Source organism: Stomoxys calcitrans, chromosome 4 (genome assembly GCF_963082655.1).
Source record: "Stomoxys calcitrans chromosome 4, idStoCalc2.1, whole genome shotgun sequence".
Taxonomy (NCBI): Eukaryota; Metazoa; Arthropoda; class Insecta; order Diptera; family Muscidae; genus Stomoxys; species Stomoxys calcitrans.
In genome coordinates, this window is record NC_081555.1 from 58,509,602 (window position 1) to 58,581,690 (window position 72,089).

The following is a 72,089-nucleotide window of genomic DNA, read 5'->3' on the forward strand; positions in this document are numbered from 1 at the left end:
TCTCGGAAACGATTTAAGCGATTTGCAATCGGATTGATTCATTCGAAAGCCAATAATAATATCTACAATTCCATACTGGTTTTATCTACCTAGCACTCACAGTTTCCGAGATATAGAATAATTTTATGTTGGTTCACTCTGGAAGTGACTTATGCGGATGGAATATCTAATTTTCGTTTTTCTCGGAAACGACTTAAGCGATTTGCAATCAGATTGATTCATTTGAAAGCCAATAATAATATCTACAATTCCATACTGGTTTTGTCTATCTAGCACTCACAGTTTCCGAGATATAGAATAATTTTATGTGGGGTGATTCTGGATGTGACTTGTGCGGATGGTATATGTAATTTTCGTTTTTCTCGGAAACAACTTAAGCGATTTGCAATCGGATCGATTCATTTGAAAGCCAATAATAATATCTACAATACCATACTGGTTTTGTCTACCTAGCACTTACCGTTTCCGAGATATAGATTATTTTTAGGTTGGTACACTCTGGAAGTGACTTGTGCGGATGGAATATGTAATTTTCGTTTTTTTCGGAAACGACTTAAGCGATTTGCAAACGGATTGATACGTTTGAAAGCCAATAATAATATCTACAATTCCATACTGCTTTTGTCTACCTACTACTCACAGTTTCCGAGATATAGAATAATTTTCTGTTGGTTCATTCTGGAAGTGACTTGTGCGGATGGAATATGTAATTTTCGTTTTTCTCGGAAACGACTTAAGCGATTTGCAATCGGATTGATTCGTTTGAAAGCCAATAAAAATAATATCTACAATTCCACACTGGTTTTGTCTACCTAGCTCCTACCATTTCCGAGATATAGATTATTTTTAGGTTGTGTCATTCTGGAAGTGACTTGTGCGGATGGAATATATAATTTTCGATTTTGTCGGAAACGACTTAAACGATTTGCAATCGGATTGATTCATTTGAAGGCCAATAATAATATCTACAATTCCATACTGGTTTTGTCTACCAGCACTCACAGTTTCCGAGATATAGAATAATTTTATGTCGGTTCATTCTGGAAGTGACTTGTGCGGATGGAATATGTAATTTTCGTTTTTCTCGGAAACGACTTAAGCGATTTGCAATCGGGTTGATTGGTTTCAAAGCCAATCATAATATCTACAATTCCATACTGGCTTTGTCTACCTAGCACTCACAGTTTCCGAGATATAGATTATTTTTATGTTGGTTTATTCTCGAAGTGACTTGTGCGGATGGAATATGTAATTTTCGTTTTTCTCGGAAACGACTTAAGCGATTTGCAATCGGATTAATTCGTTTGAAAGCCAATAATAATATCTACAATTCCATACTGGTTTTGTCCACCTAGCACTCACAGTTTCCGAGATATAGAATAATTTTATGTTGGTTCATTCTGGAAGTGACTTGTGCGGATGGAATATGTAATTTTCGTTTTTCTCGGAAACGACTTAAGCGATTTGCAATCGGATTGATTCATTTGAAAGCCAATAATAATATCTACAATTCCATGCTGGTTTTGTCTACCTAGCACTCACAGTTTCCGAGATATAGAATAATTTTATGCTGGTTCATTCTGGAAGTGACTTGTGCGGATGGAATATGTAATTTTCGTTTTTCTCGGAAACGACTTAAGCGATTTGTAATCGGCTTGATTCATTTGAAAGCCAATAATAATATCTACAATTCCATACTGGTTTTGTCTACCTAGCTGTTACCGTTTCCGAGATATAGATTATTTTTAGGCTGGTTCATTCTGGAAGTGACGTGTTCGGATGGAATATGTAATTTTCGTTTTTCTCGGAAACGACTTAAGCGATTTGCAATCGGATTGCTTCGTTTGAAAGCCAATAATAATATCTAGAATACTATACTGGTTTTGTCTACATAGCTGTTACCGTTTCCGAGATATAGATTATTTTTAGGCTGGTTCATTCTGGAAGTGACGTGTTCGGATGGAATATGTAATTTTCGTTTTTCTCGGAAACGACTTAAGCGATTTGCAATCGGATTGCTTCGTTTGAAAGCCAATAATAATATCTAGAATACTATACTGGTTTTGTCTACCTAGCTGTTACCGTTTCCGAGATATAGATTATTTTTAGGCTGGTTCATTCTGGAAGTGACGTGTTCGGATGGAATATGTAATTTTCGTTTTTCTCGGAAACGACTTAAGCGATTTGCAATCGGATTGCTTCGTTTGAAAGCCAATAATAATATCTAGAATACTATACTAACTTTGTCTACCTAGCACTCACAGTTTCCGAGATATAGAATAATTTTATGTCGGTTCATTCTGGAAGTGACTTGTGCGGATGGAATATGTAATTTTCGTTTTTCTCGGAAACGACTTAAGCGATTTGCAATCGGATTGATTCGTTTGAAAGCCAATAATAATATCTACAATTCCATACTGGTTTTGTCTACCTAGCACTCACAGTTTCCGAGATATAGAATAATTTTATGTGGGGTGATTCTGGAAGTGACTTGTGCGGATGGAATATGTAATTTTCGATTTTCTCGGAAACTACTTGAAAGCCAATAATAATATCTACCATTCCATACTGGTTTTGTCTACCTAGTACCTACCGTTTCCGAGATATAGATTATCTTTTGGTTGGGTCATTCTGAAAGTGACTTGTGCGGATGGAATATGTAATATTAGTTTTTCTCGGAAACGACTTAAGCGATTTGCAATCGGATTGATTCGTTTGAAAGCCAATAATAATATCTACAACTCCATACTGGTTTTGTCTACCTAGCTCTTACCGTTTCCGAGATATAGATTATTTTTAGGTTGGGTCATTCTGGAAGTGACTTGTGCGGATGGAATATATAATTTTCGATTTTGTCGGAAACGACTTAAGCGATTTGCAATCGGATTGATTCATTTGAAAGCCAATAATAATATCTACAATTCCATACTGGTTTTGTCTACTTAGCACTCACAGTTTCCGAGATATAGAATAATTTTATGTTGGTTCATTCTGGAAGTGACTTGTGCGGATGGAATATGTAATTTTCGTTTTTCTCGGAAACGACTTAAGCGCTTTGCAATCGGATTGATTGGTTTAAAAGCCAATAATAATATCTACAATTCCATACTGGTTTTGTCTACCTAGCACTCACAGTTTCCGAGATATAGATTATTTTTATGTTGGTTTATTCTGGAAGTGACTTGTGCGGATGGAATATGTAATTTTCGTTTTTCTCGGAAACGACTTAAGCGATTTGAAATCGGATTGATTCGTTTGAAAGCCAATAATAATATCTACAATTCCATACTGGTTTTGTCTACCTAGCACTCACAGTTTCCGAGATATAGAATAATTTATGTTGGTTCATTCTGGAAGTGACTTGTGCGGATGGAATATGTAATTTTCGTTTTTCTCGGAAACGATTTAAGCGATTTGCAATCGGATTGATTCATTCGAAAGCCAATAATAATATCTACAATTCCATACTGGTTTTATCTACCTAGCACTCACAGTTTCCGAGATATAGAATAATTTTATGTTGGTTCACTCTGGAAGTGACTTATGCGGATGGAATATCTAATTTTCGTTTTTCTCGGAAACGACTTAAGCGATTTGCAATCAGATTGATTCATTTGAAAGCCAATAATAATATCTACAATTCCATACTGGTTTTGTCTATCTAGCACTCACAGTTTCCGAGATATAGAATAATTTTATGTGGGGTGATTCTGGATGTGACTTGTGCGGATGGTATATGTAATTTTCGTTTTTCTCGGAAACAACTTAAGCGATTTGCAATCGGATCGATTCATTTGAAAGCCAATAATAATATCTACAATACCATACTGGTTTTGTCTACCTAGCACTTACCGTTTCCGAGATATAGATTATTTTTAGGTTGGTACACTCTGGAAGTGACTTGTGCGGATGGAATATGTAATTTTCGTTTTTTTCGGAAACGACTTAAGCGATTTGCAAACGGATTGATACGTTTGAAAGCCAATAATAATATCTACAATTCCATACTGCTTTTGTCTACCTACTACTCACAGTTTCCGAGATATAGAATAATTTTCTGTTGGTTCATTCTGGAAGTGACTTGTGCGGATGGAATATGTAATTTTCGTTTTTCTCGGAAACGACTTAAGCGATTTGCAATCGGATTGATTCGTTTGAAAGCCAATAAAAATAATATCTACAATTCCACACTGGTTTTGTCTACCTAGCTCCTACCATTTCCGAGATATAGATTATTTTTAGGTTGTGTCATTCTGGAAGTGACTTGTGCGGATGGAATATATAATTTTCGATTTTGTCGGAAACGACTTAAACGATTTGCAATCGGATTGATTCATTTGAAGGCCAATAATAATATCTACAATTCCATACTGGTTTTGTCTACCTAGCACTTACCGTTTCTGAGATATAGATTATTTTTAGGTTGGTACACTCTGGAAGTGACTTGTGCGGATGGAATATGTAATTTTCGTTTTTTTCGGAAACGACTTAAGCAATTTGCAATCGGATTGATTCTTTGAAAGCCAATAATAATATCTACAATTCCATACTGGTTTTGTCTACCTAGCACTCACAGTTTCCGAGATATAGATTATTTTTAGGCTGGTTCATTCTGGAAGTGACTTGTGCGGATGGAATATGTAATTTTCGTTTTTCTCGGAAACGACTTAAGCGATTTGCAATCGGGTTGATTGGTTTCAAAGCCAATCATAATATCTACAATTCCATACTGGCTTTGTCTACCTAGCACTCACAGTTTCCGAGATATAGATTATTTTTATGTTGGTTTATTCTCGAAGTGACTTGTGCGGATGGAATATGTAATTTTCGTTTTTCTCGGAAACGACTTAAGCGATTTGCAATCGGATTGATTCGTTTGAAAGCCAATAATAATATCTACAATTCCATACTGGTTTTGTCTACCTAGCACTCACAGTTTCCGAGATATAGAATAATTTTTTGTTGGTTCATTCTGGAAGTGACTTGTGCGGATGGAATATGTAATTTTCGTTTTTCTCGGAAACGACTTAAGCGATTTGCAATCGGAATGATTCATTCGAAAGCCAATAATAATATCTACAATTCCATACTGGTTTTGTCTACCTAGCACTCACAGTTTCCGAGATATAGAATAATTTTATGTTGGTTCATTCTGGAAGTGACTTGTGCGGATGGAATATGTAATTCTCGTTTTTCTCGGAAACGACTTAAGCGATTTGCAATCGGATTGATTCATTCGAAAGCCAATAATAATATCTACAATACCATACTGGTTTTATCTACCTAGCACTCACAGTTTCCGAGATATGGATTATTTTTATGTTGGTTTATTCTGGAAGTGACTTGTGCGGATGGAATATGTAATTTTCGTTTTTCTCGGAAACGACTTAAGCGATTTGCAATCGGATTGATTCGTTTGAAAGCCAATAAAAATAATATCTACAATTCCACACTGGTTTTGTCTACCTAGCTCCTACCATTTCCGAGATATAGATTATTTTTAGGTTGTGTCATTCTGGAAGTGACTTGTGCTGATGGAATATATAATTTTCGATTTTGTCGGAAACGACTTAAACGATTTGCAATCGGATTGATTCATTTGAAGGCCAATAATAATATCTACAATTCCATACTGGTTTTGTCTACCAGCACTCACAGTTTCCGAGATATAGAATAATTTTATGTTTGTTCATTCTGGAAGTGACTTGTGCGGATGGAATATGTAATTTTCGTTTTTCTCGGAAACGACTTAAGCGATTTGCAATCGGGTTGATTGGTTTCAAAGCCAATCATAATATCTACAATTCCATACTGGCTTTGTCTACCTAGCACTCACAGTTTCCGAGATATAGAATAATTTTATTTTGGTTCATTCTGGAAGTGACTTGTGCGGATGGAATATGTAATTTTCGTTTTTCTCGGAAACGACTTAAGCGATTTGCAATCGGATTGATTCATTTGAAAGCCAATAATAATATCTACAATTCCATGCTGGTTTTGTCTACCTAGCACTCACAGTTTCCGAGATATAGAATAATTTTATGCTGGTTCATTCTGGAAGTGACTTGTGCGGATGGAATATGTAATTTTCGTTTTTCTCGGAAACGACTTAAGCGATTTGTAATCGGCTTGATTCATTTGAAAGCCAATAATAATATCTACAATTCCATATTGGTTTTGTCTACCTAGCTGTTACCGTTTCCGAGATATAGATTATTTTTAGGCTGGTTCATTCTGGAAGTGACGTGTTCGGATGGAATATGTAATTTTCGTTTTTCTCGGAAACGACTTAAGCGATTTGCAATCGGATTGATTTGTTTGAAAGCCAAGAATAATATCTAGAATACTATACTGGTTTTGTCTACCTAGCTCTTACCGTTTCCGAGATATGGATTATTTTTAGGTTGGGTCATTCTGGAAGTGACTTGTGCGGATGGAATATGTAATTTTCGTTTTTCTCGGAAACGATTTAAGCGATTTGCAATCGGATTGAGTCGTTTGAAAGCCAATAATAAGATCTACAATTCCATACTGGCTTTGTCTACCTAGCACTCACAGTTTCCGAGATATAGAATAATTTTATGTCGGTTCATTCTGGAAGTGACTTGTGCGGATGGAATATGTAATTTTGGTTTTTCTCGGAAACGACTTAAGCGATTTGCAATCGGATTGATTCGTTTGAAAGCCAATAATAATATCTACAATTCCATACTGGTTTTGTCTACCTAGCACTCACAGTTTCCGAGATATAGATAATTTTTATGTTGGTTCATTCTGGAAGTGACTTGTGCGGATGGAATATGTAATTTTCGTTTTTCTCGGAAACTACTTGAAAGCCAATAATAATATCTACAATTCCATACTGGTTTTGTCTACCTAGTACCTACCGTTTCCGAGATATAGATTATCTTTTGGTTGGGTCATTCTGGAAGTGACTTGTGCGGATGGAATATGTAATTTTAGTTTTTCTCGGAAACGACTTAAGCGATTTGCAATCGGATTGATTCGTTTGAAAGCCAATAATAATATCTAGAATACTATACTGGTTTTGTCTACCTAGCTCTTACCGTTTCCGAGATATAGATTATTTTTAGGTTGGGTCATTCTGGAAGTGACTTATGCGGATGGAATACATAATTTTCGATTTTGTCGGAAACGACTTAACCGATTTGCAATCGGATTGATTCATTTGAAAGCCAATAATAATATCTACAATTCCATACTGGTTTTGTCTACTTAGCACTCACAGTTTCCGAGATATAGAATAATTTTATGTTGGTTCATTCTGGAAGTGACTTGTGCGGATGGAATATGTAATTTTCGTTTTTCTCGGAAACGACTTAAGCGATTTGCAATCGTATTGATTCATTTGAAAGCCAATAATAATATCTACAATTCCATACTGGTTTTGTCTACCTAGCACTCACAGTTTCCGAGATATAGATTATTTTTATGTTGGTTTATTCTGGAAGTGACTTGTGCGGATGGAATATGTAATTTTCGTTTTTCTCGGAAACGACTTAAGCGATTTGAAATCGGATTGATTCGTTTGAAAGCCAATAATAATATCTACAATTCCGTACTGGTTTTGTCTACCTAGCACTCACAGTTTCCGAGATATAGAATAATTTTATGTTGGTTCATTCTGGAAGTGACGTGTGCGGATGGAATATGTAATTTTCGTTTTTCTCGGAAACGACTTAAGCGATTTGCAATCGGATTGATTCATTCGAAAGCCAATAATAATATCTACAATACCATACTGGTTTTATCTAACTAGCACTCACAGTTTCCGAGATATAGAATAATTTTATGTTGGTTCACTCTGGAAGTGACTTGTGCGGATGGAATATCTAATTTTCGTGTTTCTCGGAAACGACTTAAGCGATTTGCAGTCGGATTGATTCATTTGAAAGCCAATAATAATATCTACAATTCCATACTGGTTTTGTCTGCCTAGCACTCACAGTTTCCGAGATATAGAATAATTTTATGTGGGGTGATTCTGGAAGTGACTTGTGCGGATGGAATATGTAATTTTCGTTTTTCTCGGAAACAACTTAAGCAATTTGCAATCGGATCGATTCATTTGAAAGCCAATAATAATATCTACAATACCATACTGGTTTTGTCTACCTAGCACTGACAGTTTCCGAGATATAGAATAATTTTATGTGGTGTCATTCTGGAAGTGACAATTCCATACTGGTTTTGTCTACCTAGCACTCACAGTTTCCGAGATATAGAATAATTTTATGTGGGGTGATTCTGGAAGTGACTTGTGCGGATGGAATATGTAATTTTCGTTTTTCTTGGAAACAACTTAAGCGATTTGCAATCGGATTGATTCATTTGAAAGCCAATAATAATATCTACAATTCCAAACTGGTTTTTTCTACCTAGCACTCACAATTTCCGGAATATGTAATTTTCGTTTTTCTCGGAAACGACTTAAGCGATTTGCAATCGGATTGATTCATTTGAAAGCCAATAATAATATCTACAATTCCATACTGGTTTTGTCTACCTAGCGCTCACAGTTTCCGAGATATAGAATAATTTTATGTGGTGTCATTCTTGAAGTGACAATTCCATGCTGGTTTTGTCTACCTAGCACTCACAGTTTCCGAGATATAGATTATTTTTATGTTGGTTCATTCTGGAAGTGACAATTCCATACTGGTTTTGTCTACCTAGCACTCACAGTTTCCGAGATATAGAATAATTTTATGTGTGGTGATTCTGGAAGTGACTTGTGCGGATGGAATATGTAATTTTCGTTTTTCTTGGAAACAACTTAAGCGATTTGCAATCGGATTGATTCATTTGAAAGCCAATAATAATATCTACAATTCCAAACTGGTTTTTTCTACCTAGCACTCACAATTTCCGGAATATGTAATTTTCGTTTTTCTCGGAAACGACTTAAGCGATTTGCAATCGGATTGATTCATTTGAAAGCCAATAATAATATCTACAATTCCATACTGGTTTTGTCTACCTAGCGCTCACAGTTTCCGAGATATAGAATAATTTTATGTGGTGTCATTCTTGAAGTGACAATTCCATGCTGGTTTTGTCTACCTAGCACTCACAGTTTCCGAGATATAGATTATTTTTATGTTGGTTCATTCTGGAAGTGACTTGTGCAAATGGAATATGTAATTTTCGTTTTTCTCGGAAACGACTTAAGCGATTTGCAATCGGATTGATTCATTTGAAAGCTAATAATAATATCTACAATTCCATACTGGCTTTGTCTACCGAGCTCTTACCGTTTCCGAGAAATAGATTATTTTTAGGTTGGGTCGTTCGGGAAGTGACTTGTGCGGATGGAATATGTAATTTCCGATTTTGTCGGAAACGACTTAAGCGATTTGCAATCGGATTGATTCAGTTGAAAGCCAATAATAATATTTACAATTCCATACTGGTTTTGTCTACCTAGCACTAACAGTTTCCGAGATATAGTATAATTTTTTGTTGGTTCATTCTGGAAGTGACTTGTGCGGATGGAATATGTAATTTTCGTTTTTTTCGGAAACGACTTAAGCGATTTGCAATCGGATTGATTCGTTTGAAAGCCAATAATAATATCTACAATTCCATACTGGTTTTGTCTACCTAGCACTCACAGTTTCCGAGATATAGATTATTTTTATGTTGGTTCATTCTGGAAGTGACTTGTGTGGATGGAATATGTAATTTTCGTTTTTCTCGGAAACGACTTAAGCGATATGCAATCGGATTGATTCAGTTGAAAGCCAATAATAATATCTACAATTCCATACTGGTTTCGTCTACCTAGCACTCACAGTTTCCGAGATATAGATTATTTTTATGTTGGTTTATTCTGGAAGTGACTTGTGCGGATGGAATATGTAATTTTCGTTTTTCTCGGAAACGACTTAAGCGATTTGAAATCGGATTGATTCGTTTGAAAGCCAATAATAATATCTACAATTCCATACTGGTTTTGTCTACCTAGCACTCACAGTTTCCGAGATATAGAATAATTTTATGTTGGTTCATTCTGGAAGTGACTTGTGCGGATGGAATATGTAATTCTCGTTTTTCTCGGAAACGACTTAAGCGATTTGAAATCGGATTGATTCGTTTGAAAGCCAATAATAATATCTACAATTCCATACTGGTTTTGTCTACCTAGCACTCACAGTTTCCGAGATATAGAATAATTTATGTTGGTTCATTCTGGAAGTGACTTGTGCGGATGGAATATGTAATTTTCGTTTTTCTCGGAAACGATTTAAGCGATTTGCAATCGGATTGATTCATTCGAAAGCCAATAATAATATCTACAATTCCATACTGGTTTTATCTACCTAGCACTCACAGTTTCCGAGATATAGAATAATTTTATGTTGGTTCACTCTGGAAGTGACTTATGCGGATGGAATATCTAATTTTCGATTTTCTCGGAAACGACTTAAGCGATTTGTAGTCGGATTGATTCATTTGAAAGCCAATAATAATATCTACAATTCCATACTGGTTTTGTCTATCTAGCACTCACAGTTTCCGAGATATAGAATAATTTTATGTGGGGTGATTCTGGATGTGACTTGTGCGGATGGTATATGTAATTTTCGTTTTTCTCGGAAACAACTTAAGCGATTTGCAATCGGATCGATTCATTTGAAAGCCAATAATAATATCTACAATACCATACTGGTTTTGTCTACCTAGCACTTACCGTTTCCGAGATATAGATTATTTTTAGGTTGGTACACTCTGGAAGTGACTTGTGCGGATGGAATATGTAATTTTCGTTTTTTTCGGAAACGACTTAAGCGATTTGCAATCGGATTGATACGTTTGAAAGCCAATAATAATATCTACAATTCCATACTGCTTTTGTCTACCTACTACTCACAGTTTCCGAGATATAGAATAATTTTCTGTTGGTTCATTCTGGAAGTGACTTGTGCGGATGGAATATGTAATTTTCGTTTTTCTCGGAAACGACTTAAGCGATTTGCAATCGGATTGATTCGTTTGAAAGCCAATAAAAATAATATCTACAATTCCACACTGGTTTTGTCTACCTAGCTCCTACCATTTCCGAGATATAGATTATTTTTAGGTTGTGTCATTCTGGAAGTGACTTGTGCTGATGGAATATATAATTTTCGATTTTGTCGGAAACGACTTAAACGATTTGCAATCGGATTGATTCATTTGAAGGCCAATAATAATATCTACAATTCCATACTGGTTTTGTCTACCAGCACTCACAGTTTCCGAGATATAGAATAATTTTATGTCGGTTCATTCTGGAAGTGACTTGTGCGGATGGAATATGTAATTTTCGTTTTTCTCGGAAACGACTTAAGCGATTTGCAATCGGATTGATTCATTCGAAAGCCAATAATAATATCTACAATACCATACTGGTTTTATCTACCTAGCACTCACAGTTTCCGAGATATGGATTATTTTTATGTTGGTTTATTCTGGAAGTGACTTGTGCGGATGGAATATGTAATTTTCGTTTTTCTCGGAAACGACTTAAGCGATTTGCAATCGGATTGATTCGTTTGAAAGCCAATAAAAATAATATCTACAATTCCACACTGGTTTTGTCTACCTAGCTCCTACCATTTCCGAGATATAGATTATTTTTAGGTTGTGTCATTCTGGAAGTGACTTGTGCTGATGGAATATATAATTTTCGATTTTGTCGGAAACGACTTAAACGATTTGCAATCGGATTGATTCATTTGAAGGCCAATAATAATATCTACAATTCCATACTGGTTTTGTCTACCAGCACTCACAGTTTCCGAGATATAGAATAATTTTATGTCGGTTCATTCTGGAAGTGACTTGTGCGGATGGAATATGTAATTTTCGTTTTTCTCGGAAACGACTTAAGCGATTTGCAATCGGGTTGATTGGTTTCAAAGCCAATCATAATATCTACAATTCCATACTGGCTTTGTCTACCTAGCACTCACAGTTTCCGAGATATAGAATAATTTTATTTTGGTTCATTCTGGAAGTGACTTGTGCGGATGGAATATGTAATTTTCGTTTTTCTCGGAAACGACTTAACCGATTTGCAATCGGATTGATTCATTTGAAAGCCAATAATAATATCTACAATTCCATGCTGGTTTTGTCTACCTAGCACACAGTTTCCTAGATATAGAATAATTTTATGCTGGTTCATTCTGGAAGTGACTTGTGCGGATGGAATATGTAATTTTCGTTTTTCTCGGAAACGACTTAAGCGATTTGAAATCGGATTGATTCGTTTGAAAGCCAATAATAATATCTACAATTCCGTACTGGTTTTGTCTACCTAGCACTCACAGTTTCCGAGATATAGAATAATTTTATGTTGGTTCATTCTGGAAGTGACGTGTGCGGATGGAATATGTAATTTTCGTTTTTCTCGGAAACGACTTAAGCGATTTGAAATCGGATTGATTCGTTTGAAAGCCAATAATAATATCTACAATTCCATACTGGTTTTGTCTACCTAGCACTCACAGTTTCCGAGATATAGATTATTTTTATGTTGGTTTATTCTGGAAGTGACTTGTGCGGATGGAATATGTAATTTTCGTTTTTCTCGGAAACGACTTAAGCGATTTGAAATCGGATTGATTCGTTTGAAAGCCAATAATAATATCTACAATTCCGTACTGGTTTTGTCTACCTAGCACTCACAGTTTCCGAGATATAGAATAATTTTATGTTGGTTCATTCTGGAAGTGACGTGTGCGGATGGAATATGTAATTTTCGTTTTTCTCGGAAACGACTTAAGCGATTTGCAATCGGATTGATTCATTCGAAAGCCAATAATAATATCTACAATACCATACTGGTTTTATCTAACTAGCACTCACAGTTTCCGAGATATAGAATAATTTTATGTTGGTTCACTCTGGAAGTGACTTGTGCGGATGGAATATCTAATTTTCGTGTTTCTCGGAAACGACTTAAGCGATTTGCAGTCGGATTGATTCATTTGAAAGCCAATAATAATATCTACAATTCCATACTGGTTTTGTCTACCTAGCACTCACAGTTTCCGAGATATAGAATAATTTTATGTGGGGTGATTCTGGAAGTGACTTGTGCGGATGGAATATGTAATTTTCGTTTTTCTCGGAAACAACTTAAGCAATTTGCAATCGGATCGATTCATTTGAAAGCCAATAATAATATCTACAATACCATACTGGTTTTGTCTACCTAGCACTGACAGTTTCCGAGATATAGAATAATTTTATGTGGTGTCATTCTGGAAGTGACAATTCCATACTGGTTTTGTCTACCTAGCACTCACAGTTTCCGAGATATAGAATAATTTTATGTGGGGTGATTCTGGAAGTGACTTGTGCGGATGGAATATGTAATTTTCGTTTTTCTTGGAAACAACTTAAGCGATTTGCAATCGGATTGATTCATTTGAAAGCCAATAATAATATCTACAATTCCAAACTGGTTTTTTCTACCTAGCACTCACAATTTCCGGAATATGTAATTTTCGTTTTTCTCGGAAACGACTTAAGCGATTTGCAATCGGATTGATTCATTTGAAAGCCAATAATAATATCTACAATTCCATACTGGTTTTGTCTACCTAGCGCTCACAGTTTCCGAGATATAGAATAATTTTATGTGGTGTCATTCTTGAAGTGACAATTCCATGCTGGTTTTGTCTACCTAGCACTCACAGTTTCCGAGATATAGATTATTTTTATGTTGGTTCATTCTGGAAGTGACAATTCCATACTGGTTTTGTCTACCTAGCACTCACAGTTTCCGAGATATAGAATAATTTTATGTGTGGTGATTCTGGAAGTGACTTGTGCGGATGGAATATGTAATTTTCGTTTTTCTTGGAAACAACTTAAGCGATTTGCAATCGGATTGATTCATTTGAAAGCCAATAATAATATCTACAATTCCAAACTGGTTTTTTCTACCTAGCACTCACAATTTCCGGAATATGTAATTTTCGTTTTTCTCGGAAACGACTTAAGCGATTTGCAATCGGATTGATTCATTTGAAAGCCAATAATAATATCTACAATTCCATACTGGTTTTGTCTACCTAGCGCTCACAGTTTCCGAGATATAGAATAATTTTATGTGGTGTCATTCTTGAAGTGACAATTCCATGCTGGTTTTGTCTACCTAGCACTCACAGTTTCCGAGATATAGATTATTTTTATGTTGGTTCATTCTGGAAGTGACTTGTGCGAATGGAATATGTAATTTTCGTTTTTCTCGGAAACGACTTAAGCGATTTGCAATCGGATTGATTCATTTGAAAGCTAATAATAATATCTACAATTCCATACTGGCTTTGTCTACCGAGCTCTTACCGTTTCCGAGAAATAGATTATTTTTAGGTTGGGTCGTTCGGGAAGTGACTTGTGCGGATGGAATATGTAATTTCCGATTTTGTCGGAAACGACTTAAGCGATTTGCAATCGGATTGATTCAGTTGAAAGCCAATAATAATATTTACAATTCCATACTGGTTTTGTCTACCTAGCACTAACAGTTTCCGAGATATAGTATAATTTTTTGTTGGTTCATTCTGGAAGTGACTTGTGCGGATGGAATATGTAATTTTCGTTTTTTTCGGAAACGACTTAAGCGATTTGCAATCGGATTGATTCGTTTGAAAGCCAATAATAATATCTACAATTCCATACTGGTTTTGTCTACCTAGCACTCACAGTTTCCGAGATATAGATTATTTTTATGTTGGTTCATTCTGGAAGTGACTTGTGTGGATGGAATATGTAATTTTCGTTTTTCTCGGAAACGACTTAAGCGATATGCAATCGGATTGATTCAGTTGAAAGCCAATAATAATATCTACAATTCCATACTGGTTTCGTCTACCTAGCACTCACAGTTTCCGAGATATAGATTATTTTTATGTTGGTTTATTCTGGAAGTGACTTGTGCGGATGGAATATGTAATTTTCGTTTTTCTCGGAAACGACTTAAGCGATTTGAAATCGGATTGATTCGTTTGAAAGCCAATAATAATATCTACAATTCCATACTGGTTTTGTCTACCTAGCACTCACAGTTTCCGAGATATAGAATAATTTTATGTTGGTTCATTCTGGAAGTGACTTGTGCGGATGGAATATGTAATTCTCGTTTTTCTCGGAAACGACTTAAGCGATTTGAAATCGGATTGATTCGTTTGAAAGCCAATAATAATATCTACAATTCCATACTGGTTTTGTCTACCTAGCACTCACAGTTTCCGAGATATAGAATAATTTATGTTGGTTCATTCTGGAAGTGACTTGTGCGGATGGAATATGTAATTTTCGTTTTTCTCGGAAACGATTTAAGCGATTTGCAATCGGATTGATTCATTCGAAAGCCAATAATAATATCTACAATTCCATACTGGTTTTATCTACCTAGCACTCACAGTTTCCGAGATATAGAATAATTTTTTGTTGGTTCACTCTGGAAGTGACTTATGCGGATGGAATATCTAATTTTCGATTTTCTCGGAAACGACTTAAGCGATTTGTAGTCGGATTGATTCATTTGAAAGCCAATAATAATATCTACAATTCCATACTGGTTTTGTCTATCTAGCACTCACAGTTTCCGAGATATAGAATAATTTTATGTGGGGTGATTCTGGATGTGACTTGTGCGGATGGTATATGTAATTTTCGTTTTTCTCGGAAACAACTTAAGCGATTTGCAATCGGATCGATTCATTTGAAAGCCAATAATAATATCTACAATACCATACTGGTTTTGTCTACCTAGCACTTACCGTTTCCGAGATATAGATTATTTTTAGGTTGGTACACTCTGGAAGTGACTTGTGCGGATGGAATATGTAATTTTCGTTTTTTTCGGAAACGACTTAAGCGATTTGCAATCGGATTGATACGTTTGAAAGCCAATAATAATATCTACAATTCCATACTGCTTTTGTCTACCTACTACTCACAGTTTCCGAGATATAGAATAATTTTCTGTTGGTTCATTCTGGAAGTGACTTGTGCGGATGGAATATGTAATTTTCGTTTTTCTCGGAAACGACTTAAGCGATTTGCAATCGGATTGATTCGTTTGAAAGCCAATAAAAATAATATCTACAATTCCACACTGGTTTTGTCTACCTAGCTCCTACCATTTCCGAGATATAGATTATTTTTAGGTTGTGTCATTCTGGAAGTGACTTGTGCTGATGGAATATATAATTTTCGATTTTGTCGGAAACGACTTAAACGATTTGCAATCGGATTGATTCATTTGAAGGCCAATAATAATATCTACAATTCCATACTGGTTTTGTCTACCAGCACTCACAGTTTCCGAGATATAGAATAATTTTATGTCGGTTCATTCTGGAAGTGACTTGTGCGGATGGAATATGTAATTTTCGTTTTTCTCGGAAACGACTTAAGCGATTTGCAATCGGATTGATTCATTCGAAAGCCAATAATAATATCTACAATACCATACTGGTTTTATCTACCTAGCACTCACAGTTTCCGAGATATGGATTATTTTTATGTTGGTTTATTCTGGAAGTGACTTGTGCGGATGGAATATGTAATTTTCGTTTTTCTCGGAAACGACTTAAGCGATTTGCAATCGGATTGATTCGTTTGAAAGCCAATAAAAATAATATCTACAATTCCACACTGGTTTTGTCTACCTAGCTCCTACCATTTCCGAGATATAGATTATTTTTAGGTTGTGTCATTCTGGAAGTGACTTGTGCTGATGGAATATATAATTTTCGATTTTGTCGGAAACGACTTAAACGATTTGCAATCGGATTGATTCATTTGAAGGCCAATAATAATATCTACAATTCCATACTGGTTTTGTCTACCAGCACTCACAGTTTCCGAGATATAGAATAATTTTATGTCGGTTCATTCTGGAAGTGACTTGTGCGGATGGAATATGTAATTTTCGTTTTTCTCGGAAACGACTTAAGCGATTTGCAATCGGGTTGATTGGTTTCAAAGCCAATCATAATATCTACAATTCCATACTGGCTTTGTCTACCTAGCACTCACAGTTTCCGAGATATAGAATAATTTTATTTTGGTTCATTCTGGAAGTGACTTGTGCGGATGGAATATGTAATTTTCGTTTTTCTCGGAAACGACTTAACCGATTTGCAATCGGGTTGATTCATTTGAAAGCCAATAATAATATCTACAATTCCATGCTGGTTTTGTCTACCTAGCACACAGTTTCCGAGATATAGAATAATTTTATGCTGGTTCATTCTGGAAGTGACTTGTGCGGATGGAATATGTAATTTTCGTTTTTCTCGGAAACGACTTAAGCGATTTGTAATCGGCTTGATTCATTTGAAAGCCAATAATAATATCTACAATTCCATATTGGTTTTGTCTACCTAGCTGTTACCGTTTCCGAGATATAGATTATTTTTAGGCTGGTTCATTCTGGAAGTGACGTGTTCGGATGGAATATGTAATTTTCGTTTTTCTCGGAAACGACTTAAGCGATTTGCAATCGGATTGATTTGTTTGAAAGCCAAGAATAATATCTAGAATACTATACTGGTTTTGTCTACCTAGCTCTTACCGTTTCCGAGATATGGATTATTTTTAGGTTGGGTCATTCTGGAAGTGACTTGTGCGGATGGAATATGTAATTTTCGTTTTTCTCGGAAACGACTTAAGCGATTTGCAATCGGATTGAGTCGTTTGAAAGCCAATAATAAGATCTACAATTCCATACTGGCTTTGTCTACCTAGCACTCACAGTTTCCGAGATATAGAATAATTTTATGTCGGTTCATTCTGGAAGTGACTTGTGCGGATGGAATATGTAATTTTCGTTTTTCTCGGAAACGACTTAAGCGATTTGCAATCGGATTGATTCGTTTGAAAGCCAATAATAATATCTACAATTCCATACTGGTTTTGTCTACCTAGCACTCACAGTTTCCGAGATATAGATAATTTTTATGTTGGTTCATTCTGGAAGTGACTTGTGCGGATGGAATATGTAATTTTCGTTTTTCTCGGAAACTACTTGAAAGCCAATAATAATATCTACAATTCCATACTGGTTTTGTCTACCTAGTACCTACCGTTTCCGAGATATAGATTATCTTTTGGTTGGGTCATTCTGGAAGTGACTTGTGCGGATGGAATATGTAATTTTAGTTTTTCTCGGAAACGACTTAAGCGATTTGCAATCGGATTGATTCGTTTGAAAGCCAATAATAATATCTAGAATACTATACTGGTTTTGTCTACCTAGCTCTTACCGTTTCCGAGATATAGATTATTTTTAGGTTGGGTCATTCTGGAAGTGACTTATGCGGATGGAATACATAATTTTCGATTTTGTCGGAAACGACTTAACCGATTTGCAATCGGATTGATTCATTTGAAAGCCAATAATAATATCTACAATTCCATACTGGTTTTGTCTACTTAGCACTCACAGTTTCCGAGATATAGAATAATTTTATGTTGGTTCATTCTGGAAGTGACTTGTGCGGATGGAATATGTAATTTTCGTTTTTCTCGGAAACGACTTAAGCGATTTGCAATCGGATTGATTCATTTGAAAGCCAATAATAATATCTACAATTCCATACTGGTTTTGTCTACCTAGCACTCACAGTTTCCGAGATATAGATTATTTTTATGTTGGTTTATTCTGGAAGTGACTTGTGCGGATGGAATATGTAATTTTCGTTTTTCTCGGAAACGACTTAAGCGATTTGAAATCGGATTGATTCGTTTGAAAGCCAATAATAATATCTACAATTCCATACTGGTTTTGTCTACCTAGCACTCACAGTTTCCGAGATATAGAATAATTTTATGTTGGTTCATTCTGGAAGTGACGTGTGCGGATGGAATATGTAATTTTCGTTTTTCTCGGAAACGACTTAAGCGATTTGCAATCGGATTGATTCATTCGAAAGCCAATAATAATATCTACAATACCATACTGGTTTTATCTAACTAGCACCCACAGTTTCCGAGATATAGAATAATTTTATGTTGGTTCACTCTGGAAGTGACTTGTGCGGATGGAATATCTAATTTTCGTTTTTCTCGGAAACGACTTAAGCGATTTGCAGTCGGATTGATTCATTTGAAAGCCAATAATAATATCTACAATTCCATACTGGTTTTGTCTACCTAGCACTCACAGTTTCCGAGATATAGAATAATTTTATGTGGGGTGATTCTGGAAGTGACTTGTGCGGATGGAATATGTAATTTTCGTTTTTCTCGGAAACAACTTAAGCAATTTGCAATCGGATCGATTCATTTGAAAGCCAATAATAATATCTACAATACCATACTGGTTTTGTCTACCTAGCACTGACAGTTTCCGAGATATAGAATAATTTTATGTGGTGTCATTCTGGAAGTGACAATTCCATACTGGTTTTTTCTACCTAGCACTCACAGTTTCCGAGATATAGAATAATTTTATGTGGGGTGTATATATAGAATAATTTTATGTTGGTTCATTCTGGAAGTGACGTGTGCGGATGGAATATGTAATTTTCGTTTTTCTCGGAAACGACTTAAGCGATTTGCAATCGGATTGATTCATTCGAAAGCCAATAATAATATCTACAATACCATACTGGTTTTATCTAACTAGCACCCACAGTTTCCGAGATATAGAATAATTTTTTGTTGGTTCACTCTGGAAGTGACTTGTGCGGATGGAATATCTAATTTTCGTTTTTCTCGGAAACGACTTAAGCGATTTGCAGTCGGATTGATTCATTTGAAAGCCAATAATAATATCTACAATTCCATACTGGTTTTGTCTACCTAGCACTCACAGTTTCCGAGATATAGAATAATTTTATGTGGGGTGATTCTGGAAGTGACTTGTGCGGATGGAATATGTAATTTTCGTTTTTCTCGGAAACAACTTAAGCAATTTGCAATCGGATCGATTCATTTGAAAGCCAATAATAATATCTACAATACCATACTGGTTTTGTCTACCTAGCACTGACAGTTTCCGAGATATAGAATAATTTTATGTGGTGTCATTCTGGAAGTGACAATTCCATACTGGTTTTGTCTACCTAGCACTCACAGTTTCCGAGATATAGATTATTTTTATGTTGGTTCATTCTGGAAGTGACTTGTGCGAATGGAATATGTAATTTTCGTTTTTCTCGGAAACGACTTAAGCGATTTGCAATCGGATTGATTCATTTGAAAGCTAATAATAATATCTACAATTCCATACTGGCTTTGTCTACCGAGCTCTTACCGTTTCCGAGAAATAGATTATTTTTAGGTTGGGTCGTTCGGGAAGTGACTTGTGCGGATGGAATATGTAATTTCCGATTTTGTCGGAAACGACTTAAGCGATTTGCAATCGGATTGATTCAGTTGAAAGCCAATAATAATATTTACAATTCCATACTGGTTTCGTCTACCTAGCACTGACAGTTTCCGAGATATAGTATAATTTTTTGTTGGTTCATTCTGGAAGTGACTTGTGCGGATGGAATATGTAATTTTCATTTTTTTCGGAAACGACTTAAGCGATTTGCAATCGGATTGATTCGTTTGAAAGCCAATAATAATATCTACAATTCCATACTGGTTTTGTCTACCTAGCACTCACAGTTTCCGAGATATAGATTATTTTTATGTTGGTTCATTCTGGAAGTGACTTGTGTGGATGGAATATGTAATTTTCGTTTTTCTCGGAAACGACTTAAGCGATATGCAATCGGATTGATTCGTTTGATAGCCAATAATAATATCTACAACTCCATACTGGTTTTGGGTACCTAGCTCTTACCGTTTCCGAGATATAGATTAGTTTTAGGTTGGGTCATTCTGGAAGTGACTTGTGCGGATGGAATATGTAATTTTCGAAAGCCAATAATAATATTTACAATTCCATACTGGTTTTGTCTACCTAGCACTGACAGTTTCCGAGATATAGTATAATTTTTTGTTGGTTCATTCTGGAAGTGACTTGTGCGGATGGAATATGTAATTTTCGTTTTTTTCGGAAACGACTTAAGCGATTTGCAATCGGATTGATTCGTTTGAAAGCCAATAATAATATCTACAATTCCATACTGGTTTTGTCTACCTAGCACTCACAGTTTCCGAGATATAGATTATTTTTATGTTGGTTCATTCTGGAAGTGACTTGTGTGGATGGAATATGTAATTTTCGTTTTTCTCGGAAACGACTTAAGCGATATGCAATCGGATTGATTCGTTTGATAGCCAATAATAATATCTACAACTCCATACTGGTTTTGGGTACCTAGCTCTTACCGTTTCCGAGATATAGATTAGTTTTAGGTTGGGTCATTCTGGAAGTGACTTGTGCGGATGGAATATGTAATTTTCGATTTTGTCGGAAACGACATAAGCGATTTGCAATCGGATCGATTCAGTTGAAAGCCAATAATAATATCTACAATTCCATATTGGTTTTGTCTACCTAGCACTCACAGTTTCCGAGATATAGATTATTTTTAGGTTGGTTCATTCTGGAAGTGACTTGTGCGGATGGAATATGTAATTTTCGTTTTTCTCGGAAACGACTTAAGCGATTTGCAATCGGATTGATTTGTTTGATAACCAGTAATAATATCTACAACTCCATACTGGTTTTGTGTACCTAGCTCTTACCGTTTCCGAGATATAGATTATTTTTAAATTGGGTCACTCTGGAAGTGACTTGTGCGGATGGAATATGTAATTTTCGTTTTTCTCGGAAACGACTTAAGCGATTTGCAATCGGATTGATTCGTTTGAAAGCCAATAATCATATCTAGAATACTATACTGGTTTTGCCTACCTAGCACTCACAGTTTCCGAGATATAGAATAATTTTATGTGGGGTCATTCTGGAAGTGACTTGTGCGGATGGAATATGTAATTTTCGTTATTCTCGGAAACGACTTAAGCGATTCGCAATCGGATTGATTCATTTGAAAGCCAATAATAATATCTACAATTCCATACTGGTTTTTTCTACCTAGCACTCACAGTTTCCGGAATATGTAATTTTCGATTTTCTCGGAAACGACTTAAGCGATTTGCAATCGGATCGATTCAGTTGAAAGCCAATAATAATATCTACAATTCCATACTGGTTTTGTCTACCTATCACTCACAGTTTCCGAGATATAGATTATTTTTAGGTTGGTTCATTCTGGAAGTGACTTGTGCGGATGGAATATGTAATTTTCGTTTTTCTCGGAAACGACTTAAGCGATATGCAATCGGATTGATTCATTTGAAAGCCAATAATAATATCTACAATTCCATACTGGTTTTGTCTACCTAGCACTCACAGTTTCCGAGATATAGAATAATTTTATGTGGGGTCATTCTGTAAGTGACTTGTGCGGATGGAATATGTAATTTTCGTTTTTCTCGGAAACGACTTAAGCGATTTGCAATCGGATTGATTCGTTTGAAAGCCAATAATAATATCTAGAATACTATACTGGTTTTGTCTACCTAGCACTCACAGTTTCCGAGATATAGATTAGTTTTAGGTTGGGTCATTCTGGAAGTGACTTGTGCGAATGGAATATGTAATTTTCGTTTTTCTCGGAAACGACTTAAGCGATTTGCAGTCGGATTGATTCGTTTGATTGCCAATAATAATATCTACAATTCCATACTGGTTTTGCCTACCTAGCATTCACAGCTTCCGAGATATAGAATAATTTTATGTGGGGTCATTCTGGAAGTGACTTGTGCGGATGGAATATGTAATTTTCGTTATTCTCGGAAACGACTTAAGCGATTCGCAATCGGATTGATTCATTTGAAAGCCAATAATAATATCTACAATTCCAAACTGGTTTTTTCTACCTAGCACTCACAGTTTCTGGAATATGTAATTTTCGTTTTTCTCGGAAACGACTTAAGCGATTTGCAATCGGATTGATTCATTTGAAAGCCAATAATAATATCTACAATTCCATACTGGTTTTGTCTACCTAGCGCTCACAGTTTCCGAGATATAGAATAATTTTATGTGGTGTCATTCTGCAAGTGACAATTCCATACTGGTTTTGTCTACCTAGCACTCACAGTTTCCGAGATATAGATTATTTTTATGTTGGGTCATTCTGGAAGTGACTTGTGCGGATGGAATATGTAATTTTCGATTTTGTCGGAAACGACATAAGCGATTTGCAATCGGATCGATTCAGTTGAAAGCCAATAATAATATCTACAATTCCATACTGGTTTTGTCTACCTAGCACTCACAGTTTCCGAGATATAGATTATTTTTAGGTTGGTTCATTCTGGAAGTGACTTGTGCGGATGGAATATGTAATTTTCGTTTTTCTCGGAAACGACTTAAGCGATTTGCAATCGGATTGATTCGTTTGATAACCAGTAATAATATCTACAACTCCATACTGGTTTTGTGTACCTAGCTCTTACCGTTTCCGAGATATAGATTATTTTTAAATTGGGTCATTCTGGAAGTGACTTGTGCGGATGGAATATGTAATTTTCGTTTTTCTCGGAAACGACTTAAGCGATTTGCAATCGGATTGATTCGTTTGATAGCCAATAATAATATCTACAACTCCATACTGGTTTTGTGTACCTAGCTCTTACCGTTTCCGAGATATAGATTATTTTTAGGTTGGTTCATTCTGGAAGTGACTTGTGCGGATGGAATATGTAATTTTCGTTTTTCTCGGAAACGACTTAAGCGATTTGCAATCGGATTGATTCATTTGACAGCCAATAATAATATCTAGAATATCTAGAATGGTTTTGTCTACCTAGCACTCACAGTTTCCGAGATATAGATTATTTTTAGGTAGGGTCATTCTGGAAGTGACTTGTGCGGATGGAATATGTAATTTTCGTTTTTCTCGGAAACGACTTAAGCGATTTGCAATCGGATTGATTCGTTTGAAAGCCAATAATCATATCTAGAATACTATACTAGTTTAGCCTACCTAGCACTCACAGTTTCCGAGATATAGAATAATTTTATGTGGGGTCATTCTGGAAGTGACTTGTGCGGATGGAATATGTAATTTTCGTTATTCTCGGAAACGACTTAAGCGATTCGCAATCGGATTGATTCATTTGAAAGCCAATAATAATATCTACAATTCCATACTGGTTTTTTCTACCTAGCACTCACAGTTTCCGGAATATGTAATTTTCGATTTTCTCGGAAACGACTTAAGCGATTTGCAATCGGATCGATTCAGTTGAAAGCCAATAATAATATCTACAATTCCATACTGGTTTTGTCTACCTGTCACTCACAGTTTCCGAGATATAGATTATTTTTAGGTTGGTTCATTCTGGAAGTGACTTGTGCGGATGGAATATGTAATTTTCGTTTTTCTCGGAAACGACTTAAGCGATATGCAATCGGATTGATTCATTTGAAAGCCAATAATAATATCTACAATTCCATATAGGTTTTGTCTACCTAGCACTCACAGTTTCCGAGATATAGAATAATTTTATGTGGGGTCATTCTGGAAGTGACTTGTGCGGATGGAATATGTAATTTTCGTTTTTCTCGGAAACGACTTAAGCGATTTGCAATCGGATTGATTCGTTTGAAAGCCAATAATAATATCTAGAATACTATACTGGTTTTGTCTACCTAGCACTCACAGTTTCCGAGATATAGATTAGTTTTAGGTTGGGTCATTCTGGAAGTGACTTGTGCGGATGGAATATGTAATTTTCGTTTTTCTCGGAAACGACTTAATCGATTTGCAATCGGATTGATTCGTTTGAATGCCAATAATAATATCTACAATTCCATACTGGTTTTGCCTACCTAGCATTCACAGCTTCCGAGATATAGAATAATTTTATGTGGGGTCATTCTGGAAGTGACTTGTGCGGATGGAATATGTAATTTTCGTTATTCTCGGAAACGACTTAAGCGATTCGCAATCGGATTGATTCATTTGAAAGCCAATAATAATATCTACAATTCCAAACTGGTTTTTTCTACCTAGCACTCACAGTTTCTGGAATATGTAATTTTCGTTTTTCTCGGAAACGACTTAAGCGATTTGCAATCGGATTGATTCATTTGAAAGCCAATAATAATATCTACAATTCCATACTGGTTTTGTCTACCTAGCGCTCACAGTTTCCGAGATATAAAATAATTTTATGTGGTGTCATTCTGGAAGTGACAATTCCATACTGGTTTTGTCTACCTAGCACTCGCAGTTTCCGAGATATAGATTATTTTTATGTTGGTTCATTCTGGAAGTGACTTGTGTGGATGGAATATGTAATTTTCGTTTTTCTCGGAAACGACTTAAGCGATATGCAATCGGATTGATTCGTTTGATAGCCAATAATAATATCTACAACTCCATACTGGTTTTGTGTACCTAGCTCTTACCGTTTCCGAGATATAGATTATTTTTAAATTGGGTCATACTGGAAGTGACTTGTGCGGATGGAATATGTAATTTTCGTTTTTCTCGGAAACGACTTAAGCGATTTGCAATCGGATTGATTCGTTTGATAGCCAATAATAATATCTACAACTCCATACTGGTTTTGTGTACCTAGCTCTTACCGTTTCCGAGATATAGATTATTTTTAGGTTGGTTCATTCTGGAAGTGACTTGTGCGGATGGAATATGTAATTTTCTTTTTCTCGGAAACGACTTAAGCGATTTGCAATCGGATTGATTCATTTGACAGCCAATAATAATATCTAGAATATCTAGAATGGTTTTGTCTACCTAGCACTCACAGTTTCCGAGATATAGATTATTTTTAGGTAGGGTCATTCTGGAAGTGACTTGTGCGAATGGAATATGTAATTTTCGTTTTTCTCGGAAACGACTTAAGCGATTTGCAATCGGATTGATTCGTTTGAAAGCCAATAATCATATCTAGAATACTATACTAGTTTTGCCTACCTAGCACTCACAGTTTCCGAGATATAGAATAATTTTATGTGGGGTCATTCTGGAAGTGACTTGTGCGGATGGAATATGTAATTTTCGTTATTCTCGGAAACGACTTAAGCGATTCGCAATCGGATTGATTCATTTGAAAGCCAATAATAATATCTACAATTCCATACTGGTTTTTTCTACCTAGCACTCACAGTTTCCGGAATATGTAATTTTCGATTTTCTCGGAAACGACTTAAGCGATTTGCAATCGGATCGATTCAGTTGAAAGCCAATAATAATATCTACAATTCCATACTGGTTTTGTCTACCTGTCACTCACAGTTTCCGAGATATAGATTATTTTTAGGTTGGTTCATTCTGGAAGTGACTTGTGCGGATGGAATATGTAATTTTCGTTTTTCTCGGAAACGACTTAAGCGATATGCAATCGGATTGATTCATTTGAAAGCCAATAATAATATCTACAATTCCATATAGGTTTTGTCTACCTAGCACTCACAGTTTCCGAGATATAGAATAATTTTATGTGGGGTCATTCTGAAAGTGACTTGTGCGGATGGAATATGTAATTTTCGTTTTTCTCGGAAACGACTTAAGCGATTTGCAATCGGATTGATTCGTTTGAAAGCCAATAATAATATCTAGAATACTATACTGGTTTTGTCTACCTAGCACTCACAGTTTCCGAGATATAGATTAGTTTTAGGTTGGGTCATTCTGGAAGTGACTTGTGCGAATGGAATATGTAATTTTCGTTTTTCTCGGAAACGACTTAAGCGATTTGCAATCGGATTGATTCGTTTGAATGCCAATAATAATATCTACAATTCCATACTGGTTTTGCCTACCTAGCATTCACAGCTTACGAGATATAGAATAATTTTATGTGGGGTCATTCTGGAAGTGACTTGTGCGGATGGAATATGTAATTTTCGTTATTCTCGGAAACGACTTAAGCGATTCGCAATCGGATTGATTCATTTGAAAGCCAATAATAATATCTACAATTCCAAACTGGTTTTTTCTACCTAGCACTCACAGTTTCTGGAATATGTAATTTTCGTTTTTCTCGGAAACGACTTAAGCGATTTGCAATCGGATTGATTCATTTGAAAGCCAATAATAATATCTACAATTCCATACTGGTTTTGTCTACCTAGCGCTCACAGTTTCCGAGATATAAAATAATTTTATGTGGTGTCATTCTGGAAGTGACAATTCCATACTGGTTTTGTCTACCTAGCACTCGCAGTTTCCGAGATATAGATTATTTTTATGTTGGTTCATTCTGGAAGTGACTTGTGCGAATGGAATATGTAATTTTCGTTTTTCTCGGAAACGACTTAAGCGATTTGCAATCGGATTGATTCATTTGAAAGCTAATAATAATATCTACAATTCCATACTGGTTTTGTCTACCTAGCTCTTACCGTTTCCGAGAAATAGATTATTTTTAGGTTGGGTCGTTCTGGAAGTGACTTGTGCGGATGGAATATGTAATTTCCGATTTTGTCGGAAACGACTTAAGCGATTTGCAATCGGATTGATTCTTTTGAAAGCCAATAATAATATCTACAATTCCATGCTGGTTTTGTCTACCTAGCACTGACAGTTTCCGAGATATAGTATAATTTTTTGTTGGTTTATTCTGGAAGTGACTTGTGCGGATGGAATATGTAATTTTCGTTTTTTTCGGAAACGACTTAAACGAATTGCAATCGGATTGATTCGTTTGAAAGCCAATAATAATATCTACAATTCCATACTGGTTTTGTCTACCTAGCACTCACAGTTTCCGAGACATAGTATAATTTTATGTAGGTTCATTCTGGAAGTGACTTGTGTGGATGGAATATGTAATTTTCGTTTTTCTCGGAAACGACTTAAGCGATATGCAATCGGATTGATTCGTTTGATAGCCAATAATAATATCTACAACTCCATACTGGTTTTGTGTACCTAGCTCTTACCGTTTCCGAGATATAGATTATTTTTAGGTTGGGTCATTCTGGAAGTGACTTGTGCGGATGGAATATGTTATTTTCGATTTTGTCGGAAACGACATAAGCGATTTGCAATCGGATCGATTCAGTTGAAAGCCAATAATAATATCTACAATTCCATACTGGTTGTGTCTACCTAGCACTCACAGTTTCCGAGATATAGATTATTTTTAGGTTGGTTCATTCTGGAAGTGACTTGTGCGGATGGAATATGTAATTTTCGTTTTTCTCGGAAACGAATTAAGCGATTTGCAATCGGATTGATTCGTTTGATAACCAGTAATAATATCTACAACTCCATACTGGTTTTGTGTACCTAGCTCTTACCGTTTCCGAGATATAGATTATTTTTAGGTTGGGTCATTCTGGAAGTGACTTGTGCGGATGGAATATGTTATTTTCGATTTTGTCGGAAACGACATAAGCGATTTGCAATCGGATCGATTCAGTTGAAAGCCAATAATAATATCTACAATTCCATACTGGTTGTGTCTACCTAGCACTCACAGTTTCCGAGATATAGATTATTTTTAGGTTGGGTCATTCTGGAAGTGACTTGTGCGGATGGAATATGTAATTTTCGTTTTTCTCGGAAACGACTTAAGCGATTTGCAATCGGATTGATTCATTTGACAGCCAATAATAATATCTAGAATACTATACTGGTTTTGTCTACCTAGCACTCACAGTTTCCGAGATATAGATTATTTTTAGGTTGGGTCATTCTGGAAGTGACTTGTGCGAATGGAATATGTAATTTTCGTTTTTCTCGGAAACGACTTAAGCGATTTGCAATCGGATTGATTCGTTTGAAAGCCAATAATCATATCTAGAATACTATACTGGTTTTGTCTACCTAGCACTCACAGTTTCCGAGATATAGAATAATTTTATGTGGGGTCATTCTGGAAGTGACTTGTGCGGATGGAATATGTAATTTTCGTTATTCTCGGAAACGACTTAAGCGATTTGCAATCGGATTGATTCATTTGAAAGCCAATAATAATATCTACAATTCCATACTGGTTTTGTCTACCTAGCGCTCACAGTTTCCGAGATATAGAATAATTTTATGTGGGGTCATTCTGGAAGTGACTTGTGCGGATGGAATATGTAATTTTCGTTTTTCTCGGAAACAACTTAAGCGATTCGCAATCGGATTGATTAATTTGAAAGCCAATAATAATATCTACAATTCCATACTGGTTTTGTCTACCTATCTCTTACCGTTTCCCAGATATAGATTATTTTTAGGTTGGGTCATTCTGGAAGTGACTTGTGCGGATGGAATATGTAATTTTCGTTTTTCTCGGAAACGACTTAAGCGATTTGCAATCGGATTGATTCGTTTGAAAGCCAATAATCATATCTAGAATACTATACTGGTTTTGCCTACCTAGCACTCACAGTTTCCGAGATATAGATTGTTTTTAGGTTGGGTCATTCTGGAAGTGACTTGTGCGAATGGAATATGTAATTTTCGTTTTTCTCGGAAACGACTTAAGCGATTTGCAATCGGATTGATTCATTTGAAAGCCAATAATAATATCTACAATTCCATACTGGTTTTGTCTACCTAGCACCTACCGTTTCCAAGATATAGATTATTTTTAGGTGGGGTCATTCTGGAAGTGACTTGTGCGGATGGAATATGTAATTTTCGTTTTTCTCGGAAACGACTTAAGCGATTTGCAATCGGATTGATTCGCTTGAAAGCCAATCTACAATTCCATACTGGTTTTGTCTACCTATCTCTTACCGTTTCCCAGATATAGATTATTTTTAGGTTGGGTCATTCTGGAAGTGACTTGTGCGGATGGAATATGTAATTTTCGATTTTGTCGGAAACGACTTAAGCGATTTGCAATCGGATTGATTCAGTTGAAAGCCAATAATAATATCTACAATTCCATGCTGGTTTTGTCTACCTAGCACTCACAGTTTCCGAGACATAGTATAATTTTATGTTGGTTCATTCTGGAAGTGACTTGTGCGGATGGAATATGTAATTTTCGTTTTTCTCGGAAACGACTTAAGCGATTTGCAATCGGATCGATTCATTTAAAAGTCAATAACAATATCTACAATTCCATACTGGTTTTGTCTACCTAGCACTCACAGTTTCCGAGATATAGAATAATTTTTTGTTGGTTCATTCTGGAAGTGACTTTTGCGGATGGAATATGTAATTTTCGTTTTTCTCGGAAACGACTTAAGCGATATGCAATCGGATTGATTCATTCGAAAGATATAGAATAATTTTATGTTGGTTCATTCTGGAAGTGACTTGTGCGGATGGAATATGTAATTTTCGTTTTTCTCGGAAACGACTTAAGCGATTTGCAATCGGATCGATTCATTTAAAAGTCAATAACAATATCTACAATTCCATACTGGTTTTGTCTACCTAGCACTCACAGTTTCCGAGATATAGAATAATTTTTTGTTGGTTCATTCTGGAAGTGACTTGTGCGGATGGAATATGTAATTTTCGTTTTTCTCGGAAACGACTTAAGCGATTTGCAATCGGATTGATTCGCTTGAAAGCCAATCTACAATTCCATACTGGTTTTGTCTACCTATCTCTTACCGTTTCCCAGATATAGATTATTTTTAGGTTGGGTCATTCTGGAAGTGACTTGTGCGGATGGAATATGTAATTTTCGTTTTTCTCGGAAACGACTTAAGCGATTTGCAATCGGATTGATTCGTTTGAAAGCCAATAATCATATTTAGAATACTATACTGGTTTTGCCTACCTAGCACTCACAGTTTCCGAGATATAGATTATTTTTAGGTTGGGTCATTCTGGAAGTGACTTGTGCGAATGGAATATGTAATTTTCGTTTTTCTCGGAAACGACTTAAGCGATTTGCAATCGGATTGATTCATTTGAAAGCCAATAATAATATCTACAATTCCATACTGGTTTTGTCTACCTAGCACCTACCGTTTCCAAGATATAGATTATTTTTAGGTGGGGTCATTCTGGAAGTGACTTGTGCGGATGGAATATGTAATTTTCGTTTTTCTCGGAAACGACTTAAGCGATTTGCAATCGGATTGATTCGCTTGAAAGCCAATCTACAATTCCATACTGGTTTTGTCTACCTATCTCTTACCGTTTCCCAGATATAGATTATTTTTAGGTTGGTTCATTCTGGAAGTGACTTGTGCGGATGGAATATGTAATTTTCGTTTTTCTCGGTAACGACTTAAGCGATTTGCAATCGGATTGATTCATTTGAAAGCCAGTAATAATTTCTACAATTCCATACTGGTTTTGTGTACCTAGCACTCACAGTTTCCGAGATATAGAATAATTTTATGTGGGGTCATTCTGGAAGTGACTTGTGCGGATGGAATATGTAGTTTTCGTTTTTCTCGGAAACGACTTAAGCGATTTGCAATCGGATTGATTCGTTTGAAAGCCAATAATAATATCTAGAATACTATACTGGTTTTGTCTACCTAGCTCTTACCGTTTGCGAGATATAGATTATTTTTAGGTTGGGTCATTCTGGAAGTGACTTGTGCGGATGGAATATGTAATTTTCGATTTTGTCGGAAACGACTTAAGCGATTTGCAATCGGATTGATTCAGTTGAAAGCCAATAATAATATCTACAATTCCATACTGGTTTTGTATACCTAGCGCTGACAGTTCCCGAGATATAGTATAATTTTTTGTTGGTTCATTCTGGAAGTGACTTGTGCGGATGGAATATATTTACAATTCCATACTATAATAATAATATTTACAATTCCATACTGGTTTTGTCTACCTAGCACACACAGTTTCCGAGATATAGATTATTTTTAGGTTGGTTCATTCTGGAAGTGACTTGTTCGGATAGAATATGTAATTTTCGTTTTTCTCGGAAACGACTTAAGCGATTTGCAATCGGATTGATTCGTTTGATAGCCAATAATAATATCGACAACTCCATACTGGTTTTGTGTACCTAGCTCTTACCGTTTCCGAGATATAGATTATTTTTAGGTTGGGTCATTCTGGAAGTGACTTGTGCGGATGGAATATGTAATTTTCGTTTTTCTCGGAAACGACTTAAGCAATTTGCAATAGGATTGATTCGTTTGAAAGCTAATAATAATATCTACAATTCCATACTGGTTTTGTCTACCTAGCTCTTACCGTTTCCGAGAAATAGATTATTTTTAGGTTGGGTCGTTCTGAAAGTGACTTGTGCGAATGGAATATGTAATTTTCGCTTTTCTCGGAAACGACTTAAGCGATTTGCAATCGGATTGATTCGTTTGAAAGCCAATAATAATATCTACAATTCCATACTGGTTTTGTCTACCTAGCTCTTACCGTTTCCGAGAAATAGATTATTTTTAGGTTGGGTCGTTCTGGAAGTGACTTGTGCGGATGGAATATGTAATTTTCGATTTTGTCGGAAACGACTTAAGCGATTTGCAATTGGATTGATTCAGTTGAAAGCCAATAATAATATCTACAATTCCATACTGGTTTTGTCTACCTAGCACTCACAGTTTCCGAGATATAGTATAATTTTTTGTTGGTTCATTCTGGAAGTGACTTGTGCGGATGGAATATGTAATTTTCGTTTTTCTCGGAAACGACTTAAGCGATTTGCAATCGGATTGATTCATTTGAAAGCCAATAATAATATCTACAATTCCATACTGGTTTTGTCTACCTAGCGCTCACAGTTTCCGAGATATAGAATAATTTTATGTGGGGTCATTCTGGAAGTGACTTGTGCGGATGGAATATGTCATTTTCGTTTTTCTCGGAAACGACTTAAGCGATCTGCAATCGGCTTGATTCGTTTGAAAGCCAATAATAATATCTACAATTCCATACTGGTTTTGTCTACCTAGCACTCACAGTTTCCGAGATATATATTATTTTTATGTTTGTTCATTCTGGAAGTGACTTGTGCGGATGGAATGTGTAATTTTCGTTTTTCTCGGAAACGACTGAAGCGATTTGCAATCGGATTGATTCATTTGTAAGCCTATAATAATATCTAAAATTCCATACTGGTTTTGTCTACCTAGCACTCACAGTTTCCGAGATATAGAATAATGTTATCTGGGGTCATTCTGGAAGTGACTTGTGCGGATGGAATATGTAATTTTCGTTTTTCTCGGAAACGACTTAAGCGATTTGCAATCGGATTGATTCATTTGAAAGCCAATAATAATATCTAGAATACTATACTGGTTTAGTCTACCTAGCTCTTACCGTTTGCGAGAAAAAGATTTTTTTTAGGTTGGGTCGTTCTGGAAGTGACTTGTGCGGATGGAATATGTAATTTTCGATTTTGTCGGAAACGACTTAAGCGATTTGCAATCGGATTGATTCAGTTGAAAGCCAATAATAATATCTACAATTCCATACTGGTTTTGTCTACCTAGCACTGACAGTTTCCGAGATATAGTATATTTTTGTGTTGGTTCATTCTGGAAGTGACTTGTGCGGATGGAATATATAATTTTCGATTTTGTCAGAAACGGCTTAAGCGATTTGCAATCGGATTGATTCAGTTGAAAGCCAATAATAATATCTACAATTCCATACTGGTTTTGTCTACCTAGCACTCACAGTTTCCGAGATATAGTATAATTTTTTGTTGGTTCATTCTGGAAGTGACTTGTGCGGATGGAATATGTAATTTTCGTTTTTTTCGGAAACGACTTAAGCGATTTGCAATCGGATTGATTCGTTTGAAAGCCAATAATAATATCTACAATTCCATACTGGTTTTGTCTACCTAGCACTCACAGTTTCCGAGATATAGATTATTTTTATGTTGGTTCATTCTGGAAGTGACTTGTGCGGATGGAATATGTAATTTTCGTTTTTCTCGGAAACGACTTAAGCGATTTGCAATCGGATTGATTCATTTGATAGTTAATAATAATATCTACAACTCCATACTGGTTTTGTGTACCTAGCTCTTACGGTTTCCGAGATATAGATTATTTTTAAATTGGGTCATTCTGGAAGTGACTTGTGCGGATGGAATATGTAATTTTCGTTTTTCTCGGAACCGACTTAAGCGATTTGCAATCGGATTGATTCGTTTGAAAGCCAATAATAATATTCACAATTCCATACTGGTTTTGTCTACCTAGCACCTACCGTTTCCAAGATATAATTTATTTTTAGGTTGGGTCGTTCTGGAAGTGACTTGTGCGGATGGAATATGTAATTTTCGTTTTTCTCGGAAACGACTTAAGCGATTTGCAATCGGATTGATTCAGTTGAAAGCCAATAATAATATCTACAATTCCATACTGGTGTTGTCTACCTAGCACTGACAGTTTCCGAGATATAGATTATTTTTATGTTGGTTCATTCTGGAAGTGACTTGTGCGGATGGAATATGTAATTTTCGTTTTTCTCGGAAACGACTTAAGCGATTTGCAATCGGATTGATTCGTTTGAAAGCCAATAATAATATCTACAATTCCATACTGGTTTTGTCTACCTAGCACTCACAGTTTCCGAGATATAGATTATTTTTATGTTGGTTCATTCTGGAAGTGACTTGTGCGGATGGAATATGTAATTTTCGTTTTTCTCGGAAACGACTTAAGCGATTTGCAATCGGATTGATTCGTTTGAAAGCCAATAATAATATCTACAATTCCATACTGGTTTTATCTACCTAGCTCTTACCGTTTCCGAGAAATAGATTATTTTTAGGTTGGGTCATTCTGGAAGTGACTTGTGCGAATGGAATATGTAATTTTCGATTTTGTCGGAAACGACTTAAGCGATTTGCAATCGGATTGATTCAGTTGAAAGCCAATAATAATATCTACAATTCCATACTGGTGTTGTCTACCTAGCACTGACAGTTTCCGAGATATAGTATAATTTTTTGTTGGTTCATTCTGGAAGTGACTTGTGCGGATGGAATATGTAATTTTCGTTTTTCTCCGAAACGATTTAAGCGATTTGCAATCGGATTGATTCATTTGAAAGCCAATAATAATATCTACAATTCCATACTGGTTTTGTCTACCTAGCGCTCACAGTTTCCGAGATATAGAATTATTTTATGTGGGGTCATTCTGGAAGTGACTTGTGCGGATGGAATATGTCATTTTCGTTTTTCTCGGAAACGACTTAAGCGATTTGCAATCGGATTGATTCGTTTGAAAGCCAATAATAATATCTACAATTCCATACTGGTTTTGTCTACCTAGCTCTTACCGTTTCCGAAAAATATATTATTTTTAGGTTGGGTCGTTTTGGAAGTGACTTGTGCGAATGGAATATGTAATTTTCGCTTTTCTCGGAAACGTCTTAAGCGATTTGCAATCGGATTGATTCGTTTGAAAGCCAATAATAATATCTACAATTCCATACTGGTTTTGTCTACCTAGCACTCACAGTTTCCGAGATATATATTATTTTTATGTTGGTTCATTCTGGAAGTGACTTGTGCGGATGGAATGTGTAATTTTCGTTTTTCTCGGAAACGACTTAAGCGATATGCAATCGGATTGATTCATTTGTAAGCCTATAATAATATCTACAATTCCATACTGGTTTAGTCTACCTAGCACTCACAGTTTCCGAGATATAGAATAATTTTATCTGGGGTCATTCTGGAAGTGACTTGTGCGGATGGAATATGTAATTTTCGTTTTTCTCGGAAACGACTTAAGCGATTTGCAATCGGATTGATTCGTTTGAAAGCTAATAATAATATCTACAATTCCATACTGGTTTTGTCTACCTAGCTCTTACCGTTTCCGAGAAATAGATTATTTTTAGGTTGGGTCATTCTGGAAGTGACTTGTGCGGATGGAATATGTAATTTTCGATTTTGTCAGAAACGACTTAAGCGATTTGCAATCGGATTGATTTAGTTGAAAGCCAATAATAGTATCTACAATTCCATACTGGTGTTGTCTACCAAGCACTGACAGTTTCCGAGATATAGATTATTTTTATGTTGGTTCATTCTGGAAGTGACTTGTGCGGATGGAATATGTAATTTTCGTTTTTCTCGGAAACGACTTAAGCGATTTGCAATCGGATTGATTCGTTTGATAGCCAATAATAATATCTACAACTCCATACTGGTTTTGTCTACCTAGCTCTTAGCGTTTCCGAGATATAGATTATTTTTAGGTTGGGTCATTCTGGAAGTGACTTGTGCGGATGGAATATGTAATTTTCGATTTTGTCGGAAACGACTTAAGCGATTTGCAATCGGATCGATTCAGTTGAAAGCCAATAATAATATCTACAATTCCATACTGGTTTTGTCTACCTAGCACTCACAGTTTCCGAGATATAGATTATTTTTATGTTGGTTCATTCTGGAAGTGACTTGTGCGGATGGAATATGTAATTTTCGTTTTTCTCGGAAACGACTTAAGTGATTTGCAATCGGATTGATTCATTTGATAGCCAATAATAATATCTACAACTCCATACTGGTTTTGTGTACCTAGTTCTTACAGTTTCCGAGATATAGATTATTTTTAGGTTGGGTCATTCTGGAAGTGACTTGTGCGAATGGAATATGTAATTTTCGTTTTTCTCGGAAACGACTTAAGCGATTTGCAATCGGATTGATTCGTTTGAAAGCCAATAATAAGATCTACAATTCCATACTGGTTTTGTCTACCTAGCACCTACCGTTTCCAAGATATAGTTTATTTTTAGGTTGGGTCGTTCTGGAAGTGACTTGTGCTGATGGAATATGTAATTTTCGTTTTTCTCGGAAACGACTTAAGCGATTTGCAATCGGATTGATTCGTTTGAAAGCCAATAATAATATCTACAATTCCATACTGGTTTTGTCTCTTACTCTTACCGTTTTCGAGAAATATATTATTTTTAGGTTGGGTCGTTCTGGAAGTGACTTGTGCGGATGGAATATGTAATTTTCGATTTTGTCGGAAACGACTTAAGCGATTTGCAATCGGATTGATTCAGTTGAAAGCCAATAATAATATCTACAATTCCATACTGGTTTTGTCTACCTAGCACTCACAGTTTCCGAGATATAGTATAATTTTTTGTTGGTTCATTCTGGAAGTGACTTGTGCGGATGGAATATGTAATTTTCGTTTTTCTCGGAAACGACTTAAGCGATTTGCAATCGGATTGATTCATTTGAAAGCCAATAATAATATCTACAATTCCATACTGGTTTTGTCTACCTAGCGCTCACAGTTTCCGAGATATAGAATAATTTTATGTGGGGTCATTCTGGAAGTGACTTGTGCGGATGGAATATGTAATTTTCGTTTTTCTCGGAAACGACTTAAGCGATTTGCAATCGGATTGATTCGATTGAAAGCCAATAATAATATCTACAATTCCATACTGATTTTGTCTACCTAGCACCTACCGTTTCCAAGATATAGTTTATTTTTAGGTTGGGTCATTCTGGAAGTGACTTGTGCGGATGGAATATGTAATTTTCGTTTTTCTCGGAAACGACTGAAGCCAATAATAATATCTACAACTCCATACTGGTTTTGTCTACCTAGCTCTTACCGTTTCCGAGATATAGATTATTTTTAGGTTGGGTCATTCTGGAAGTGACTTGTGCGGATGGAATATGTAATTTTCGATTTTCTCGGAAACGTCTTAAGCGATTTGCAATCGGATGGATTCAGTTGAAAGCCAATAATAATATCTACAATTCCATACTGGTTTTGTCTACCTAGCACTCACAGTTTCCGAGATATAGATTATTTTTAGGTTGGTTTATTCTGGAATTGACTTGTGCGGATGGAATATGTAATTTTCGATTTTCTCGGAAACGTCTTAAGCGTTTGCAATCGGATGGATTCAGTTGAAAGCCAATAATAATATCTACAATTCCATACTGGTTTTGTCTACCTAGCACTCACAGTTTCCGAGATATAGATTATTTTTAGGTTGGTTTATTCTGGAATTGACTTGTGCGGATGGAATATGTAATTTTCGATTTTCTCGGAAACGTCTTAAGCGATTTGCAATCGGATGGATTCAGTTGAAAGCCAATAATAATATCTACAATTCCATACTGGTTTTGTCTACCTAGCTCTTAGCGTTTCCGAGATATAGATTATTTTTAGGTTGGTTTATTCTGGAATTGACTTGTGCGGATGGAATATGTAATTTTCGATTTTGTCGGAAACGACTTAAGCGATTTGCAATCGGATTGATTCAGTTGAAAGCCAATAATAATATCTACAACTCCATACTGGTTTTGTCTAGCTAGCTCTTACCGTTTTCGAGATATAGATTATTTTTAGGTTGGGTCATTCTGGAAGTGACTTGTGCGGATGGAATATGTAATTTTCGATTTTGTCGGAAACGACTTAAGCGATTTGCAATCGGATCGATTCAGTTGAAAGCCAATAATAATATCTACAATTCCATACTGGTTTTGTCTACCTAGCACTCACAGTTTCCGAGATATAGATTATTTTTATGTTGGTTCATTCTGGAAGTGACTTGTGCGGATGGAATATGTAATTTTCGTTTTTCTCGGAAACGACTTAAGTGATTTGCAATCGGATTGATTCATTTGATAGCCAATAATAATATCTACAACTCCATACTGGTTTTGTGTACCTAGTTCTTACAGTTTCCGAGATATAGATTATTTTTAGGTTGGGTCATTCTGGAAGTGACTTGTGCGAATGGAATATGTAATTTTCGTTTTTCTCGGAAACGACTTAAGCGATTTGCAATCGGATTGATTCGTTTGAAAGCCAATAATAAGATCTACAATTCCATACTGGTTTTGTCTACCTAGCACCTACCGTTTTCAAGATATAGTTTATTTTTAGGTTGGGTCGTTCTGGAAGTGACTTGTGCTGATGGAATATGTAATTTTCGTTTTTCTCGGAAACGACTTAAGCGATTTGCAATCGGATTGATTCATTTGAAAGCCAATAATAATATCTACAATTCCATACTGGTTTTGTCTCTTACTCTTACCGTTTTCGAGAAATATATTATTTTTAGGTTGGGTCGTTCTGGAAGTGACTTGTGCGGATGGAATATGTAATTTTCGATTTTGTCGGAAACGACTTAAGCGATTTGCAATCGGATTGATTCAGTTGAAAGCCAATAATAATATCTACAATTCCATACTGGTTTTGTCTACCTAGCACTCACAGTTTCCGAGATATAGTATAATTTTTTGTTGGTTCATTCTGGAAGTGACTTGTGCGGATGGAATATGTAATTTTCGTTTTTCTCGGAAACGACTTAAGCGATTTGCAATCGGATTGATTCATTTGAAAGCCAATAATAATATCTACAATTCCATACTGGTTTTGTCTACCTAGCGCTTACAGTTTCCGAGATATAGAATAATTTTATGTGGGGTCATTCTGGAAGTGACTTGTGCGGATGGAATATGTAATTTTCGTTTTTCTCGGAAACGACTTAAACGATTTGCAATCGGATTGATTCGATTGAAAGCCAATAATAATATCTACAATTCCATACTGGTTTTGTCTACCTAGCACCTACCGTTTCCAAGATATAGTTTATTTTTAGGTTGGGTCATTCTGGAAGTGACTTGTGCGGATGGAATATGTAATTTTCGTTTTTCTCGGAAACGACTGAAGCCAATAATAATATCTACAACTCCATACTGGTTTTGTCTACCTAGCTCTTACCGTTTCCGAGATATAGATTATTTTTAGGTTGGGTCATTCTGGAAGTGACTTGTGCGGATGGAATATGTAATTTTCGATTTTCTCGGAAACGTCTTAAGCGATTTGCAATCGGATGGATTCAGTTGAAAGCCAATAATAATATCTACAATTCCATACTGGTTTTGTCTACCTAGCACTCACAGTTTCCGAGATATAGATTATTTTTAGGTTGGTTTATTCTGGAATTGACTTGTGCGGATGGAATATGTAATTTTCGATTTTCTCGGAAACGTCTTAAGCGATTTGCAATCGGATGGATTCAGTTGAAAGCCAATAATAATATCTACAATTCCATACTGGTTTTGTCTACCTAGCACTCACAGTTTCCGAGATATAGATTATTTTTAGGTTGGTTTATTCTGGAATTGACTTGTGCGGATGGAATATGTAATTTTTGATTTTCTCGGAAAGGACTTAAGCGATTTGCAATCGGATTGATTCAGTTGAAAGCCAATAATAATATCTACAACTCCATACTGGTTTTGTCTAGCTAGCTCTTACCGTTTTCGAGAAATATATTATTTTTAGGTTGGGTCGTTCTGGAAGTGACTTGTGCGGATGGAATATGTAATTTTCGATTTTGTCGGAAACGACTTAAGCGATTTGCAATCGGATTGATTCAGTTGAAAGCCAATAATAATATCTACAACTCCATACTGGTTTTGTCTACCTAGCTCTTACCGTTTCCGAGATATAGATTATTTTTAGGTTGGGTCATTCTGGAAGTGACTTGTGCGGATGGAATATGTAATTTTCGATTTTCTCGGAAACGACTTAAGCGATATGCAATCGGATTGATTCATTTGAAAGCCAATAATAATATCTACAATTCCATGTAGGTTTTGTCTACCTAGCACTCACAGTTTCCGAGATATAGAATAATTTTATGTGGGGTCATTCTGGAAGTGACTTGTGCAGATGGAATATGTAATTTTCGTTTTTCTCGGAAACGACTTAAGCGATTTGCAATCGGATTGATTCGTTTGAAAGCCAATAATAATATCTGGAATACTATACTGGTTTTGTCTACCTAGCACTCACAGTTTCCGAGATATAGATTATTTTTAGGTTGGTTCATTCTGGAAGTGACTTGTGCGAATGGAATGTGTAATTTTCGTTTTTCTCGGAAACGACTGAAGCCAATAATAATATCTACAACTCCATGCTGGTTTTGTCTACCTAGCACTCACAGTTTCCGAGACATAGTATAATTTTATGTTGGTTCATTCTGGAAGTGACTTGTGCGGATGGAATATGTAATTTTCGTTTTTCTCGAAAACGACTTAAGCGATTTGCAACCGGATTGACTCGTTTGAAAGCCAATAATAATATCTACAATTCCATACTAGTTTTGTCTACCTAGCACTCACAGTTTCCGAGATATAGAATAATTTTGTGTTGGTTCATTCTGGAAGTGACTTTTGCGGATGGAATATGTAATTTTCGTTTTTCTCGGAAACGACTTAAGCGATTTGCAATCGGATTGATTCATTTGAAAGATATAGAATAATTTTATGTGGGGTCATTCTGGAAGTGACTTGTGCGGATGGAATATGTAGTTTTCGTTTTTCCCGGAAACGACTTAAGCGATTTGCAATCGGATTGATTCGTTTGAAAGCCAATAATAATATCTAGAATACTATACTGGTTTTGTCTACCTAGCTCTTACCGTTTCCGAGATATAGATTATTTTTAGGTTGGGTCATTCTGGAAGTGACTTGTGCGGATGGAATATGTAATTTTCGATTTTGTCGGAAAGGACTTAAGCGATTTGCAATCGGATTGATTCAGTTGAAAGCCAATAATAATATCTACAACTCCATACTGGTTTTGTCTAGCTAGCTCTTACCGTTTTCGAGATATAGATTATTTTTAGGTTGGGTCATTCTGGAAGTGACTTGTGCGGATGGAATATGTAATTTTCGATTTTGTCGGAAACGACTTAAGCGATTTGCAATCGGATCGATTCAGTTGAAAGCCAATAATAATATCTACAATTCCATACTGGTTTTGTCTACCTAGCACTCACAGTTTCCGAGATATAGATTATTTTTATGTTGGTTCATTCTGGAAGTGACTTGTGCGGATGGAATATGTAATTTTCGTTTTTCTCGGAAACGACTTAAGTGATTTGCAATCGGATTGATTCATTTGATAGCCAATAATAATATCTACAACTCCATACTGGTTTTGTGTACCTAGTTCTTACAGTTTCCGAGATATAGATTATTTTTAGGTTGGGTCATTCTGGAAGTGACTTGTGCGAATGGAATATGTAATTTTCGTTTTTCTCGGAAACGACTTAAGCGATTTGCAATCGGATTGATTCGTTTGAAAGCCAATAATAAGATCTACAATTCCATACTGGTTTTGTCTACCTAGCACCTACCGTTTCCAAGATATAGTTTATTTTTAGGTTGGGTCGTTCTGGAAGTGACTTGTGCTGATGGAATATGTAATTTTCGTTTTTCTCGGAAACGACTTAAGCGATTTGCAATCGGATTGATTCATTTGAAAGCCAATAATAATATCTACAATTCCATACTGGTTTTGTCTCTTACTCTTACCGTTTTCGAGAAATATATTATTTTTAGGTTGGGTCGTTCTGGAAGTGACTTGTGCGGATGGAATATGTAATTTTCGATTTTGTCGGAAACGACTTAAGCGATTTGCAATCGGATTGATTCAGTTGAAAGCCAATAATAATATCTACAATTCCATACTGGTTTTGTCTACCTAGCACTCACAGTTTCCGAGATATAGTATAATTTTTTGTTGGTTCATTCTGGAAGTGACTTGTGCGGATGGAATATGTAATTTTCGTTTTTCTCGGAAACGACTTAAGCGATTTGCAATCGGATTGATTCATTTGAAAGCCAATAATAATATCTACAATTCCATACTGGTTTTGTCTACCTAGCGCTCACAGTTTCCGAGATATAGAATAATTTTATGTGGGGTCATTCTGGAAGTGACTTGTGCGGATGGAATATGTAATTTTCGTTTTTCTCGGAAACGACTTAAGCGATTTGCAATCGGATTGATTCGATTGAAAGCCAATAATAATATCTACAATTCCATACTGGTTTTGTCTACCTAGCACCTACCGTTTCCAAGATATAGTTTATTTTTAGGTTGGGTCATTCTGGAAGTGACTTGTGCGGATGGAATATGTAATTTTCGTTTTTCTCGGAAACGACTGAAGCCAATAATAATATCTACAACTCCATACTGGTTTTGTCTACCTAGCTCTTACCGTTTCCGAGATATAGATTATTTTTAGGTTGGGTCATTCTGGAAGTGACTTGTGCGGATGGAATATGTAATTTTCGATTTTCTCGGAAACGTCTTAAGCGATTTGCAATCGGATGGATTCAGTTGAAAGCCAATAATAATATCTACAATTCCATACTGGTTTTGTCTACCTAGCACTCACAGTTTCCGAGATATAGATTATTTTTAGGTTGGTTTATTCTGGAATTGACTTGTGCGGATGGAATATGTAATTTTCGATTTTCTCGGAAACGTCTTAAGCGATTTGCAATCGGATGGATTCAGTTGAAAGCCAATAATAATATCTACAATTCCATACTGGTTTTGTCTACCTAGCACTCACAGTTTCCGAGATATAGATTATTTTTAGGTTGGTTTATTCTGGAATTGACTTGTGCGGATGGAATATGTAATTTTCGATTTTCTCGGAAAGGACTTAAGCGATTTGCAATCGGATTGATTCAGTTGAAAGCCAATAATAATATCTACAACTCCATACTGGTTTTGTCTAGCTAGCTCTTACCGTTTTCGAGAAATATATTATTTTTAGGTTGGGTCGTTCTGGAAGTGACTTGTGCGGATGGAATATGTAATTTTCGATTTTGTCGGAAACGACTTAAGCGATTTGCAATCGGATTGATTCAGTTGAAAGCCAATAATAATATCTACAACTCCATACTGGTTTTGTCTACCTAGCTCTTACCGTTTCCGAGATATAGATTATTTTTAGGTTGGGTCATTCTGGAAGTGACTTGTGCGGATGGAATATGTAATTTTCGATTTTCTCGGAAACGACTTAAGCGATATGCAATCGGATTGATTCATTTGAAAGCCAATAATAATATCTACAATTCCATGTAGGTTTTGTCTACCTAGCACTCACAGTTTCCGAGATATAGAATAATTTTATGTGGGGTCATTCTGGAAGTGACTTGTGCGGATGGAATATGTAATTTTCGTTTTTCTCGGAAACGACTTAAGCGATTTGCAATCGGATTGATTCGTTTGAAAGCCAATAATAATATCTGGAATACTATACTGGTTTTGTCTACCTAGCACTCACAGTTTCCGAGATATAGATTATTTTTAGGTTGGTTCATTCTGGAAGTGACTTGTGCGAATGGAATGTGTAATTTTCGTTTTTCTCGGAAACGACTGAAGCCAATAATAATATCTACAACTCCATGCTGGTTTTGTCTACCTAGCACTCACAGTTTCCGAGACATAGTATAATTTTATGTTGGTTCATTCTGGAAGTGACTTGTGCGGATGGAATATGTAATTTTCGTTTTTCTCGAAAACGACTTAAGCGATTTGCAACCGGATTGACTCGTTTGAAAGCCAATAATAATATCTACAATTCCATACTAGTTTTGTCTACCTAGCACTCACAGTTTCCGAGATATAGAATAATTTTGTGTTGGTTCATTCTGGAAGTGACTTTTGCGGATGGAATATGTAATTTTCGTTTTTCTCGGAAACGACTTAAGCGATTTGCAATCGGATTGATTCATTTGAAAGATATAGAATAATTTTATGTGGGGTCATTCTGGAAGTGACTTGTGCGGATGGAATATGTAATTTTCGTTTTTCTCGGAAACGACTTAAGCGATTTGCAATCGGATTGATTCATTTGAAAGCCAATAATAATTTCTACAATTCCATACTGGTTTTGTCTACCTAGCACTCACAGTTTCCGAGATATAGAATAATTTTATGTGGGGTCATTCTGGAAGTGACTTGTGCAGATGGAATATGTAGTTTTCGTTTTTCCCGGAAACGACTTAAGCGATTTGCAATCGGATTGATTCGTTTGAAAGCCAATAATAATATCTAGAATACTATACTGGTTTTGTCTACCTAGCTCTTACCGTTTCCGAGATATAGATTATTTTTAGGTTGGGTCATTCTGGAAGTGACTTGTGCGGATGGAATATGTAATTTTCGATTTTGTCGGAAACGACTTAAGCGATTTCCAATCGGATTGATTCAGTTGAAAGCCAATAATAATATCTACAATTCCATACTGGTTTTGTATACCTAGCACTGACAGTTCCCGAGATATAGTATAATTTTTTGTTGGTTCATTCTGGAAGTGACTTGTGCGGATGGAATATGTAATTTTCGTTTTTTCCAATAATAATATTTACAATTCCATACTGGTTTTGTCTACCTAGCACTCACAGTTTCCGAGATATAGATTATTTTTAGGTTGGTTCATTCTGGAAGTGACTTGTGCGGATGGAATATGTAATTTTCGTTTTTCTCGGAAACGACTTAAGCGATTTGCAATCGGATTGATTCGTTTGATAGCCAATAATAATATCTACAACTCCATACTGGTTTTGTGTACCTAGCTCTTACCGTTTCCGAGATATAGATTATTTTTAGGTTGGGTCATTCTGGAAGTGACTTGTGCGGATGGAATATGTAATTTTCGTTTTTCTCGGAAACGACTTAAGCGATTTGCAATCGGATTGATTCGTTTGAAAGCTAATAATAATATCTACAATTCCATACTGGGTTTGTCTACCTAGCTCTTACCGTTTCCGAGAAATAGATTATTTTTAGGTTGGTTCGTTCTGGAAGTGACTTGTGCGAATGGAATATGTAATTTTCGCTTTTCTCGGAAAGGACTTAAGCGATTTGCAATCGGATTGATTCGTTTGAAAGCCAATAATAATATCTACAATTCCATACTGGTTTTGTCTACCTAGCTCTTACCGTTTCCGAGAAATAGATTATTTTTAGGTTGGGTCGTTCTGGAAGTGACTTGTGCGGATATAATATGTAATTTTCGATTTTGTCGGAAACGACTTAAGCGATTTGCAATTGGATTGATTCAGTTGAAAGCCAATAATAATATCTACAATTCCATACTGGTTTTGTCTACCTAGCACTGACAGTTTCCGAGATATAGTAAAATTTTTTGTTGGTTCATTCTGGAAGTGACTTGTGCGGATGGAATATGTAATTTTCGTTTTTCTCCGAAACGACTTAAGCGATTTGCAATCGGATTGATTCATTTGAAAGCCAATAATAATATCTACAATTCCATACTGGTTTTGTCTACCTAGCGCTCACAGTTTCCGAGATATAGAATAATTTTATGTGGGGTCATTCTGGAAGTGACTTGTGCGGATGGAATATGTCATTTTCGTTTTTCTCGGAAACGACTTAAGCGATTTGCAATCGGCTTGATTCGTTTGAAAGCCAATAATAATATCTACAATTCCATACTGGTTTTGTCTACCTAGCACTCACAGTTTCCGAGATATATATTATTTTTATGTTGGTTCAATCTGGAAGTGACTTGTGCGGATGGAATGTGTAATTTTCGTTTTTCTCGGAAACGACTGAAGCGATATGCAATCGGATTGATTCATTTGTAAGCCTATAATAATATCTAAAATTCCATACTGGTTTTGTCTACCTAGCACTCGCAGTTTCCGAGATATAGAATAATGTTATCTGGGGTCATTCTGGAAGTGACTTGTGCGGATGGAATATGTAATTTTCGTTTTTCTCGGAAACGACTTAAGCGATTTGCAATCGGATTGATTCATTTGAAAGCCAATAATAATATCTAAAATACTATACTGGTTTTGTCTACCTAGCTCTTACCGTTTGCGAGATATAGATTATTTTTAGGTTGGGTCATTCTGGAAGTGACTTGTGCGAATGGAATATGTAATTTTCGTTTTTCTCGGAAACGACTTAAGCGATTTGCAATCGGATTGATTCGTTCGAAAGCTAATAATAATATCTACAATTCCATACTGGTTTTGTCTACCTAGCTCTTACCGTTTCCGAGAAATAGATTATTTTTAGGTTGGGTCATTCTGGAAGTGACTTGTGCGAATGGAATATGTAATTTTCGTTTTTCTCGGAAACGACTTAAGCGATTTGCAATCGGATTGATTCGTTCGAAAGCCAATAATAATATCTACAATTCCATACTGGTTTTGTCTACCTAGCACTCACAGTTTCCGAGATATAGTATATTTTTTTGTTGGTTCATTCTGGAAGTGACTTGTGCGGATGGAATATGTAATTTTCGATTTTGTCAGAAACGACTTAAGCGATTTGCAATCGGATTGATTCAGTTGAAAGCCAATAATAATATCTACAATTCCATACTGGTTTTGTCTACCTAGCACTGACAGTTTCCGAGATATAGTATAATTTTTTGTTGGTTCATTCTGGAAGTGACTTGTGCGGATGGAATATGTAATTTTCGTTTTTTTCGGAAACGACTTAAGCGATTTGCAATCGGATTGATTCGTTTGAAAGCCAATAATAATATCTACAATTCCATACTGGTTTTGTCTACCTAGCACTCACAGTTTCCGAGATATAGATTATTTTTATGTTGGTTCATTCTGGAAGTGACTTGTGCGGATGGAATATGTAATTTTCGTTTTTCTCGGAAACGACTTAAGCGATTTGCAATCGGATTGATTCATTTGATAGCCAATAATAATATCTACAACTCCATACTGGTTTTGTGTACCTAGCTCTTACGGTTTCCGAGATATAGATTATTTTTAAATTGGGTCATTCTGGAAGTGACTTGTGCGGATGGAACATGTAATTTTCGTTTTTCTCGGAAACGACTTAAGCGATTTGCAATCGGATTGATTCGTTTGAAAGCCAATAATAATATTCACAATTCCATACTGGTTTTGTCTACCTAGCACCTACCGTTTCCAAGATATAATTTATTTTTAGGTTGGGTCGTTCTGGAAGTGACTTGTGCGGATGAAATATGTAATTTTCGCTTTTCTCGGAAACGACTTAAGCGATTTGCAATCGGATTGATTCGTTTGAAAGCCAATAATAATATCTAGAATACTAAACTGGTTTTGTCTACCTAGCTCTTACCGTTTGGGAGATATAGATTATTTTTAGGTTGGGTCATTCTGGAAGTGACTTGTGCGAATGGAATATGTAATTTTCGCTTTTCTCGGAAACGACTTAAGCGATTTGCAATCGGATTGATTCGTTTGAAAGCCAATAAAAATATCTACAATTCCATACTGGTTTTGTCTACCTAGCTCTTACCGTTTCCAAGAAATAGATTATTTTTAGGTTGGGTCATTCTGGAAGTGACTTGTGCGAATGGAATATGTAATTTTCGATTTTGTCGGAAACGACTTAAGCGATTTGCAATCGGATTGATTCAGTTGAAAGCCAATAATAATATCTACAATTCCATACTGGTGTTGTCTATCTAGCACTGACAGTTTCCGAGATATAGTATAATTTTTTGTTGGTTCATTCTGGAAGTGACTTGTGCGGATGGAATATGTAATTTTCGTTTTTCTCCGAAACGACTTAAGCGATTTGCAATCGGATTGATTCATTTGAAAGCCAATAATAATATCTACAATTCCATACTGGTTTGGTCTACCTAGCGCTCACAGTTTCCGAGATATAGAATTATTTTATGTGGGGTCATTCTGGAAGTGACTTGTGCGGATGGAATATGTCATTTTCGTTTTTCTCGGAAACGACTTAAGCGATTTGCAATCGGCTTGATTCGTTTGAAAGCCAATAATAATATCTACAATTCCATACTGGTTTTGTCTACCTAGCACTCACAGTTTCCGAGATATATATTATTTTTATGTTGGTTCATTCTGGAAGTGACTTGTGCGGATGGAATGTGTAATTTTCGTTTTTCTCGGAAACGACTTAAGCGATATGCAATCGGATTGATTCATTTGTAAGCCTATAATAATATCTACAATTCCATACTGGTTTAGTCTACCTAGCACTCACAGTTTCCGAGATATAGAATAATTTTATCTGGGGTCATTCTGGAAGTGACTTGTGCGGATGGAATATGTAATTTTCGTTTCTCTCGGAAACGACTTAAGCGATTTCCAATCGGATTGATTCATTTGAAAGCCAATAATAATATCTAGAATACTATACTGGTTTTGTCTACCTAGCTCTTACCGTTTGCGAGATATAGATTATTTTAAGGTTGGGTCATTCTGGAAGTGACTTGTGCGAATGGAATATGTTATTTTCGTTTTTCTCGGAAACGACTTAAGCGATTTGCAATCGGATTGATTCGTTTGAAAGCTAATAATAATATCTACAATTCCATACTGGTTTTGTCTACCTAGCTCTTACCGTTTTCGAGATATAGATTATTTTTAGGTTGGGTCGTTCTGGAAGTGACTTGTGCGGATGGAATATGTAATTTTCGATTTTGTCAGAAACGACTTAAGCGATTTGCAATCGGATTGGATCAGTTGAAAGCCAATAATAATATCTACAATTCCATACTGGTGTTGTCTACCAAGCACTGACAGTTTCCGAGATATAGTATAATTTTTTGTTGGTTCATTCTGGAAGTGACTTGTGCGGATGGAATATGTAATTTTCGTGTTTTTCGGAAACGACTTAAGCGATTTGCAATCGGATTGATTCGTTTGATAGCCAATAATAATATCTACAACTCCATACTGGTTTTGTCTACCTAGCTCTTACCGTTTCCGAGATATAGATTATTTTTAGGTTGGGTCATTCTGGAAGTGACTTGTGCGGATGGAATATGTAATTTTCGATTTTGTCGGAAACGACTTAAGCGATTTGCAATCGGATCGATTCAGTTGAAAGCCAATAATAATATCTACAATTCCATACTGGTTTTGTCTACCTAGCACTCACAGTTTCCGAGATATAGATTATTTTTATGTTGGTTCATTCTGGAAGTGACTTGTGCGGATGGAATATGTAATTTTCGTTTTTCTCGGAAACGACTTAAGTGATTTGCAATCGGATTGATTCATTTGATAGCCAATAATAATATCTACAACTCCATACTGGTTTTGTGTACCTAGCTCTTACCGTTTCCGAGATATAGATTATTTTTAGGTTGGGTCATTCTGGAAGTGACTTGTGTGAATGGAATATGTAATTTTCGTTTTTCTCGGAAACGACTTAAGCGATTTGCAATCGGATTGATTCGTTTGAAAGCCAATAATATCTACAATTCCATACTGGTTTTGTCTACCTAGCACCTACCGTTTCCAAGATATAGTTTATTTTTAGGTTGGGTCGTTCTGGAAGTGACTTGTGCTGATGGAATATGTAATTTTCGTTTTTCTCGGAAACGACTTAAGCGATTTGCAATCGGATTGATTCAGTTGAAAGCCAATAATAATATCTACAATTCCATACTGGTTTTGCCTACCTAGCACTCACAGTTTCCGAGATATAGAATAATTTTGTGTTGGTTCATTCTGGAAGTGACTTGTGCGGATGGAATATGTAATTTTCGTTTTTCCCGGAAACGACTTAAGTGATTTGCAATAGGATTGATTCATTTGAAAGCCAATAATAATATCTACAATTCCATACTGGTTTTGTCTACCTAGCGCTCACAGTTTCCAAGATATAGAATAATTTTATGTGGGGTCATTCTGGAAGTGACTTGTGCGGATGGAATATGTAATTTTCGTTTTTCTCGGAAACGACTTAAGCGATTTGCAATCGGATTGATTCGATTGAAAGCCAATAATAATATCTACAATTCCATACTGATTTTGTCTACCTAGCACCTACCGTTTCCAAGATATAGTTTATTTTTAGGTTGGGTCATTCTGGAAGTGACTTGTGCGGATGGAATATGTAGTTTTCGTTTTTCTCGGAAACGACTGAAGCCAATAATAATATCTACAACTCCATACTGGTTTTGTCTACCTAGCTCTTACCGTTTCCGAGATATAGATTATTTTTAGGTTGGGTCATTCTGGAAGTGACTTGTGCGGATGGAATATGTAATTATCGATTTTCTCGGAAACGACTTAAGCGATATGCAATCGGATTGATTCATTTGAAAGCCAATAATAATATCTAAAATTCCATATAGGTTTTGTCTACCTAGCACTCACAGTTTCCGAGATATAGAATAATTTTATGTGGGGTCATTCTGGAAGTGACTTGTGCGGATGGAATATGTAATTTTCGTTTTTCTCGGAAACGACTTAAGCGATTTGCAATCGGATTGATTCGTTTGAAAGCCAATAATAATATCTAGAATACTATACTGGTTTTGTCTACCTAGCACTCACAGTTTCCGAGATATAGAATAATTTTGTGTTGGTTCATTCTGGAAGTGACTTGTGCGGATGGAATATGTAATTTTCGTTATTCTCGGAAACGACTTAAGCGATTCGCAATCGGATTGATTCATTTGAAAGCCAATAATAATATCTACAATTCCATACTGGTTTTTTCTACCTAGCACTCACAGTTTCCGGAATATGTAATTTTCGTTTTTCTCGGAAACGACTTAACGATTTGCAATCGGATTGATTCGTTTGAAAGCCAATAATAATATCTAGAATACTATACTGGTTTTGTCTACCTAGCACTCACAGTTTCCGAGATATAGATTATTTTTAGGTTGGGTCATTCTGGAAGTGACTTGTGCGGATGGAATATGTAATTTTCGTTTTTCTCCGAAACGACTTAAGCGATTTGCAATCGGATTGATTCATTTGAAAGCCAATAATAATATCTACAATTCCATACTGGTTTGGTCTACCTAGCGCTCACAGTTTCCGAGATATAGAATTATTTTATGTGGGGTCATTCTGGAAGTGACTTGTGCGGATGGAATATGTCATTTTCGTTTTTCTCGGAAACGACTTAAGCGATTTGCAATCGGCTTGATTCGTTTGAAAGCCAATAATAATATCTACAATTCCATACTGGTTTTGTCTACCTAGCACTCACAGTTTCCGAGATATATATTATTTTTATGTTGGTTCATTCTGGAAGTGACTTGTGCGGATGGAATGTGTAATTTTCGTTTTTCTCGGAAACGACTTAAGCGATATGCAATCGGATTGATTCATTTGTAAGCCTATAATAATATCTACAATTCCATACTGGTTTAGTCTACCTAGCACTCACAGTTTCCGAGATATAGAATAATTTTATCTGGGGTCATTCTGGAAGTGACTTGTGCGGATGGAATATGTAATTTTCGTTTCTCTCGGAAACGACTTAAGCGATTTCCAATCGGATTGATTCATTTGAAAGCCAATAATAATATCTAGAATACTATACTGGTTTTGTCTACCTAGCTCTTACCGTTTGCGAGATATAGATTATTTTAAGGTTGGGTCATTCTGGAAGTGACTTGTGCGAATGGAATATGTAATTTTCGTTTTTCTCGGAAACGACTTAAGCGATTTGCAATCGGATTGATTCGTTTGAAAGCTAATAATAATATCTACAATTCCATACTGGTTTTGTCTACCTAGCTCTTACCGTTTTCGAGATATAGATTATTTTTAGGTTGGGTCGTTCTGGAAGTGACTTGTGCGGATGGAATATGTAATTTTCGATTTTGTCAGAAACGACTTAAGCGATTTGCAATCGGATTGGATCAGTTGAAAGCCAATAATAATATCTACAATTCCATACTGGTGTTGTCTACCAAGCACTGACAGTTTCCGAGATATAGTATAATTTTTTGTTGGTTCATTCTGGAAGTGACTTGTGCGGATGGAATATGTAATTTTCGTGTTTTTCGGAAACGACTTAAGCGATTTGCAATCGGATTGATTCGTTTGAAAGCCAATAATAATATCTACAATTCCATACTGGTTTTGTCTACCTAGCACTCACAGTTTCCGAGATATAGATTATTTTTATGTTGGTTCATTCTGGAAGTGAGTTGTGCGGATGGAATATGTAATTTTCGTTTTTCTCGGAAACGACTTAAGCGATTTGCAATCGGATTGATTCGTTTGATAGCCAATAATAATATCTACAACTCCATACTGGTTTTGTCTACCTAGCTCTTAGCGTTTCCGAGATATAGATTATTTTTAGGTTGGGTCATTCTGGAAGTGACTTGTGCGGATGGAATATGTGATTTTCGATTTTGTCGGAAACGACTTAAGCGATTTGCAATCGGATCGATTCAGTTGAAAGCCAATAATAATATCTACAATTCCATACTGGTTTTGTCTACCTAGCACTCACAGTTTCCGAGATATAGATTATTTTTATGTTGGTTCATTCTGGAAGTGACTTGTGCGGATGGAATATGTAATTTTCGTTTTTCTCGGAAACGACTTAAGTGATTTGCAATCGGATTGATTCATTTGATAGCCAATAATAATATCTACAACTCCATACTGGTTTTGTGTACCTAGCTCTTACCGTTTCCGAGATATAGATTATTTTTAGGTTGGGTCATTCTGGAAGTGACTTGTGCGAATGGAATATGTAATTTTCGTTTTTCTCGGAAACGACTTAAGCGATTTGCAATCGGATTGATTCGTTTGAAAGCCAATAATATCTACAATTCCATACTGGTTTTGTCTACCTAGCACCTACCGTTTCCAAGATATAGTTTATTTTTAGGTTGGGTCGTTCTGGAAGTGACTTGTGCTGATGGAATATGTAATTTTCGTTTTTCTCGGAAACGACTTAAGCGATTTGCAATCGGATTGATTCAGTTGAAAGCCAATAATAATATCTACAATTCCATACTGGTTTTGCCTACCTAGCACTCACAGTTTCCGAGATATAGAATAATTTTGTGTTGGTTCATTCTGGAAGTGACTTGTGCGGATGGAATATGTAATTTTCGTTTTTCCCGGAAACGACTTAAGCGATTTGCAATCGGATTGATTCATTTGAAAGCCAATAATAATATCTACAATTCCATACTGGTTTTGTCTACCTAGCGCTCACAGTTTCCGAGATGTAGAATAATTTTATGTGGGGTCATTCTGGAAGTGACTTGTGCGGATGGAATATGTAATTTTCGTTTTTCTCGGAAACGACTTAAGCGATTTGCAATCGGATTGATTCGATTGAAAGCCAATAATAATATCTACAATTCCATACTGATTTTGTCTACCTAGCACCTACCGTTTCCAAGATATAGTTTATTTTTAGGTTGGGTCATTCTGGAAGTGACTTGTGCGGATGGAATATGTAATTTTCGTTTTTCTCGGAAACTTAAGCGGATGGAATATGTAATTTTCGTTTTTCTCGGAAACGACTTAAGCGATTTGCAATCGGATTGATTCGATTGAAAGCCAATAATAATATCTACAATTCCATACTGATTTTGTCTACCTAGCACCTACCGTTTCCAAGATATAGTTTATTTTTAGGTTGGGTCATTCTGGAAGTGACTTGTGCGGATGGAATATGTAGTTTTCGTTTTTCTCGGAAACGACTGAAGCCAATAATAATATCTACAACTCCATACTGGTTTTGTCTACCTAGCTCTTACCGTTTCCGAGATATAGATTATTTTTAGGTTGGGTCATTCTGGAAGTGACTTGTGCGGATGGAATATGTAATTATCGATTTTCTCGGAAACGACTTAAGCGATAAGCAATCGGATTGATTCATTTGAAAGCCAATAATAATATCTAAAATTCCATATAGGTTTTGTCTACCTAGCACTCACAGTTTACGAGATATAGAATAATTTTATATGGGGTCATTCTGGAAGTGACTTGTGCGGATGGAATATGTAATTTTCGTTTTTCTCGGAAACGACTTAAGCGATTTGCAATCGGATTGATTCGTTTGAAAGCCAATAATAATATCTAGAATACTATACTGGTTTTGTCTACCTAGCACTCACAGTTTCCGAGATATAGAATAATTTTGTGTTGGTTCATTCTGGAAGTGACTTGTGCGGATGGAATATGTAATTTTCGTTATTCTCGGAAACGACTTAAGCGATTCGCAATCGGATTGATTCATTTGAAAGCCAATAATAATATCTACAATTCCATACTGGTTTTTTCTACCTAGCACTCACAGTTTCCGGAATATGTAATTTTCGTTTTTCTCGGAAACGACTTAACGATTTGCAATCGGATTGATTCGTTTGAAAGCCAATAATAATATCTAGAATACTATACTGGTTTTGTCTACCTAGCACTCACAGTTTCCGAGATATAGATTATTTTTAGGTTGGGTCATTCTGGAAGTGACTTGTGCGAATGGAATGTGTAATTTTCGTTTTTCTCGGAAACGACTTAAGCGATTTGCAATCGGATTGATTCGTTTGAAAGCCAATAATAATATCTACAATTCCATACTGGTTTTGCCTACCTAGCACTCACAGTTTCCGAGATATAGAATAATTTTGTGTTGGTTCATTCTGGAAGTGACTTGTGCGGATGGAATATGTAATTTTCGTTATTCTCGGAAACGACTTAAGCGATTCGCAATCGGATTGATTCATTTGAAAGCCAATAATAATATCTACAATTCCATACTGGTTTTTTCTACCTAGCACTCACAGTTTCCGGAATATGTAATTTTCGTTTTTCTCGGAAACGACTTAAGCGATTTGCAATCGGATTGATTCAGTTGAAAGCCAATAATAATATCTACAATTCCATACTGGTTTTGTCTACCTAGCACTCACAGTTTCCGAGATATAGTATAATTTTTTGTTGGTTCATTCTGGAAGTGACTTGTGCGGATGGAATATGTAATTTTCGTTTTTTTCGGAAACGACTTAAGCGATTTGCAATCGGATTGATTCGTTTGAAAGCCAATAATAATATCTACAATTCCATACTGATTTTGTCTACCTAGCACCTACCGTTTCCAAGATATAGTTTATTTTTAGGTTGGGTCATTCTGGAAGTGACTTGTGCGGATGGAATATGTAATTTTCGTTTTTCTCGGAAACGACTTAAGCGATTTGCCATCGGATTGATTCGTTTGATAGCCAATAATAATATCTACAACTCCATACTGGTTTTGTCTACCTATCTCTTACCGTTTGGGAGATATAGATTATTTTTAGGTTGGGTCATTCTGGAAGTGACTTGTGCGGATGGAATATGTAATTTTCGATTTTGTCGGAAACGACTTAAGCGATTTGCAATCGGATTGATTCATATGAAAGCCAATAATAATATCTACAATTCCATACCGAGATATAGATTATTTTTAGGTTGGTTCATTCTGGAAGTGACTTGTGCGGATGGAATATGTAATTTTCGTTTTTCTCAAAAACGACTTAAGCGATATGCAATCGGATTGATTCATTTGAAAGCCTATAATAATATCTACAATTCCATATAGGTTTTGTCTACCTAGCACTCACAGTTTCCGAGATATATAATAATTTTATGTGGGGTCATTCTGGAAGTGACTTGTGCGGATGGAATATGTAATTTTCGTTTTTCTCGGAAACGACTTAAGCGATTTGCAATCGGATTGATTCGTTTGAAAGCCAATAATAATATCTAGAATACTATACTGGTTTTGTCTACCTAGCACTCACAGTTTCCGAGATATAGAATAATTTTGTGTTGGTTCATTCTGGAAGTGACTTGTGCGGATGGAATATGTAATTTTCGTTATTCTCGGAAACGACTTAAGCGATTCGCAATCGGATTGATTCATTTGAAAGCCAATAATAATATCTACAATTCCATACTGGTTTTTTCTACCTAGCACTCACAGTTTCCGGAATATGTAATTTTCGTTTTTCTCGGAAACGACTTAACGATTTGCAATCGGATTGATTCGTTTGAAAGCCAATAATAATATCTAGAATACTATACTGGTTTTGTCTACCTAGCACTCACAGTTTCCGAGATATAGATTATTTTTAGGTTGGGTCATTCTGGAAGTGACTTGTGCGAATGGAATGTGTAATTTTCGTTTTTCTCGGAAACGACTTAAGCGATTTGCAATCGGATTGATTCGTTTGAAAGCCAATAATAATATCTACAATTCCATACTGGTTTTGCCTACCTAGCACTCACAGTTTCCGAGATATAGAATAATTTTGTGTTGGTTCATTCTGGAAGTGACTTGTGCGGATGGAATATGTAATTTTCGTTATTCTCGGAAACGACTTAAGCGATTCGCAATCGGATTGATTCATTTGAAAGCCAATAATAATATCTACAATTCCATACTGGTTTTTTCTACCTAGCACTCACAGTTTCCGGAATATGTAATTTTCGTTTTTCTCGGAAACGACTTAAGCGATTTGCAATCGGATTGATTCAGTTGAAAGCCAATAATAATATCTACAATTCCATACTGGTTTTGTCTACCTAGCACTCACAGTTTCCGAGATATAGTATAATTTTTTGTTGGTTCATTCTGGAAGTGACTTGTGCGGATGGAATATGTAATTTTCGTTTTTTTCGGAAACGACTTAAGCGATTTGCAATCGGATTGATTCGTTTGAAAGCCAATAATAATATCTACAATTCCATACTGATTTTGTCTACCTAGCACCTACCGTTTCCAAGATATAGTTTATTTTTAGGTTGGGTCATTCTGGAAGTGACTTGTGCGGATGGAATATGTAATTTTCGTTTTTCTCGGAAACGACTTAAGCGATTTGCCATCGGATTGATTCGTTTGATAGCCAATAATAATATCTACAACTCCATACTGGTTTTGTCTACCTATCTCTTACCGTTTGGGAGATATAGATTATTTTTAGGTTGGGTCATTCTGGAAGTGACTTGTGCGGATGGAATATGTAATTTTCGATTTTGTCGGAAACGACTTAAGCGATTTGCAATCGGATTGATTCATATGAAAGCCAATAATAATATCTACAATTCCATACCGAGATATAGATTATTTTTAGGTTGGTTCATTCTGGAAGTGACTTGTGCGGATGGAATATGTAATTTTCGTTTTTCTCAAAAACGACTTAAGCGATATGCAATCGGATTGATTCATTTGAAAGCCTATAATAATATCTACAATTCCATATAGGTTTTGTCTACCTAGCACTCACAGTTTCCGAGATATATAATAATTTTATGTGGGGTCATTCTGGAAGTGACTTGTGCGGATGGAATATGTAATTTTCGTTTTTCTCGGAAACGACTTAAGCGATTTGCAATCGGATTGATTCGTTTGAAAGCCAATAATAATATCTAGAATACTATACTGTTTTTGTCTACCTAGCTCTTACCGTTTGCGAGATATAGATTATTTTTAGGTTGGTTCATTCTGGAAGTGACTTGTACGAATGGAATATGTAATTTTCGTTTTTCTCGGAAACGACTTAAGCGATTTGCAATCGGATTGATTCGTTTGAAAGCCAATAATAATATCTAGAATACTATTCTGTTTTTGTCTACCTATCTCTTACCGTTTCCGAGATATAGATTATTTTTAGGTTGGTTCATTCTGGAAGTGACTTGTGCGAATGGAATATGTAATTTTCGTTTTTCTCGGAAACGACTTAAGCGATTTGCAATCGGATTGATTCATTTGAAAGCCAATAATAATATCTACAATTCCATACTGGTTTTGTCTACCTAGCGCTCACAGTTTCCGAGATATAGAATAATTTTATGTGGGGTCATTCTGGAAGTGACTTGTGCGGATGGAATATGTAATTTTCGTTTTTCTCGGAAACGACTTAAGCGATTTGCAATCGGATTGATTCGTTTGAAAGCCAATAATAATATCTACAATTCCATACTGGTTTTGTCTACCTAGCTCTTACCGTTTCCGAGAAATAGATTATTTTTAGGTTGGGTCGTTCTGGAAGTGACTTGTGCGGATGGAATATGTAATTTTCGATTTTCTCGGAAACGACTTAAGCGATTTGCAATTGGATTGATTCAGTTGAAAGCCAATAATAATATCTACAATTCCATACTGGTTTTGTCTACCTAGCACTGACAGTTTCCGAGATATAGTATAAATTTTTGTTGGTTCATTCTGGAAGTGACTTGTGCGGATGGAATATGTAATTTTCGTTTTTCTCCGAAACGACTTAAGCGATTTGCAATCGGATTGATTCATTTGAAAGCCAATAATAATATCTACAATTCCATACTGGTTTTGTCTACCTAGCACTCACAGTTTCCGAGATATAGATTATTTTTAGGTTGGTTCATTCTGGAAGTGACTTGTGCGGATGGAATATGTAATTTTCGTTTTTCTCGGAAACGAATTAAGCGATTTGCAATCGGATTGATTCGTTTGATAACCAGTAATAATATCTACAACTCCATACTGGTTTTGTGTACCTAGCTCTTACCGTTTCCGAGATATAGATTATTTTTAAATTGGGTCATTCTGGAAATGACTTGTGCGGATGGAATATATAATTTTCGTTTTTCTCGGAAACGACTTAAGCGATTTGCAATCGGATTGATTCGTTTGATAGCCAATAATAATATCTACAACTCCATACTGGTTTTGTGTACCTAGCTCTTACCATTTCCGAGATATAGATTATTTTTAGGTTGGGTCATTCTGGAAGTGACTTGTGCGGATGGAATATATAATTTTCGTTTTTCTCGGAAACGACTCAAGCGATTTGCAATCGGATTGATTCGATTGAAAGCCAATAATAATATCTAGAATTCCATACTGGTTTTGTCTACCTAGCACTCACAGTTTCCGAGATATAGATTATTTTTAGGTTGGTTCATTCTGGAAGTGACTTGTGCGGATGGAATATGTAATTTTCGTTTTTCTTGGAAACGACTTAAGCGATTTGCAATCGGATTGATTCATTTGACAGCCAATAATAATATCTACAACTCCATACTGGTTTTGTGTACCTAGCTCTTACCGTTTCCGAGATATAGATTATTTTTAGGTTGGGTCATTCTGGAAGTGACTTGTGCGGATGGAATATGTAATTTTCGTTTTTCTCGGAAATGACTTAAGCGATTTGCAATCGGATTGATTCGTTTGAAAGCTAATAATAATATCTACAATTCCATACTGGTTTTGTCTACCTAGCTCTTACCGTTACCGAGAAATAGATTATTTTTAGGTTGGTTCATTCTGGAAGCGACTTGTGCGAATGGAATATGTAATTTTCGCTTTTCTCGGAAAGGACTTAAGCGATTTGCAATCGGATTGATTCGTTTGAAAGCCAATAATAATATCTACAATTCCATACTGGTTTTGTCTACCTAGCTCTTACCGTTTCCGAGAAATAGATTATTTTTAGGTTGGGTCGTTCTGGAAGTGACTTGTGCGGATGGAATATGTAATTTTCGATTTTGTCGGAAACGACTTAAGCGATTTGCAATTGGATTGATTCAGTTGAAAGCCAATAATAATATCTACAATTCCATACTGGTTTTGTCTACCTAGCACAGACAGTTTCCGAGATATAGTATAATTTTTTGTTGGTTCATTCTGGAAGTGACTTGTGCGGATGGAATATGTAATTTTCGTTTTTCTCCGAAACGACTTAAGCGATTTGCAATCGGATTGATTCATTTGAAAGCCAATAATAATATCTACAATTCCATACTGGTTTTGTCTACCTAGCGCTCACAGTTTCCGAGATATAGAATAATTTTATGTGGGGTCATTCTGGAAGTGACTTGTGCGGATGGAATATGTCATTTTCGTTTTTCTCGGAAACGACTTAAGCGATTTGCAATCGGCTTGATTCGTTTGAAGGCCAATAATAATATCTACAATTCCATACTGGTTTTGTCTACCTAGCACTCACAGTTTCCGAGATATATATTATTTTTATATTGGTTCATTCTGGAAGTGACTTGTGCGGATGGAATGTGTAATTTTCGTTTTTCTCGGAAACGACTGAAGCGATATGCAATCGGATTGATTCATTTGTAAGCCTATAATAATATCTAAAATTCCATACTGGTTTTGTCTACCTAGCACTCACAGTTTCCGAGATATAGAATAATGTTATCTGGGGTCATTCTGGAAGTGACTTGTGCGGATGGAATATGTAATTTTCGTTTTTCTCGGAAACGACTTAAGCGATTTGCAATCGGATTGATTCATTTGAAAGCCAATAATAATATCTAGAATACTATACTGGTTTTGTCTACCTAGCTCTTACCGTTTGCGAGATATAGATTATTTTTAGGTTGGGTCATTCTGGAAGTGACTTGTGCGAATGGAATATGTAATTTTCGTTTTTCTCGGAAACGACTTAAGCGATTTGCAATCGGATTGATTCGTTTGAAAGCTAATAATAATATCTACAATTCCATACTGGTTTTGTCTACCTAGCTCTTACCGTTTCCGAGAAATAGATTTTTTTTAGGTTGGGTCGTTCTGGAAGTGACTTGTGCGGATGGAATATGTAATTTTCGATTTTGTCGGAAACGACTTAAGCGATTTGCAATCGGATTGATTCAGTTGAAAGCCAATAATAATATCTACAATTCCATACTGGTTTTGTCTACCTAGCGCTCACAGTTTCCGAGATATAGTATATTTTTTTGTTGGTTCATTCTGGAAGTGACTTGTGCGGATGGAATATGTAATTTTCGATTTTGTCAGAAACGACTTGAGCGATTTGCAATCGGATTGATTCAGTTGAAAGCCAATAATAATATCTACAATTCCATACTGGTTTTGTCTACCTAGCACTCACAGTTTCCGAGATATAGTATAATTTTTTGTTGGTTCATTCTGGAAGTGACTTGTGCGGATGGAATATGTAATTTTCGTTTTTTTCGGAAACGACTTAAGCGATTTGCAATCGGATTGATTCGTTTGAAAGCCAATAATAATATCTACAATTCCATACTGGTTTTGTCTACCTAGCACTCACAGTTTCCGAGATATAGATTATTTTTATGTTGGTTCATTCTGGAAGTGACTTGTGCGGATGGAATATGTAATTTTCGTTTTTCTCGGAAACGATTTAAGCGATTTGCAATCGGATTGATTCGTTTGAAAGCCAATAATAATATCTAGAATACTATACTGTTTTTGTCTACCTAGCTCTTACCGTTTGCGAGATATAGATTATTTTTAGGTTGGTTCATCTGGAAGTGACTTGTGCGGATGGAATATGTAATTTTCGTTTTTTTCGGAAACGACTTAAGCGATTTGCAATCGGATTGATTCGTTTGAAAGCCAATAATAATATCTACAATTCCATACTGGTTTTGTCTACCTAGCACTCACAGTTTCCGAGATATAGATTATTTTTATGTTGGTTCATTCTGGAAGTGACTTGTGCGGATGGAATATGTAATTTTCGTTTTTCTCGGAAACGACTTAAGCGATTTGCAATCGGATTGATTCATTTGATAGCCAATAATAATATCTACAACTCCATACTGGTTTTGTGTACCTAGCTCTTACGGTTTCCGAGATATAGATTATTTTTAAATTGGGTCATTCTGGAAGTGACTTGTGCGGATGGAATATGTAATTTTCGTTTTTCTCGGAAACGACTTAAGCGATTTGCAATCGGATTGATTCGTTTGAAAGCCAATAATAATATTCACAATTCCATACTGGTTTTGTCTACCTAGCACCTACCGTTTCCAAGATATAATTTATTTTTAGGTTGGGTCGTTCTGGAAGTGACTTGTGCGGATGGAATATGTAATTTTCGTTTTTCTCGGAAACGACTTAAGCGATTTGCAATCGGATTGATTCGTTTGAAAGCCAATAATAATATCTAGAATACTAAACTGGTTTTGTCTACCTAGCTCTTACCGTTTGGGAGATATAGATTATTTTTAGGTTGGGTCATTCTGGAAGTGACTTGTGCGAATGGAATATGTAATTTTCGCTTTTCTCGGAAACGACTTAAGCGATTTGCAATCGGATTGATTCGTTTGAAAGCCAATAATAATATCTACAATTCCATACTGGTTTTGTCTACCTAGCTCTTACCGTTTCCGAGAAATAGATTATTTTTAGGTTGGGTCATTCTGGAAGTGACTTGTGCGAATGGAATATGTAATTTTCGATTTTGTCGGAAACGACTTAAGCGATTTGCAATCGGATTGATTCAGTTGAAAGCCAATAATAATATCTACAATTCCATACTGGTGTTGTCTATCTAGCACTGACAGTTTCCGAGATATAGTATAATTTTTTGTTGGTTCATTCTGGAAGTGACTTGTGCGGATGGAATATGTAATTTTCGTTTTTCTCCGAAACGACTTAAGCGATTTGCAATCGGATTGATTCATTTGAAAGCCAATAATAATATCTACAATTCCATACTGGTTTGGTCTACCTAGCGCTCACAGTTTCCGAGATATAGAATTATTTTATGTGGGGTCATTCTGGAAGTGACTTGTGCGGATGGAATATGTCATTTTCGTTTTTCTCGGAAACGACTTAAGCGATTTGCAATCGGCTTGATTCGTTTGAAAGCCAATAATAATATCTACAATTCCATACTGGTTTTGTCTACCTAGCACTCACAGTTTCCGAGATATATATTATTTTTATGTTGGTTCATTCTGGAAGTGACTTGTGCGGATGGAATGTGTAATTTTCGTTTTTCTCGGAAACGACTTAAGCGATATGCAATCGGATTGATTCATTTGTAAGCCTATAATAATATCTACAATTCCATACTGGTTTAGTCTACCTAGCACTCACAGTTTCCGAGATATAGAATAATTTTATCTGGGGTCATTCTGGAAGTGACTTGTGCGGATGGAATATGTAATTTTCGTTTTTCTCGGAAACGACTTAAGCGATTTCCAATCGGATTGATTCATTTGAAAGCCAATAATAATATCTAGAATACTATACTGGTTTTGTCTACCTAGCTCTTACCGTTTGCGAGATATAGATTATTTTAAGGTTGGGTCATTCTGGAAGTGACTTGTGCGAATGGAATATGTAATTTTCGTTTTTCTCGGAAACGACTTAAGCGATTTGCAATCGGATTGATTCGTTTGAAAGCTAATAATAATATCTACAATTCCATACTGGTTTTGTCTACCTAGCTCTTACCGTTTCCGAGAAATAGATTTTTTTTAGGTTGGGTCGTTCTGGAAGTGACTTGTGCGGATGGAATATGTAATTTTCGATTTTGTCGGAAACGACTTAAGCGATTTGAAAGCCAATAATAATATCTACAATTCCATACTGGTTTTGTCTACCTAGCGCTCACAGTTTCCGAGATATAGTATATTTTTTTGTTGGTTCATTCTGGAAGTGACTTGTGCGGATGGAATATGTAATTTTCGATTTTGTCAGAAACGACTTGAGCGATTTGCAATCGGATTGATTCAGTTGAAAGCCAATAATAATATCTACAATTCCATACTGGTTTTGTCTACCTAGCACTCACAGTTTCCGAGATATAGTATAATTTTTTGTTGGTTCATTCTGGAAGTGACTTGTGCGGATGGAATATGTAATTTTCGTTTTTTTCGGAAACGACTTAAGCGATTTGCAATCGGATTGATTCGTTTGAAAGCCAATAATAATATCTACAATTCCATACTGGTTTTGTCTACCTAGCACTCACAGTTTCCGAGATATAGATTATTTTTATGTTGGTTCATTCTGGAAGTGACTTGTGCGGATGGAATATGTAATTTTCGTTTTTCTCGGAAACGATTTAAGCGATTTGCAATCGGATTGATTCGTTTGAAAGCCAATAATAATATCTAGAATACTATACTGTTTTTGTCTACCTAGCTCTTACCGTTTGCGAGATATAGATTATTTTTAGGTTGGTTCATTCTGGAAGTGACTTGTGCGGATGGAATATGTAATTTTCGTTTTTTTCGGAAACGACTTAAGCGATTTGCAATCGGATTGATTCGTTTGAAAGCCAATAATAATATCTACAATTCCATACTGGTTTTGTCTACCTAGCACTCACAGTTTCCGAGATATAGATTATTTTTATGTTGGTTCATTCTGGAAGTGACTTGTGCGGATGGAATATGTAATTTTCGTTTTTCTCGGAAACGACTTAAGCGATTTGCAATCGGATTGATTCATTTGATAGCCAATAATAATATCTACAACTCCATACTGGTTTTGTGTACCTAGCTCTTACGGTTTCCGAGATATAGATTATTTTTAAATTGGGTCATTCTGGAAGTGACTTGTGCGGATGGAATATGTAATTTTCGTTTTTCTCGGAAACGACTTAAGCGATTTGCAATCGGATTGATTCGTTTGAAAGCCAATAATAATATTCACAATTCCATACTGGTTTTGTCTACCTAGCACCTACCGTTTCCAAGATATAATTTATTTTTAGGTTGGGTCGTTCTGGAAGTGACTTGTGCGGATGGAATATGTAATTTTCGTTTTTCTCGGAAACGACTTAAGCGATTTGCAATCGGATTGATTCGTTTGAAAGCCAATAATAATATCTAGAATACTAAACTGGTTTTGTCTACCTAGCTCTTACCGTTTGGGAGATATAGATTATTTTTAGGTTGGGTCATTCTGGAAGTGACTTGTGCGAATGGAATATGTAATTTTCGCTTTTCTCGGAAACGACTTAAGCGATTTGCAATCGGATTGATTCGTTTGAAAGCCAATAATAATATCTACAATTCCATACTGGTTTTGTCTACCTAGCTCTTACCGTTTCCGAGAAATAGATTATTTTTAGGTTGGGTCATTCTGGAAGTGACTTGTGCGAATGGAATATGTAATTTTCGATTTTGTCGGAAACGACTTAAGCGATTTGCAATCGGATTGATTCAGTTGAAAGCCAATAATAATATCTACAATTCCATACTGGTGTTGTCTATCTAGCACTGACAGTTTCCGAGATATAGTATAATTTTTTGTTGGTTCATTCTGGAAGTGACTTGTGCGGATGGAATATGTAATTTTCGTTTTTCTCCGAAACGACTTAAGCGATTTGCAATCGGATTGATTCATTTGAAAGCCAATAATAATATCTACAATTCCATACTGGTTTGGTCTACCTAGCGCTCACAGTTTCCGAGATATAGAATTATTTTATGTGGGGTCATTCTGGAAGTGACTTGTGCGGATGGAATATGTCATTTTCGTTTTTCTCGGAAACGACTTAAGCGATTTGCAATCGGCTTGATTCGTTTGAAAGCCAATAATAATATCTACAATTCCATACTGGTTTTGTCTACCTAGCACTCACAGTTTCCGAGATATATATTATTTTTATGTTGGTTCATTCTGGAAGTGACTTGTGCGGATGGAATGTGTAATTTTCGTTTTTCTCGGAAACGACTTAAGCGATATGCAATCGGATTGATTCATTTGTAAGCCTATAATAATATCTACAATTCCATACTGGTTTAGTCTACCTAGCACTCACAGTTTCCGAGATATAGAATAATTTTATCTGGGGTCATTCTGGAAGTGACTTGTGCGGATGGAATATGTAATTTTCGTTTTTCTCGGAAACGACTTAAGCGATTTCCAATCGGATTGATTCATTTGAAAGCCAATAATAATATCTAGAATACTATACTGGTTTTGTCTACCTAGCTCTTACCGTTTGCGAGATATAGATTATTTTAAGGTTGGGTCATTCTGGAAGTGACTTGTGCGAATGGAATATGTAATTTTCGTTTTTCTCGGAAACGACTTAAGCGATTTGCAATCGGATTGATTCGTTTGATAGCCAATAATAATATCCACAACTCCATACTGGTTTTGTCTACCTAGCTCTTACCGTTTCCGAGATATAGATTATTTTTAGGTTGGGTCATTCTGGAAGTGACTTGTGCGGATGGAATATGTAATTTTCGATTTTGTCGGAAACGACTTAAGCGATTTGCAATCGGATCGATTCAGTTGAAAGCCAATAATAATATCTACAATTCCATACTGGTTTTGTCTACCTAGCACTCACAGTTTCCGAGATATAGATTATTTTTATGTTGGTTCATTCTGGAAGTGACTTGTGCGGATGGAATATGTAATTTTCGTTTTTCTCGGAAACGACTTAAGTGATTTGCAATCGGATTGATTCATTTGATAGCCAATAATAATATCTACAACTCCATACTGGTTTTGTGTACCTAGCTCTTACCGTTTCCGAGATATAGATTATTTTTAGGTTGGGTCATTCTGGAAGTGACTTGTGCTGATGGGATATGTAATTTTCGTTTTTCTCGGAACCGACTTAAGCGATTTGCAATCGGATTGATTCGTTTGAAAGCCAATAATAATATCTACAATTCCATACTGGTTTTGTCTACCTAGCACCTACCGTTTCCAAGATATAGTTTATTTTTAGGTTGGGTCGTTCTGGAAGTGACTTGTGCTGATGGGATATGTAATTTTCGTTTTTCTCGGAAACGACTTAAGCGATTTGCAATCGGATTGATTCAGTTGAAAGCCAATAATAATATCTACAATTCCATACTGGTTTTGTCTACCTAGCACTGACAGTTTCCGAGATATAGTATAATTTTTTGTTGGTTCATTCTGGAAGTGACTTGTGCGGATGGAATATGTAATTTTCGTTTTTCTCGGAAACGACTTAAGCGATTTGCAATCGGATTGATTCATTTGAAAGCCAATAATAATATCTACAATTCCATACTGGTTTTGCCTACCTAGCACTCACAGTTTCCGAGATATAGAATAATTTTGTGTTGGTTCATTCTGGAAGTGACTTGTGCGGATGGAATATGTAATTTTCGTTTTTCCCGGAAACGACTTAAGCTATTTGCAATCGGATTGATTCATTTGAAAGCCAATAATAATATCTACAATTCCATACTGGTTTTGTCTACCTAGCGCTCACAGTTTCCGAGATATAGAATAATTTTATGTGGGGTCATTCTGGAAGTGACTTGTGCGGATGGAATATGTAATTTTCGTTTTTCTCGGAAACGACTTAAGCGATTTGCAATCGGATTGATTCGATTGAAAGCCAATAATAATATCTACAATTCCATATTGGTTTTGTCTACCTAGCACCTACCGTTTCCAAGATATAGTTTATTTTTAGGTTGGGTCATTCTGGAAGTGACTTGTGCGGATGGAATATGTAATTTTCGTTTTTCTCGGAAACTTAAGCGGATGGAATATGTAATTTTCGTTTTTCTCGGAAACGACTTAAGCGATTTGCAATCGGATTGATTCGATTGAAAGCCAATAATAACATCTACAATTCCATACTGATTTTGTCTACCTAGCACCTACCGTTTCCAAGATATAGTTTATTTTTAGGTTGGGTCATTCTGGAAGTGACTTGTGCGGATGGAATATGTAATTTTCGTTTTTCTCGGAAACGACTGAAGCCAATAATAATATCTACAACTCCATACTGGTTTTGTCTACCTAGCTCTTACCGTTTCCGAGATATAGATTATTTTTAGGTTGGGTCATTCTGGAAGTGACTTGTGCGGATGGAATATGTAATTTTCGATTTTCTCGGAAACGACTTAAGCGATATGCAATCGGATTGATTCATTTGAAAGCCAATAATAATATCTAAAATTCCATATAGGTTTTGTCTACCTAGCACTCACAGTTTCCGAGATATAGAATAATTTTATGTGGGGTCATTCTGGAAGTGACTTGTGCGGATGGAATATGTAATTTTCGTTTTTCTCGGAAACGACTTAAGCGATTTGCAATCGGATTGATTCGTTTGAAAGCCAATAATAATATCTAGAATACTATACTGGTTTTGTCTACCTAGCACTCACAGTTTCCGAGATATAGAATAATTTTGTGTTGGTTCATTCTGGAAGTGACTTGTGCGGATGGAATATGTAATTTTCGTTATTCTCGGAAACGACTTAAGCGATTCGCAATCGGATTGATTCATTTGAAAGCCAATAATAATATCTACAATTCCATACTGGTTTTTTCTACCTAGCACTCACAGTTTCCAGAATATGTAATTTTCGTTTTTCTCGGAAACGACTTAAGCGATTTGCAATCGGATTGATTCGTTTGAAAGCCAATAATAATAACTAGAATACTACACTGGTTTTGTCTACCTAGCACTCACAGTTTCCGAGATATAGATTATTTTTAGGTTGGGCCATTCTGGAAGTGACTTGTGCGAATGGAATGTGTAATTTTCGTTTTTCTCGGAAACGACTTAAGCGATTTGCAATCGGATTGATTCGTTTGAAAGCCAATAATAATATCTACAATTCCATACTGGTTTTGCCTACCTAGCACTCACAGTTTCCGAGATATAGAATAATTTTGTGTCGGTTCATTCTGGAAGTGACTTGTGCGGATGGAATATGTAATTTTCGTTATTCTCGGAAACGACTTAAGCGATTCGCAATCGGATTGATTCATTTGAAAGCCAATAATAATATCTACAATTCCATACTGGTTTTTTCTACCTAGCACTCACAGTTTCCGGAATATGTAATTTTCGTTTTTCTCGGAAACGACTTAAGCGATTTGCAATCGGATTGATTCATTTGAAAGCCAATAATAATATCTACAATTCCATACTGGTTTTGTCTACCTAGCGCTCACAGTTTCCGAGATATAGAATAATTTTATGTGGGGTCATTCTGGAAGTGACTTGTGCGGATGGAATATGTAATTTTCGTTTTTCTCGGAAACGACTTAAGCGATTTGCAATCGGATTGATTCGTTTGAAAGCCAATAATAATATCTACAATTCCATACTGATTTTGTCTACCTAGCACCTACCGTTTCCAAGATATAGTTTATTTTTAGGTTGGGTCATTCTGGAAGTGACTTGTGCGGATGGAATATGTAATTTTCGTTTTTCTCGGAAACGACTTAAGCGATTTGCCATCGGATTGATTCGTTTGATAGCCAATATTAATATCTACAACTCCATACTGGTTTTGTCTACCTATCTCTTACCGTTTCCGAGATATAGATTATTTTTAGGTTGGGTCATTCTGGAAGTGACTTGTGCGGATGGAATATGTAATTTTCGATTTTGTCGGAAACGACTTAAGCGATTTGCAATCGGATTGATTCATATGAAAGCCAATAATAATATCTACAATTCCATACCGAGATATAGATTATTTTTAGGTTGGTTCATTCTGGAAGTGACTTGTGCGGATGGAATATGTAATTTTCGTTTTTCTCAAAAACGACTTAAGCGATATGCAATCGGATTGATTCATTTGAAAGCCTATAATAATATCTACAATTCCATATAGGTTTTGTCTACCTAGCACTCACAGTTTCCGAGATATAGAATAATTTTATGTGGGGTCATTCTGGAAGTGACTTGTGCGGATGGAATATGTAATTTTCGTTTTTCTCGGAAACGATTTAAGCGATTTGCAATCGGATTGATTCGTTTGAAAGCCAATAATAATATCTAGAATACTATACTGTTTTTGTCTACCTAGCTCTTACCGTTTGCGAGATATAGATTATTTTTAGGTTGGTTCATTCTGGAAGTGACTTGTGCGAATGGAATATGTAATTTTCGTTTTTCTCGGAAACGACTTAAGCGATTTGCAATCGGATTGATTCGTTTGAAAGCCAATAATAATATCTAGAATACTATACTGTTTTTGTCTACCTAGCTCTTACCGTTTGCGAGATATAGATTATTTTTAGGTTGGTTCATTCTGGAAGTGACTTGTGCGAATGGAATATGTAATTTTCGTTTTTCTCGGAAACGACTTAAGCGATTTGCAATCGGATTGATTCATTTGAAAGCCAATAATAATATCTACAATTCCATACTGGTTTTGTCTACCTAGCGCTCACAGTTTCCGAGATATAGAATAATTTTATGTGGGGTCATTCTGGAAGTGACTTGTGCGGATGGAATATGTAATTTTCGTTTTTCTCGGAAACGACTTAAGCGATTTGCAATCGGATTGATTCGTTTGAAAGCCAATAATAATATCTACAATTCCATACTGGTTTTGTCTACCTAGCTCTTACCGTTTCCGAGAAATAGATTATTTTTAGGTTGGGTCGTTCTGGAAGTGACTTGTGCGGATGGAATATGTAATTTTCGATTTTGTCGGAAACGACTTAAGCGATTTGCAATTGGATTGATTCAGTTGAAAGCCAATAATAATATCTACAATTCCATACTGGTTTTGTCTACCTAGCACTGACAGTTTCCGAGATATAGTATAATTTTTAGTTGGTTCATTCTGGAAGTGACTTGTGCGGATGGAATATGTAATTTTCGTTTTTCTCCGAAACGACTTAAGCGATTTGCAATCGGATTGATTCATTTGAAAGCCAATAATAATATCTACAATTCCATACTGGTTTTGTCTACCTAGCACTCACAGTTTCCGAGATATAGATTATTTTTAGGTTGGGTCGTTCTGGAAGTGACTTGTGCGGATGGAATATGTAATTTTCGATTTTGTTGGAAACGACTTAAGCGATTTGCAATTGGATTGATTCAGGTGAAAGCCAATAATAATATCTACAATTCCATACTGGTTTTGTCTACCTAGCACTGACAGTTTCCGAGATATAGTATAATTTTTTGTTGGTTCATTCTGGAAGTGACTTGTGCGGATGGAATATGTAATTTTCGTTTTTCTCCGAAACGACTTAAGCGATTTGCAATCGGATTGATTCATTTGAAAGCCAATAATAATATCTACAATTCCATACTGGTTTTGTCTACCTAGCACTCACAGTTTCCGAGATATAGATTATTTTTAGGTTGGTTCATTCTGGAAGTGACTTGTGCGGATGGAATATGTAATTTTCGTTTTTCTCGGAAACGAATTAAGCGATTCGCAATCGGATTGATTCGTTTGATAACCAGTAATAATATCTACAACTCCATACTGGTTTTGTGTACCTAGCTCTTACCGTTTCCGAGATATAGATTATTTTTAAATTGGGTCATTCTGGAAATGACTTGTGCGGATGGAATATATAATTTTCGTTTTTCTCGGAAACGACTTAAGCGATTTGCAATCGGATTGATTCGTTTTATAGCCAATAATAATATCTACAACTCCATACTGGTTTTGTGTACCTAGCTCTTACCATTTCCGAGATATAGATTATTTTTAGGTTGGGTCATTCTGGAAGTGACTTGTGCGGATGGAATATATAATTTTCGGTTTTCTCGGAAACGACTCAAGCGATTTGCAATCGGATTGATTCGATTGAAAGCCAATAATAATATCTAGAATTCCATACTGGTTTTGTCTACCTAGCACTCACAGTTTCCGAGATATAGATTATTTTTAGGTTGGTTCATTCTGGAAGTGACTTGTGCGGATGGAATATGTAATTTTCGTTTTTCTTGGAAACGACTTAAGCGATTTGCAATCGGATTGATTCATTTGACAGCCAATAATAATATCTACAACTCCATACTGGTTTTGTCTACCTAGCTCTTACCGTTTCCGAGATATAGATTATTTTTAGGTTGGGTCATTCTGGAAGTGACTTGTGCGGATGGAATATGTAATTTTCGATTTTCTCGGAAACGACTTAAGCGATATTCAATCGGATTGATTCATTTGAA